The sequence below is a fragment of the Odontesthes bonariensis genome, chromosome 9 (genome assembly GCF_027942865.1).
Source record: "Odontesthes bonariensis isolate fOdoBon6 chromosome 9, fOdoBon6.hap1, whole genome shotgun sequence".
Taxonomy (NCBI): Eukaryota; Metazoa; Chordata; class Actinopteri; order Atheriniformes; family Atherinopsidae; genus Odontesthes; species Odontesthes bonariensis.
The window spans coordinates 7,416,682-7,488,770 of NC_134514.1; the positions used below are offsets into that span (position 1 = coordinate 7,416,682).

The window sequence follows — 72,089 nt, forward strand, 5'->3', positions numbered from 1 at the left end:
GCATACAGGTCAGCAGAACATGGTAGTAAGGATTACATTCAGACTGTTGGTGGGAGTTGGCAAAGTTGCATTCAAACAAAACACAATGGTAAAGTTCTTCTCATGTAAGTAAGTAGGTAAAGTTTAGTTCTATAGCACCTTTCTCAGATAAAAATCACAAAGACTACCTCTCAGCTTTTGTTAAAGATCCCACATTGTCCGACACAAACATATTAGTTGTCTAACGGGTTTTTGGTTGGGATCTAGTCACCCTACTGATTTTGTTAATAATATTTAAGTCTCGTAAAAAATATTATGGACACACTAACAAAGTTGAAACCTTTATCTTTAGCGGGCGGACATTTTAGGAGGGGAGACAGCAACCCAGTGCTGCTCCCCAAAAAATACACTACATCACTATCTTGAATTTAATTGCAATCCCTGTGTTATATCTTTTAAGTGAATATTTATTTATTTGTTTATATGTTAAGTGGAACTCAATAAAATGAGTAGCATCAACAATCTGCGGTTTACTGGACGGAGTAGGACCTCTGTCATTCATCAGCTGAGCTGACAGTTGTAGACTAACTTTTCCATGTGGTGCATTGTTTTACCACACATGTTTTTTTTTTCTGCACAATGCTGGAAATACTTATTGTTTTTGTTACCCTTGCACGGATTCCAAAATATAATAGCTTTGTTGTGGTCTCAACAGTGCATTTGGGTTCACTGTCAAATCCAGCCCAATTTAGACTTCTTTTCAACAGTTGATGGAGCACACATTGGAAATGCAGCAGCAGCTGCAGAATGACCACCACTGTGTGGTATTCATGCAGTGCCAGGACAGGCAAGACAATGCTCTCATGCTGAAAGAAGGCTCTGAAAATAGTATTAGAATGTGTTTTATGACAGAAAATGTGAAGCCTGGAATAAAATGGTATGAAATGGCTTTTAAAGATGTTTCCTTTTGCAACAGTCCACTGTTTTGTATTCTTTTCGGTCCAAAATTAAGATTAAAAACTTTCCTTCCATATATATATATATATATATATATATATATATATATATATATATATAAACATGTGTATGTATGTGTGTTTGAGCAGATCGTTTGGCATCGATCAAGTCTCTGTGTCCTCACTCTCACTGCTAGTTTCTTTTTCGGCTGCTTTTTTTCCCCGAAGTTCAATCTCGCAGCATCAATTACTCAAAGAGCACCTACCCTGACACTGTTATTTCTCTTCTTGTCTGCAGAGAAGCCATTGCCACAGGGTCCCCCAGGTGGTGTTATCGGGATCCTTGGAGGTGTCGTTGCCATTGGACTCATCGTTGGTGCGGCTGTTACTGTTTTCATGGTCCATCGGCGGCAGCAGAAGACTCGCACTGAGACAGATAATGACCTGTGAGTACCAAGCCTGTGCCAGAGAATATTACAGGGGGCTGGACAGGTTGCAAGATTAGGTGTGCACCCATGGTCAGTCTGTAAGAGGAAAACACTCTGATAACGACAGCACACTTTTTGTGTCTGGAGACAGAAGAACATCCTGCAAACTTGTCTCAGTCTCGTTCTCATTTATTCTGGGAGCCAATAATTTAATTTCCTTTACATCTCTTAGTGAAAATTATTGCATTTGCTCCCATATTAGAAATAAAGAGAAAAAGCAAGTGGCATCTTCATTTCCTAGAGCACATAGAATCAATGATTATGCCTATTAAAAGATTTCCTGATTGTAATGTGGGCTGTACTGAGCCCATTTCCTATGAAAGCACTATTGTTTTAATCAGGACTGATGACAGGAGCATGTCCTGCAGTCTCTTCTTGGAAGAGGTTCGCCTGCATCAGATGGCTCTAATATCATATATGAAGGAAAGTATATTTCCCAGGATTCTTGAGTGCTGGAGTTCCAGCTGTCACTCTGCTTCTAGACTTTATTTGGAGACACAATTGAAGAGTAATGCTAGGAATTTTTTTCAGGGACAGTTCTGAGTAGATGAAAGATTTGATGAGTGAAAACATTTTTTTTTACCTTTGATGCAGTAATTAATTTATCTACTGAAGGGGCTTCAAAGACAGATTTAGACCCTGTAACTCTGGTTTTGTTTACCGCTGCAACTCCTCTTCCTGCTAACCTGGCAATTTTGTTGTGCCTGCAAACCAGGGAGCATAACATTTTTTAACATTACATTTTATCACATTATGTTCATTTAGCAGCTGCTGCCCAGACACAGAGGGGGAAATCGACCTCTGGGTGCAGCTGAGAAAAGGAGGAGCAACACAGCTGTGAAAATCTAAAATATATTTTTTGTGTGAGCTCTCCACTATCCAAATCTTTTCCCACTGAAGCAAGAGGGAAGCATTTCAAAGTCCTACTAATTACCTTTTCGAAAATCATGACAGATAGATCAGCGGTTACCAAGGTTTCCATGATGCTCGTGTGTACATGGGTACCAAAATCAACTGAGCTTTGGGGGAATGCAGAATGAGCATTTATCAACCATGAAAAATTAAGTTTATTTGAAGCCCCCCTCACATATACAGAGATGTTCTGCTGGGTTTTGGTCTCCATCTGCTATATATATAAATATATATATATATATATATATATATATATATATACATATATATATGGGGGCTGCAAGTCCAACTCTGAGACCCAGAAACTACATCACTTCTACTCTCTTAGCAGAGCTTCTCAAGACAGATAAATCACACAGACTCTTACCATTCCCATTGCTTTCTGTCTCTTTCTTCCTCCCTGCTAATCTGTCTTTGTTTCTCACTCTGATGCTGAAGTAACTGCTCTCTGTTTCCCGCTCCACTCCCTCAGCATTGCTGTTGCTGCTGTTGCTGATAGTTGTGTGACACAGGCTCCAGAGAAGCCAGAGTCCCCCACAAGGAAAGTAGAGGCACCTGACCCCAGTCTGTCCCCTGCTGATCCCTGTCCTCCTGGATCCTCTATTCTGTTGCCTGCATGTAATGGTGGCCTGCAAGTGACATACTTGAGCACACCCCTGTGAGCGCTGAAAGAAGCAAACTTTCATCGAACATGTGTTAGAAAAACACTGGACTGGAAATTCACGGAAAATAAGAAATTTTGTTTGGAATGCATTTTCTCCATTGAGACTTTTGAACTGAAATTGATATGTCTCTATTTGATGCATAACAACAACAAAAAAAAAAAAAAACATTCAGCTCTGTCAAATAGTGACAATGCAGTTTGATAAACTATCACTGAAAAAGAAGCTGGAGGAAAACAGTGCCAAAACTAACTACACCTCATCAAAAACACCAAGATGAAATATCCAGCTTCACTTCATCAGATTCATGGAGCTTGTACAGAATTCAACAATAAGACCAGATGAAATTTAAAACACATATCAAATTTTTAATCAAAGGCAAATCTGTGAGCTTATGGTGGCTCTGGTTTCCATAAGCTGACAATCCAAATCAATGCCTTTGTCAACAGATCACATTGTCCCAACTCTCCTTCACCTCTGGCTCTTTTCTATCCTTTTGTGTGCATGATTCTCATCAAATATGCATGACAAGAGTTGTTGTTGTGTCAGTACTGTAATTGTTGTCGTTGTTTCCCTCTAGTTCGGCATGGAATGCTTAATGTTGTGAAATGTGATTCAAAGCTCTTTGTGTCTATTTCCTGTGGCTTGTCATCAAAACATGTTCAGTGTCTTATGAGGAAACTGTTTACTTTTTTAAAATTGAAATATCTAATTACATGAATGCTGATAAGTTGCAATGAGAGATTGTATTTGGTATATATTAAATGCTGAGAGTCACTGCAAAAGATTCAGCGTTATATGCGAGGGTCTAATGTCAGGGTAAAGGGGAAGCATTTAGCGAGACTGTTTAATTCTGCATGTTGATGAGCTGTTAATCAAGCTTGGGCATTTGATAACATGCCTGACTGCACCGCCAGTCACGCCTCTGTTTGCCCCCACAAAGCAGCACATGATGTGACTCAAAATTGGTCAATCCTAATAAATCACTGGCCCCTTTTAGAGCTGCCCTGGCACAATAGTCAACTGATTATCAAAATAGATGGGTATTGTCAAAGGCGATGTTCTCAGAGTAATGTGTTCATTGCTTTGTGTTTTGGCCGAGCATGATGTATGACCCCCAAAATATGGAAAAGCGGCGCCAATTGTGTCACTGTGGAAAAAATTAATCCACTGGTTGTGATGAGCAGCTGGTCTTCACACTGTTGTAAATACGAGCTGGAATAAATCACTTTGATGCCAACTTCCTATCCACATTTACAACAATATCTGAGAAGAATCACATGCAGAATCCAAAACTGACGTTCAGTTTGAAGCAGCAATTCAACAGATCACATATCTTTAAAAAGAAAAAATGTTCCCACCTTGTTGGCTTGAAATGGTTTCCCAGGACTGAAATGTAGAATTGCTGTTCTTTTGGAGAACATTTGATTCAGATGATTTTGGCAGAAGTGAATTGTAGAGACGTGATCTGTTCTTGTGTATTTTTGATTTTTAGAAACTGGTCACCATTGCTTTTCATCACTGCTGTGTGGAGACCTTTTAAAAGTGACAAATGATGATTATTGTCGGTCACCCTCTTGCTTTAAGCTGTAACCAAAGTAGGACTGTCTCTATTGTCTGTCTGAGTCTTTCAACGTGGACTGTTGTGAATTTAAATCTTTCATTATTGTTGTCAGAAAGAAAAAAATGGTGCTTGGTATCTTAGAGGATGTTATATGCAGTACTACTGTCAACAGCAGTCACCTATATTTACCTGTTTTTTGTAAAGCAGTCTATGTATTCTGGTAACTATGACTAAGGTGTTAAAAGGCTGTGGAAATTGACCGATTGTGTATAAATGTAAAGTGAAATGTTCTAAAAAAGCAAAGCTTTCCTTCAGCAAAAGAAATAGTTTTTGATAAACTTATCAAAGAAAAAAGAACTCACTTTGTTTCATTCTTGTTTTTTCTTCTTTATTCTCTTGTGAGAGAAGAAAAGCTGAGCTCTGCAGAGTAAACGTTGTCTGCCGTTTGAAAAAGATTGCAGCTAGACAAAGCATGAAAGTAATTGCCTCCTAAAGATCAAATCACATTTATCCCGTCTTGCAATTAAAAGTATCATTAGCATTTAAATTGCCAAATAAGATTGTGATCAACAAAAATCAATGAGAGCACCAAGGATCAGCTTCAGCACTTTATGTTGTTTTCATACGGCTCTTCAGTCCAAACGCTTCTGGGGGATGCGACACTTTCCTTTCTCACCTTGTAGTGGACAACAGGAGTGTTATAGTGAGAGACATTCAAACTCTGATTATATGAGGACAAAAACATCCCATCACTGACCCAAAATGATCTAAAGGGAATCTTTTTTGTGAGTGCATTGTAAAAGTCATTTTCTTTGCTGTAAATCTTCCCTCACAGATTACTCTTCTCAATTTAAGGATTAGTTATGTTTTCTCCTCGTTATCCCCCTTCAATCTCCCTTTAAGCTGCCCTGAGCCTTTTGTGGCCAACAGAGCGAGGAGCTGCAAGGTCCTCAAGGTGGATGTCTGGGTAGGACACAATGGAAACTTGAATGTAGCTTATAGTTCTCGCCCACTGCTTTCTGCTCCCAACAGGCTTGTCCTGCTTGTCAGCTTTCATTTGTGTCTGCGTCTCGCAGAGCCAACGCCCCATGCTGCCAGCATCGCATTCAGCACGAAGGAAGTCAGTGTGATCCCACAGCTGAGAAGCACATGAGATGATCAAGCCGAGTAGAGCATCACTGTGTATGACTAATGACTGATCCAGTCAACATTAAGTAGGAAATAATAGCTATAATTATAATAGCTGCAGACACAATTCTGTGGTGCATTACATTTCAGTCACCATATATAACAATATACACATTTAGGAAAAAACTATCTTAACAATAATTCCTATTTACAGGCTCTCAGTCTCAGACTATCAATAGATACAGGAAACTAGTACTTCCTTCATTTGTTCTGTACATTTCCCCTCACATCTTTTAATTCTCAGTTGCAGTCTGAAGTAAACAAAAGGTTTTGTGGAAAGGTTCAATGATTTTTTTTTCAACAACATTCACGATGGAAGAAAATATTTATGTATTTAAGATCAAAGGCTAATCTTTTTCAGTAGAAGCTCAGTGCTGCGCAGTATTACTATGAAGAGGAAGGCATTCACCTGTGGAAACCCAGTTTCATAACGACACACGTACTGGAGACATCGGTCCACAGCAAAGACAAAAGAAAGACAAATTGTATGAGTTAGATCAATTGTTCTGTTCAATCTAGGTTCTGCTGTTACACATTAAAGACCAGCAAAAGTCCCCAAACACAACACTGAGATGCATTACATGCTTCTTCTGTCTGCCCTGAATGAAGTGCATACATGTCCGTGTCCTCACTATCACTCGTAGTGGGACTCATCAGCCAACAGAGCGGCGAATAAAGGGGAAACTTGTTTCTTCTCCAGCAGTAAGCCCAACTCTTCACGTGGCCCCACCACTTCTTAAGGTGACAGGAAGTCATGCTCATTTCAAGTATTTGAGAAAAAGACTTGAATGTACACCACATTCCAAAGCTCACAATTGTGATAGACTGTAAAATAAATGTTTCGCACCAGACCAATGTACTGTGACTATTTCCCGTTTTATTGTAACCTTGGGCTTTCAGTGAATTAATCATTATCGGAATTAGTCCATAACTTACTTATTTTTAAATGTGATGTTGTCACAAAAAAATCAATTCTACTCCAAATTGTGAAGCATGATCATGCGTTTATTTCGCATATCTAAATTCAACAGATTCTTAGTTTGCATGTGTTGCCCATACACATATATATTACATGCTAATTCTTTGCAGGCACTACATTTGGTGTCACCTTTGAATTATGGCAGAATAAGGAGCAATACTCCAACATGAATTACATTCTGCACCTGCTGAATACTGAAGGAGGGAGAAAAGAAAAACAGTAGGAAATCATGACGAGTTGATAACGCTCGCTAATTAAATAGCTGAGCTCTGATATGGCAGTGATGTGCTGAAAAGAAGTCTTTTAATAATGTGGCTTGAATTTGCCAAATTGCTGCCTTTGTTTCTCATTATATCGACACACCAGACTGTGTCACAGTATGTAACTGATCTGCAACATTAGTTCAACTTGATCACCAACAATAAAAAGAATGAACATTTCTTAGGCAAGGTGGAATACAACTGAATTATCTTCAGATATTCATATCAATATTTTATGATGAAAACAAACAGTGTATCTTCACAATAAATCTGTAGGATTGTCTGTAGGATGGAGATGAGGCGTAACTTGAGTTACACAGCACACACACAAACTGTATATTTATCTTGGCGTCTGCTCGTCTGAGCATTAGCCTGTTGTCTGTTTGTATACTCTGCACACATAGCACTTCATCAAACACTGTTGCTACTTCCTGGCCCTTTCTCCCGGTATTGTGTCAAACAGTAGCGACAGCCTATGCACCGACAGTCTCCCGAGGCTGCTTGTGTGTAACGTCATTACAAATGTTGCTGGATTCAATCAAAATAGGGAGGTATGACAGAGAGAATGCGGTTGCCGTGGGATGGTAGTTATAAGACGTGGGAATATCCTCATATTGGTCATATTTAATAAGCCACTCTGCATGTGAGGCCCCAACACAGTACCTATTTGAACATGCTACCTTGCAATCAAATGTAATCATCAGACACCACATTTGGAGGAACTGTAGGTCAACATTTTGCAGCAGGATCTGAATGCAAGTGTTGCATCTTGCATAAATAATGCATGATTTCATACTACTTGGATAAATCTGTCGAATCTTGATGATGCCACGAAAGACAGTTAATATTGTGTCAAGCTGGGTGCTGCTACATGTCATTTGTTATGACAGGACATGAGGACTTCATTATTTTTCTACTTCGGCACACTGAAAGAAAAGTCATCATTTTCTGTATCATTGTAAGGCGGAGAGAGGCTGAATTTATTTTATATCACACATTCATCAACAGAAAATGATCTTGTCAGCTGCCAAAGCTTTTTTTTTTAAGTTTTCACCTTTATCAGAATCCAGTCAATCAGAAGCAGTGGGTTTAAATACTTTCTAATGAGCATGCTGCTGTACCTGCGGAAACCGTATTTCCACAAGCCTTGCAATTATCTGTCTGAGAAAAAAAGAAGGCGCTGCGATGTAGAAGCGGTGATGTGCTGCACGCTGCCTTTCTGTGCATTCGCTGTGCCTCACTGCCGCAGGCAGGCTGAGCAGGGTGCCACATGAATCTGGCAGTGGCACAGCAGCCCTGTCTGGAGACAAGGTGATACGGACTGGAAATAATGAGCGTGAAAGAAAGAGTTAAGAGGTGCACTCATGCACAAATTTTCTGCACATTAAAACGCCAGCATGGCCTTGCAGAAAGGTCATGTTATTCAATAAGGATGTGAACCAGTGCGAATGGGAGGCAGGAGGAGCTGGAGATAATGCATGTAGGTACACAGTTCTGTGTCTGTGCTCCACTTCATTATCTTTGATCACTCCTGATATCATGTCAGAGTACAACAGATGACATCTGACTGCCTGCATGTCGGAGGGAAGGGTTGTTCTTTGTAACCATTCTGTATTAGCAACCCTTCTGCTTTCCTGTCTGAAACAATTATCCAGATATGTTTCAAACTTTTTCAGCATCGAGCTTTCAGTCTTTCTTGTCCACGATTCATATATTATGTTTTATTGTCATATCAGTGACTATGTGCTGGAGTGGCTTTTAGCTCCAATGAAAATGACATTGTTGATTTGAAGAAAACCCTTTAAAATGCGAGCTTATGAATAGGCAAAGGTGTTTTGCCAGGTGTGTCATCAGGGGAGCAGGGTGAGATTAGAGATGTTAGTACAAGGGATTCAGAGAAAGTTAAAGAGCAGAAGGTGCCAGCTGTGGATGATATGTCAAACAAAGAGTCACTGCACAGTAGGCAGGGTGTTTGTCCACATGGCATTGGATGAGACTCAGCCAGCCCTGAGGACTTGACTCACTCATGCCCTTCTCCCCACCCCCCTATACCCCCTCCATTCCCATCTCCTCACCTCAGTGTTCAATTACAGCCTGCTCTCATTAGCACAGTGTCTCTCCAGCGAGAGCCTTTGAAAGGGCAGGGATGGCTGCCGCTGCAACAAAGTCACCAACACGAGATCTATCAAAATCCAAGGAAAGAGTGAAAAAGGCAAGTGCAGGCAGGACTTCTCATTATAGAGTGCTGTAGAAGGTGAGGGACGTAAAGAGCGGCAGTCCCTTACTGTGCTGAGTGTCATGTTGTCTTTTCACTCTCTTAACAGGACTGACCTCCCACCTGCCCACAAGCCAGCCCCTCCTCCACCCAAAAAGAAGAATAGTGACATGAAGGGACACTTGACATCTGACGACATCCAAGTAAGATCTCCCTCTTCCTCATTTCTATGTGTTCTCGTTCCATCTGGCTGAACTTGTCAGAATTCTGTCTGAAATATCTACAATTTCGTCACAATTCTGAGTGAAACTTAATTCCAATTATAAGCAGAAAGTGAAAAGTCGACTCCAGAACATGGAGCAGTACCTTTACACATCTATGAGTGGAATAAAGCCTTAATATGGCCAAAATTTACTCTTTCCTTTTTCTTGAAAATATATTTTTATCGACATCAACTTGACTTTATGGTTAAGGTTTGAATGTTTGTGCTGTGAAAATCTTCTCTCTTCTCCCCCGTATTTACAGTGAACATAAAGTGTGTTCAATGCACTTACAGTACGTGCAGCTGAAGGTACCTGAGTATCTTAAAAAAAACAACATCTTACATGACATATAAACATCAGCCATGAAGGGAAATATAAATTATAAATATCAAATATCAAAAAGAACGCTTTTGCAGAGTTGAAAGCATATCCAGAAAGTTTTTTTTAGACTAAAACATGTGCACAGAGGGGTTGTATGTTGACAACTACATAGTTCTTTTTTTTTTTTTTTAACTTTATTGCCTTTATCAAACTTGCAGGCAATACAAACACAGACATACATTCAATTAAAAAATACACAGGAAGACAAATAAGAAAACACATAAAAACAAAACCAATTACAAAAACTGAGATAACAAAACAAAACAGACAAACAAAAAGGTCACCTTGTCATTAAATGTTATACATCACTTGATTGTACAAAGATTATACTTGATTATACTTTGCATAGTTCTTATCATTGAACTGATTTAAAGGAGAAGTTCATTCTTTTTAAACCTGGACCTTATTTCTGGCATAAAATAAGTTCATCTACTCACCGATAACAGTTTGGTGAAAGTCGGCGTCCTTCGGAAGATATTTAGATCAATCCATCAATATCCATATAACGGGAGAGAACAGGAAATAGACAATGCAGCCTCTAAATAAGGCATTATCTGTCTTTGTTTCACCAATACTTTAAGAAGAATGAATGAATGAATACGTACTATTGCACTGTTAGCTCAGAGCTGCCGTGTTGTTGTTATTGGGGGCTATCGAGGGGCTTATCGGGAGCTTTCTACACATGCATCTACTGGGATGACGTCATCAACCCGCGCCGCTGCAGCACAGCTCATTCACTCTGTGCTCTGTGACGGTCGGCTAACTTCACACGGAGTTTGCTGCTGCTAGTTTTGTGAAACATGGCGGGATATTTATCAGATTTTGACGATGTGGACGACGACTTTGAGTACGATGGACGTCGTTACCGGAGTAACCCCGGATATCCCGGGATAACAACCACACGGTTCATTCATTCATTCGTCTTAAAGTATTGGTGAAATAAAGACAGATAATGCATAATTTAGAGGCTGTATTGTCTCTGCCCTGTTCTTTCCCGTTGTATGGATATACACGGATCTTGAGGGATCTAAATTTCATCCGACTTTCACCAAACTGTTATCGGTGAGTAGATGAACATATTTTATGCCAGAAATGAGGTCCTGGTTTAAAAAAAAAAAAAAAGAACTTCCCCTTTAAGTGTGTTTATTCATTTAGTTTAATTCTGACCTCGGTAAGTGAGAGGCAATAAACGCTTTGTTTTACACCCGTATTCGAACCAATATTGACTGGCTTTGTGAGGAAATCTACTAAAAAGAATTTATGAGGACACTCATCTGGGGCAAACAAAACATTCACCCACACTGAAAAGACTGCTGCTCAGTCCCTGGCAGTGATTCTGTCTAAATGTAGAAGTTTGAATGGTTGTGTGGACACCACATGTTCCAGTTGTCCCGTCAGATCCTGGCATATTTAAAAGGAAGCAGGTGAAAGCATGTCCCCAAAATCTATACTACATTATTAACAAAAAAAAAAAAGTGACAGGATTGAGCATTCTCAAAACAGACTGCAGTAATCGTGTTTGAGTTATTTTTTAACATGCTTTCATCTGGAAAAGATTAAGACTAATTATGCATGGCCAACAGAGCCAAAAGCACATTTGAAAACAAAGAAGAGCTGTATCATTTTAGAAAATTATACATGTTGAGAAAAAAACCAGGTATACTATAAACAGTGTCGGCTAAGTATAATCATTTTGTTGTAGGGAGCATTAAAAGAGGCCACTTGTGTCCTCCCTTGAAACTACGACTTAAACATAAACTGTTCGAGATTCTCACTCCAATTTCAAAACTTTCATTGTTACACTGATTCTGTATAGCTTCGTGTTGATGTCAAGATACTTGTGTGGGTTTCAAACTACTATGAACGAGAATGCAGCTTTGTTGTCATGGACACAGTAATTCTCAGATAATGGTGGACTGATTTTCTGATTTAAATCACGAAACATAATAATTCCAAGAAGTCCTCAGACAGCAGGGATGATGGAAGAGCAGCACAAATGCAAGAGTGCAATAGCTTTTTCTTATTTACTTATTATTTAGAGTTTTTTTGAAGATTGTTTCTTTTTCAGTTTCTGTTTTGGTTGAGTTTGATCAACAACAAAAAAAAAAGACTGCTTGGTTAGGTTTAGGCACTAAACACTTTTAGAGGGGTTTACAGTCATGGTATATGCAGCCTGACATTACCAGACTAAAGTTGATTTAATTCATGGTGTTTCACAGAAGTGGTGGTGTTGTCATCTAAGCTCAAGACAAAAAGTAAAATAGCTACATTGGTCCACCACACAAAAGGCTGCAGAGTCACATTAAAGGCTACAAAAAGTGTGTGATGACTCGATCTTATTGATCAATTTCCATTTTTTAAATACACAGACACAGCTAATGTTTCACTACGTGATTATGTTGAACATCGACATCTTTACACACGATGACGTATACATTACAAGTTTCACAAACAGTTTTCACTGAGACAGTCCAGTAGATTTTAAACAAATGTAAAGCGCGTCCAAACCTGCAGAAATGTTATAAAGTTTGCAGATTCTTTTAAGAATTGTCAAGAACTGGACTCAGCAATACTCAAAGGAAAAATGGGGAGATGAAGTGGAGATAAAATCTTATTGGATCCAGAATATTTCATGATTCACCTAAATGTTAGTTTGAGCACCTGGTGTTACCACCGCTGGGGTAGTTTTAGTTCTATGATACTCTGAAACTTGCAATCTAATTGGGGGACATCTGGAAACTGAAAGTAATTGAGAGTTTTGAAAGTGCAAGAAGTGTGTCTTTTGAGTTCTCGCACAAAATATCTGACTGTTCACTGATGATTAATAGCAAGAGGAAGCTGTAATAGACAGATTGCAGAACCTAATTTGTTCAGTTCAGTGGCTGTTCTTGCCTGAAAAGAAGCTTCACACGCATTTAAACTCACATCTGGAGGGATAAAACACAGCAAAAGAAAAACTTTGCAGCAGGTTTATGACATCACGGGTAAAGTCTGCATGAACAAACAATAATCCCTGATGCATAAAAGAGAAGCTGTTATACATATATAAGCTGTATATCATGCTCAATATACAGTACGCATATCAACAAATGAAGTGAGATTAGAATGCCAAAGTTTCAGGTGTCAATAACTGTAGCTATTATTAGTTTTGTATTGCAGCAGCTCGTGATGACCGAATCTTAGACTTTTATTCATAAATGGTCTCAATGGAAAAAGTAGGTTTTAGATGATGCACAATAAATCTAGATGTCATCTGAGCTACAGCTTCTAACAACAAGCAGAAAGCAGCACCCAAATATGTCCTGGTGGGTCATTTGCTCATGCAGGCCAAAGCATGTTAACAGTCGCGTTGTAAAAAGAAGACATTTTAGTCTAAAGATGATTGTTTCATAACCCTGACCAAATAGTTTGGATTACAAATTCTGACCAAAGCCTCTTACACACAATAACTACTTTCCATTGATTTGGTGCCAACTGAACATGCTGCTGAGTGACTTACCCTGTTGGTGCTTTTTAAGATGGAAATCCGAGTGGCTCAAACCTACTAACCTGAACCTATCACCTTCAACATAGCACAGATGCTAACAGCAGACAGTCACAGCAGCAATGGGTTCATTTAGGATGATTGGATTTCCTCTGCTACGGTTTCAGTGACAGTCGCATAGCTGCCGAACTAAGTCGTTATTTCTCAGCATGTTAGATAAATGAACAAGTGAAATTTGTTTTAACAGCTGAAACCTCTACTCTGTATCACCATAAAGCATTATTTCAAAAGTTCCCATCCACCATTGTTTATTTTTTTAGATTATTTTTAATCATAGTGCTCCATGTTTGTCCGTAAGATAAGGAGTTTTATTGCTAAAAGAAAAGCTAACACACCTAAATTAAGTGGTTAGAGGCCAAACCCTTCTGCTCAAATGGACTTTGGTATTTAATCTTCTATTAAAAATGAAGAAAGCATATAAGCATATATAAATACAGATGAATTCACAATAAAGTTGATCTTCTACATATATTTTTTGATGGCTAAATGCGTCAGAGCATTCACTTAAAGATTTTCCTGTCCACTGCTTTGAGTCTAAGGCCTTTTCAGAGACTTTGAGGGAGTTGTCACCACCTTGACGTTTTCAAGTATTTCAACTAACTGTAAACATCTATGCAAAAGTGACACATATGGTTGTATTCTGAAAAGCCTAACAAAAAACAATATGAGAGTGAAGTGAATATAATACAAACAAGTTTTATTTAAATTGATGGGAAACACAACTGTACAAAAAAACAAGTTTTAGAGGTCTTCAAACAGTGCAAGAAAACACACTATAAATGTATCTAGCCAAGACTTTTGAAGGTTGAACCTTCTAAACAAAAGTGTTGGCTGCATAAAGGTAAAAAGTGCAGTCAGAAAGGTTTTTTTGTTTTCAAACTGTAAAAAAGTAATTGTAGCCCCTTTCACACTGCCGAATAACCCGCGTTTAATTCGCGAATTTAGCGTGTCCGCTGTTGTGTTCACACTGCCGACCCGGGCTGCCGCGTCAACTCGACTCGCCTTTCGACCCGCGTCGGACCCTAGTCTTTTTGCCGAGCCGAGTTTGATGTGAACGCAATCGACGCAGGTCGGACGTGGGCGTGACGTGAGGAGTTTAAAAGACAGAATGGACAACTGATTCAGAACAACAGCGACAGGTGAGGACAAGTTTCACTCTGTTTTAGCCTACATCAAGTTGGAGACATTTTTTAATATGGCCAACTGGTGAGACAAGGAGGTCCGCGAGCTCCTCAGCCTCCGAGCAGAGGACATTATTTTCCGCCACATTTCGGGGACGGTGAAAGATGGACCTCTGCTGGAAGGGCTGGCGAGAAAGATGGGAGAGCGCGGTTTCCCACGCAGCAAGACGCACCGTAAAGTAACATCTCCATGAACTGCATTGCAAAAATGAGTTCTCAAGGTGTCCCGCCATCGTTTGTTTGAAAAATTTGATGCAGACAGGTGTATTTAACCCTACCTCCGACGCATGGCTTGTGCCTACGTCATTGTACACGCCCAGCATTTTATGTGTTTCGTGTGACGCTCTGCCACTAGGCAACGCCCCCTGAACTCGGCTTCAGGCGACACGGGTCACCCTGACACGCCAAGCGTTCACATTGCTCGACGCGGGTCGAAGGTGCAATTTGAACCCGCTAAGATAGCGGGTCGCAGTGTGAAAGGGGCTAGAGACTCCAGGCATTGTCTCTGAGAGTTGAATACAAATTAGATGGGTGTGTAACACCCCTGATTCCCCCCACCCCCCTGTCACTCTCCATGTGATAAATGTCTGTCACTGGCAGGACATTGCTGCCTTCCCCCACATGCTGGCTGAATGGGGCGTGTTCTCACCTGTGAATAGCCACTCAATCACCTGGTACTTTACATGTGAATAGCGATAGGTGTGGCCTAGGAGGCTGCTGCAGTCTGAGACTACAGAAAATCCAAAGATTTCTGTTCACTCTCTTTAAAAAGGGCCAGCTATATAATTTATTTTAATATATATATATTTGAAAACTAGAAGTTTCAAGGTTTTTAATGGTGTCACTTATATGTTTGAATGACAAAAACTCACAGAGTTACAGATGTGTTTTTGGAGATGTGTAAAAAATCCCGCCGGCGGGATTTAGAATCCAAGTTTTATAACCGCAGTGTCATTTCACAAGAACACCATTCAAGTAACCTAAAAGCGTTCCAAAGAACGCAAAAATAACACAAAAATCCTATCCAAAGAAAACTAGAAGCGGCAGAATGTCTTGAATATTTTCTCACATAGTCCGCAGTTTTGTGGGATCTGAGATAAGAACAATGGTCCAGTTAAACGGCGAGGTCAAGCTTTATCTGTTGCTCGACTCAACTGTGCAAGAAACCGCCATATTCGCATTTTGGTGATCATAAATCATCCCTTCAAATTTACAGAAGAGTTCTTCAGGCTTATTTAAATTCAAATTTAAACCTGGAAGCGGATGCTGCAGCTTTGTGGCAGAACAGCCAGGCCATCAACGTTTAATTTCACACATTACAAACACTTGGTGTAGGAGGTCAAAACTTTTATGGTCTGAACAAATGTTACCTCCACCTAAGTGCATATGAATTGTGGTGTTCAGCTCCCTATGTGACCACTCAGACATTAAATGCTTTGCCTTTTGATGTGGAAAACTTCCCAACAAGTAAGTGCATATTGACTGGCATTCAAAAGCTACTTTTGAAAGGAAGAAAAAAGTGGATCAGAAAGCATTTGTCAGCCCTTTGATCCCTTAAATTGAATGGCATAGTGGTGTGGAGTGGATATGCATTATTCAAATACTTTATATGAATATCACATATTTTTTGTTGACAGCTTCATAGTTCTGGCTTACTTTGAATTCTTTATTTATTTATATTACTTGTCATTGAAAAATTCAGACAATTGCTTAATGGAAGTTTTGGGAGCCTTCATTTGCCCTAAGAATATTAATTAACGAATTAATGTCATGAAAAACCTCTAGAGACTGTTGTGCATACTGAAATAAAACCCTTAAAAGGCACTTCGCTGCAGGGTGATTATGACAGAATTTGATGGATCCATTTGCACAGTGAGGAAAGTCTAGCTTAACCAACTAACTAGCTAAAAAGTACAATTATAGGCTGCTCTGTGGATACAATGCTTCTGTTATGTATGTAAATGTAATGATTTTTGATAAAAAAAAAAAGGAGCATAAGGTTGCAAAAGCTGTGCATTTTCATAACTGTATTTGTTCGACTACATCATGTGCCCAACTACAGACAAAAGTGCTAAAAATTCAAGCTTAAAACAATATGACACAACACAGAAATGTACATTAATGCAGTGACTTTTAGAGAGGCCCATCAGTTCCTGAGTTTAACCGAAGGAAACTGTCCGTGCGTGTCATGTAGGAGGTTAGCTGGTGTTTAGGGAGGATACTGGCGTCAATTTTTAGTCTTCCAGATCATATCGATCCTTAGAATTTGAATAAAGGCAACTGGACTTCTTTTTTCTTGGTTCTTGATGACATTTCACCTCAATTCAAAAGGCTTCTTCACTTCTAACTCATCGTGGGGAGTTTCGGCTTATAAGTAGTTGAGAGACCGGTCATACTTGGCGGATCATTAAGGTCACATGTCTGTCACTGACTCACCTGAGCATTGTGTAGGTTGTTTATGCTGTGGATCATTCTCACCTGGGAGTCTTTTTACTTGCCTGACAAACAGGTTTTGATCAAAAGATGGTTTTGAAACCACCCAAAAGACTGTCAAGTCACCTCCTCGATGTTCAACGATGGTTTTTCTCCTCTGACATAGATGACATCCTTGACGCCTCTCTCAAACCATCTGTCTTTTCTGTCTTTATTACTGTCTCCAAAAGAGTGCTCCCTCTTGTTGAGATGTAGTTGAACTGCTGAGTCTTGACCCGAAGAGCTGGCTCTCATGTGTTGTGCCATGTGCTTCTGAAGTGGTTGTTTAGTTTCTGCTACATAAATATTTTTCAGTCAGTGGTGAGTCAGTGACTCACATGTGATCTTAATGACCCACCAAGTGTAAATGTTCTTTTAACTATTAGTGAACTGAAACTCCCCACAAACTAGTTCAAGCTGAAAAAAGCCTTTCGGATGAAGTCCAGCTGCCCTTATTCAAACTCTTACAATTGTTTAGGAGGATCACACCAAACGCTGATTTAAGATTTCATATTCTATTCATCTTTCTTTGAAGTTATTCCCTTTTTCTTTTTTAGTAAGTATGTCACAGCTATGGAGCTGCTCTGATGTAGAACTAACTTCATATTTCAGAGAAAAGTGTTGTCATCAACAACATCAACAACATATTCCTGATGGTATATATCAAACCCTCCTCCCCTGCCTGAAATACAATACTTGCACAACACTGTTTGTGGAAAACTTTCAGCCTTCACCATCGTCTTCATCGTCTAATTTTCTTTAAATGTCCTCGAATCATCACTGTTGAAATATCTCGACTCACAGCTTGTGTAAAACACGAACCACAACCTAATCGAGATATTCTGCTGTCCTGCTGCCAGACAAACATAGCAGTGCCTGAAACATCCACTTAATAATGTGACAGCATGATCCTGTTATATGTTGCATTGTCACCTTCAAATATCATTCTCTGCAAATCCAATGTTTTCTGTGGTATTCCGTTTATTGTAAATATTTGTCTCAAGACAGAAACTCTCCTTTATAAGTGTACTTGAGTTCCAACAGAAAGAAAATATCTGATGTGTTGCAGATGTCTGCATCTGAGACCATCAACTGATTTGTCAATAATTATATAAAATGAGCCCAACTTTTTTCTATTGAAACGAAATGTAATTTTATAATAAGACATAGGTTCCAGCTCATGATTATCTCTAAATCTGTTCTTTTAATTGCTTTTTTTTCTAATTGAAGATTAATTCTTTTCTTGTGTTCAGAATGAATATAAAATGTTTCTAAAAGTTCCGCGCACATATTTGAAAACTGTGTTTAAGAAGCTGTAATAAATGTATGATAAACAAGTTTTCTCATCAAATTTCACCTTCAAGTATGAAATGGAATCCCTGTTGCTATATGGTGCAACTCTCTTCCAGCTTTACGGTTGCGTTAGCGTTTCTGCTCTGCTATTTCCAAGCTTTGCATCATACATTTGTGTGATATGGAAGTGATTAATTTGACAAAATAACTCTGGTGCACATGAAGAGTTCAACAGAGCAGCCAAAGTTTAAACTACTGTCAAGACGGAGTCCTTGTCAGGTCTGGGATTAATTCTGTGGGTTTCTGCTCATTAGCACTAAAGAACAATCCGAGCAAAGGAAGTCAGAAACAGTCAACATGTTCTGCTGCTGATGTGTTGTGGCATTAAACTATACATCCAGCTGAAGGTGGCAGTTTCAGTGATGAACTAATTGCATCCTCATGAGGAGCTCCAGAATGAAATGAGTTTTGCTAAGCTCCTGCTGTTTCTTGCAGGTGGTTCATCTCGACAAGGAGGAAGAAATGCAGAAGCTGCCTCTTCAGCCTCCTTATTACGACATGGCACCCTCTGAGTCGACCCCCTTCACTGATAAGCCGGTGAGCAGTGATGCCATGAGCAGGTTCACAGTCATTTCTCTGTTACAGGGTCGGCACGACCGCTGTCTTCAGCCAATTTGGTTCTAAAATTGTGACCTTCTGTGACTATTATACTTGGGTGTATTTGAGAGCTGATTTACGGTGTTTGTTGCTCTGAAAGCTAACTGAGGATATCTTGTCTTTGCTTGCTTGCTGTCAAAAGTGGAAGCTGACCAGTAAATCCACAGGGTGCTTTGGCTAAGCTTCTTATCTCATCATCTACATCTGCACCTCTCGTCTCCTATGTTAATGTGGCCGGCTGACATCCTCGCTTTCTCTGTGTGCACTGTTTCATTCTGACCCCAACATTCACCACTGCCTCTGCCCTCTGCCTCACCTCTCTACCACTCCATCTAATCCACCATAATTACTTGCGGGTTTGCCTGGCAACCGTGTGCATAAATTGCAGTGTGATGCTCTGCAGTGCATCAACGCCCCTGCCAGTTGACTGTTGACTATAAAGTGCTTGGCTTGTTGTATCCGATGCCTCTGTAAACTGTAGTGAACCTCCCTCAGTGGCATAGATGCTTAAGAAAATTGGGGTATTTATTTGCTTTGGCCTCGATCTCAGCTTTTAGACAATGTATGTGCATGTATGAACTGTGTGTGCTGTGTGTGCCTAGCAGAAAACAAAAATCCTCTCAACTGTGTCTGTGGTTAATGTGAGCATCTCCCAGAGCAACTATGCACAAGCTAACAGGAACTCTTTTTTTTAATTTGTGTTACTGATTCTACCTGCAATGCTAATGAAGGTAAGAGGTGTCACAAAGAAACATCTGCTGTTTGTGTAGACGGTAAGGTGCTGCATGCTCATTCAGAAACTTTAACTTGTGTCTTCTTATTTTCAAGTGGATCCTAAAGCACATAGATGACAGCAAAAACACTTCCAAACAACATTATGTAACACCGAACGCAAGCACACAAAGGGCTTAAACACCCTTTCCCATTCACAGTCCTGTACCTCTACAAAACAACAAAAGATCAAACACATAAATCAAACAGTATCAAACTATAAAGAAAGGGAAAAACATGTGAGAGGTTGTTTTAAAACATTAAAATAAAGCACATTTAAAGCAATGAAAAGAGAAAAAATTACAGGGAAGGTTATTCCAGTCTTCAGGATGTTTAAATGGAAATCACAGAAAGTACAAACAACTTCTTTCAAAATCCTTTGAGTAAAAACATGAGAACACTACGTGTATCTGCGTGAATATGTTCATTCTATTGGGATCAAACATTATTTCAAATTATATCAATAAATGTAAAGGATATTCAAAATGAATGCATTTGAAAATGAACAGAACCCGATGAAAATGTTTTCTAGATTTTAGCTGAAGCCAGTTAAGTGAAACAAACATGAAACAATGGTGAGTTCTATGCAAATGTCTTCAAACTAATCTAAGAACGATGAAAACAGCATTCAGAGGTCTGAGGTTCGTGTTTTTATAGGCAATATCAGCATGAACACTTTATCCTTATAAGCAATAACAATGAGAGACTAACTGATGACAACGTGGGTGTTTTTTACACTTATTTAGTCAGTTTAGTCAAATCAACTGACATTTTCAGAACAATTTCTAAATAATCATCAAAAGTTTATGATTCAAATTAAAAGGTAAGTGAGGTAGTCTTTTCCATTTTTCGTACAAATCACATGAAAAGACAACCGGTGACAGAGTTTATAACCTCATACACCAAAGCAATAATCAGTAAGAAATGTCTGCATCTTCAGCAGCTTCACCTTCTCTACATCTTCCTTTTTTCTTCCAAACAACAGACCAAATGTTGCAAACATCACTCGTGCAACATAGTTTTCAGAAGTTATATCCTTGAACTATACAAAAGACTCTATGGTGAGCAAACAACAGTGATGTAATGACAAAAAAAACACTGCTCTGTTTAAATTTTTACATTTATGTTCCATTTTGTCTCGGTGAATACTGTAACTAGACTGTCGGCCATCCTCTGCTGGAGAGTGAATTCCTCTTAGACGGGGAGATAGTACGTCTTAGTGGACAGTTGGATGTGGTCTTTGCAGTGTATTAAATTGCTATTTGTTTGCCTGAGAAAACCCTACAGAGGGCCCTTACATCCCACTTGGTTCTTGACATCAGTTTAGTGACTAAGAGTCCTTATTAGATTAGATTGGATAATCTTTAATATCCTCTCGGGGCAATTTGATTCCAAACAGTCATCCCAAATACACACTTAATCTTTGAAAAGTAATACATAAGGATGTTAATACTCGTACACAATATCCTTCCATCCGTTCATGTTCTTCCACTCATCCGAGGTCGGGTCCCGGATCAACAGGTCCAGAGAGAAACCCAGACATCCCTTTCCCAAGATACACTCTCCAGCTCCTCCTGGGGAATCCGTTCCCAGGCCAGAAGGGACATTTAATTCCTCCAGCGAGTCCTGGGTCTGCCCCTGGGCCTGCTCCCAGTAGGGAGTGCCCAGAAAACCTCCAAAGGGAGACAGCCAGGAGGCATCCTAATCAGATGCTCCAACCCCCTCTTGTGACTCTTTTTCTGCTAGAGAGACATGGCCTCGGAAATGGAAGAGCTTACTCTCATCCAGACCGCTTCACACTCATATGCGAACCGCTCCAGTGCACACTGAAGGTCTTGGCTTGAAGAAGTCAACAGAACCACATCATCTGCAAAGAGCAGAGATGCGACCCTGAGGTTCCCAAACCAGATGCCCAAAGAGGTTCTGTGACAAGGACTTAGTGCCAGGAATGTGGACACAGCTCTTGCTTTGGTTATTCATGGGCCGGATAACTCGTAAAAGCGGCTCTGGTACCCTATACTCCCCCAGCAGCTCCCAACAGAGTCCCTCAGGGAACACAGTCGATCTTACTTTGCTTTCATCGTTTGAAATCAATTTTTACCTTAATTACGCTTATTGCTTATTGCGATTTCAATTGTTGAAATTGTTTTAATGTTACTATTGCTTTTATTCATCATTTTGATGTTTTTATCTTATTTCTGTCAGATGTACAGCACTTTGTTTCAGCTATGCCTGGTGTTAAAGCGCTTTATAAATAAAGCTGATGATGATGATTATACGACTACAAAGTCGACTTTTGGCCTAATGTGGCCTGGTTCCAGATACACTTATGAACCACCTTATCCTCGAACATAGTGTCTGTAATGGACAATCTATGGCTAGCACAGAAGTCCAAAAACAAGAAGTCCACTCGGATTCAGATCCTCCCAATAACGCCTCTCCAGGTCACTCCGTCTGCCAACATGAGCATTGAATTCCCCCAGAAGAACAGTGGAATCCCCAGGTGACACCAGCATAAAAATAAAGGCAATATCAGTCATTTACAAAATAAATTATCTCTCTAAAGGTCTCCACTCCATGTGAATATTTTCTATGGAGCCTGAGAAATAAAAGTTTCAGTGGACTATTAAAGTTTTCCAGAGGAAATGCTTGGAAGCTGTTTTGAAGTACTGTCCAGAATTTAAGTTTGATTTTTTTAGACAATACTTTAGGTCCAAACTCTTTAAAGAAAACTTATCAGAATTGTACAATTAGGACCCATTTCCCTTGTGTTTGAGGGTAAAATATTGTTGTATACAAGTTTTGCATTCTGACCCTTATTAAATAAGAGTAAAATGACCTAACAATAGAATAGAATAGAAAATACTTTATTCATCCCCCAGTGTGGGAAATTCAAATTACTCAAGTAGTTCAATTTTTTTTATATATTTACAATGATTGTATATTAGACAACAACAATAACAACAACAACAACAATACTACTACTAGGCATTTTTCCCAAGTCACTAAAGACAGCTGCCATTAAGCCACTCCTAAAGAAGAGAACTCTAGATGCCTCTATGATGAACAACTACAGACCTGTCTCTAACCTCTCTTTTATATCCAAGATTATTGAGAAAGTTGTATTTAACCAGCTCAACGACTTTCTGAATGAAAGTGGAAGTCTTGATAACTTTCAATCAGGCTTCAGACGTCATCACAGCACTGAAAAAGCTCTGGTCAAAGTGTTAAACGACATTAGGTTGAATACTGATTCTGGTAATGTTTCAGTCCTGGTTCTGTTGGACCTCAGTGCTGCGTTTGATACTGTAGATCACAGAATCCTGTTGCACAGGCTGGAAAACTGGGTTGGACTTTCTGGAGCGGTCCTTAACTGGTTCAGGTCCTACTTAGAAGGCCGGAGTTATTTTGTTACAATTGGCAGCTATGAATCTGAGCGAGTGGCCATGACTTGTGGAGTCCCCCAGGGGTCAATTCTTGGACCTCTTCTGTTTAACTTGTATAAGCTCCCTTTGGGTCAGATATTGCAGAATTTTAACATCAATTATCACAGTTATGCAGACGATACACAACTTTATGTGTCTCTGTCACCGGACGACTGCAGCCCAGCAGACCAGTGTCAGTGTCTGGAGGAAGTAAACACCTGGATGAGAGAGAATTTTCTACAATTAAATGAAGACAAAACTGAGATCATTCTGTTTGGTAGCAAAGAGAAGAGGGTCAGCGCTGGTAAATATCTTGAGACTCGGGACCTTACAATCACTGACCAGGTTCGTAACCTCTGAGTGTTGATAGACTCAGATCTGACTTTCAGCAGCCACATCAAAGCTGTCACCAAGGCAGCTTTTTACCACCTCAGAAACATCAATAGAATTAAAGGTTTCCTCTCCCAAAAAGACCAGGAGAAACTCATCCATGCATTCATCTCCAGTAGACTCGATTACTGTAATGCTCTTTTAACTGGACTTCCCAAAAAGAGCATTAAACATCTGCAGCTCATCCAGAACGCTGCTGCTAGAGTTTTAACCCGGACTAAGAGATCTGAACACATCACACCAGTTTTAAAATCTTTACACTGGCTTCCAGTCAGTCACAGAATAGATTTTAAAAGCCTGCTGATGGTTTACAAATCCCAGAACGGTTTAGGCCCAAAATACATCTGTGATATGTTCAGAGAATATAAACCCAGCAGAGCTCTTAGATCTAAGGACTCAGGTCAGCTGGTCCAGTCCAGAGTCCAGACTAAACATGGAGAAGCAGCATTTAGCTGTTATGCTGCCAGTGGAGATTAAACTTTCACCAAATGTAGACATTTTTAAATCCAGGTTAAAGACATTTCTTTTCTCATGTGTGAAATATCTTTTAACTTATCTAGACTGTTGCCTGTTTTTAAATTCATTTAAATGATTTTATTTGTTTCTCTTTATATTCTTTTATGTATTTTAATGCTTCTTGCACTCCCTGCTGCAATGCTTTTATTTTATGTAAAGCACTTTGAACTGTTTGTACATGAAATGTGCTATATAAATAAATTTGATTTGATTTGATTTGATACTACTACTACTACTACTACTACTACTACTACTACTACTACTACTAATAATAATAATAATAATAATATACACTCATATACACTGCTTCTATGTTGGCAGACCACTCCAGTTAATAAATGACTTAACATGATCGTTAAAATAAATGATAAGGCCTAATTGAGTTCTCATACTGTAAGCATCTAATAACACAGGCAGTGAGAGGGAATATCAAAAAAAGATTCTGTCTCTGCAGGTATCCTTTCCATGATGTTGTCAGACAGTTGAATTAATAATCTCAGCCAATTAGTTGCAAATACAAGCACTTTTAATTTGGCACAGATATTTACAATGTTGTATAAACTCAGAGCTGATTAGTGGGTGCTGATCATAGGTTTTATCCTAGCCTATATTGGTGCATTTAAATACCATACACTTAAATATGCAGAGAAATAGGCCCAAGATTGAAAAATCTCTTTTTTTATCTTCAGTTTTACTTGAGCCCAGAGAAACATTCCGTTTTCAACATTTTAATCTGAAAACAGAGTTCTAGTTTCAAACTCTGAACATGTTTCATTTTGTTTGGCAAAGGTCAAACTAACCAGACTTTTAAGAGGAGCAAAACTTTAGAGCCACTAGTGCGGCTGCTGTATGGGATTAAAATAGTAGGAAACTTAGGAAATGAACTTGTACATTTACAACCTGGACATGTCTTTAGAAGGACCCAGAAGGCTTACAGCTGAGAGCCAATGAGAAGGTCGGGAGATCAAAAAAACGTCTGAAACAGAAAAATATAGAATTGGCAGCAGTATTCTTTCTGCATATAAAAGGTTTTAGTCAATTGGGTGAAGTAAATTTTACATTGAGGCCGAGGTGGAGCAGGTTACTGGGAGTTGATACCAGAGATCCCGTCATTTTTTCACACAACCGTACTCTGGTTAAGGAAGTCAAGAAACAACCGCATGTTCCAAAAACTTCAAAATGCTAAATGCTACTGTAAACCTCCAGGTAAGTTGTTGTTGACTTTACAGGGCAGTAACGAATACTAATAGACAAAATCCCACCCCAACCCACAGCCTGCTCATCCTGCTGTTATAAAAACACATGTCTGTTCCATCTTATCTCACCAAACTTTAGAGCAGTTTATCTCCTCAGGCAGAGACACTGTTAAAGATATCCTTCACACTGACAGAATGTGTTTAGCATTTATTCGTCCATGTATAACTTATTATCTTTACTTATGCATTTTTTTGTGAGGAGCACAATGTGGCTGTATTTTAGCATTTATTGAGTCTTTAAACTTTAACATTGAAACATTACTATCTCATAGCCTTGCCTCAGGTTTACAAGGTCATTTGGCATCCTTTTTATCAATTTCATACAGCATGCTGCAGTGTTTTTCAGAGTGTGTCTTCAATAACTTTACCATCTGGAGTCATATCACATGACCGATTTAAGATAAGGTAGCAGCCTCGCTGAGTCTCTGTTCCAATTTGTGTTCGAACTACATACCAGATTTTAAACTGTGTTGATAGGCCAAGTAAAAACAAGACTTGTGATAAATAGTTGATGCCAAGCTTTTTCCTGAATATTGTCCCGTTTGGCGTACGTTTGGTGCAGGAAGAGACTGTAAAAACGGGCTCTTCTAAGGAAAGCGCTTGCAGTGGTTTTCACAGAAAAACAAACTTTTAAAAAGTTTTTATTACTCAGATTTTACGTTTTTTTTGTACAGTTCGTCAAACTGAAAAAGTAACTGTAAAGTCACACTTGTGAGGTTGTGCTGAAAATAATTACACAGAACAAGGCAAGTTTTTTACTTTTTAAACTGTTTCTAAGGGGAAATATAAAGGTAAAATCAAAAGTAGTCAAAAACAGTCAATTATACCTTTGATAACTGACTTAACTCTGCTTATGTTTAATAAGGTGTTTTTCTTTAATATGACCTTGATTCACATTTTTTTCTCTCAAACATAATCTGATCACATCACAAACAAGGTTTCATGTTTTTTTGCATGTGTTGGATTTCATTCATTAGTCTGTCGGCCGATGTTGATAAAACTTTCTCCGTTATTGATGTATTTTATCAAAACACTCCTCCATCTCAACGAACTTGCAGGGATGACTCGATAACTATCTCCCTTTTCCATTAATTTTGATGGTCTTAGTAGTTATTCAAGAATATCAAACTTCCACGTTCCATTTTACTCTCAAAGGAATTTTACTCTCAAAGGAAGGTTTAATTCTGATAATCTGAGGATGCAGAGGGTAGATTTTCCTCAGATTTATTTCTTATCTCTGAGAACATTCCACTCAAATTGAAGTTTAGGGCTCCACTTAAGATGAACTGAGTGTCACTGCGGTTCTCAAAACCCTATTTGTGAGAGACATGCGTTGACTGCTGAGCGTCGAGTGTTACTAATGATGATTCTCTTGGGGCAAAGCACTATCTGCCAATTTTGAATGTGATGTGCCTGTAATTTTCCTGCTGATTACACTCTGGTCATGACAAATATTCCAGAGATTTAAATATCCAGTGTGTGCAGAGTGTGAGTGTTGGGGAAATATGCAACACTGAAGAGATTGCAGTGTAGATTTAAATCATCGACATGAAATTCTGCAGGAGCTTTAATCATTTCGATGTTATATTTTTCTCAGATTGAAATAAGACCCATTGGTGCAATCCCATTGCAATTCTTATCCACAGCCCTTCACCACCCATCTAAGATGCTCTTTGGGCAAACATGGACGCTTCTGTTTTATATTTACATGGTTTTAACTTAACCAGGGAAAAACATCACTAAAATTCAGCTCATTTCTCAGTTTAAGTCTTTCCAAACAGTCTCATAGCAGGTAGTGGAGGAGTAAAAAAAATTCAAAACACAATTATCTTTTTCTTTTGTTCACGTGAAAAAGAAAATAATCACACACTGAAAATTGTAACCAAAAAAGGGTGAAAAGTTGAAAGTCAATATTTGCAGGCAGCTGCAGCTGTGGAGGTAAACACAAGACTGCCATTATTTTTCTTTAAACCTTTGATTTTCAACACACAGTAAGCCTGTTTATGTGACACTTAATAGTGAGTTATTGTGTTAGTCTGACCTACATCTGACTTCAAATCAAGCCTCTCTAAATTGGAGAAAATGAACTCCCAGACAATGCAGATTTAGCTCAATGTATCTCTGCTTGTATTAAGCTAAACTAAAATCACTCCATAATTTTGCATATTTTTGTAAAAACAGTGAATGCGTTCAAATTCTCATAAAACTGAAATCAGCCCATAAAGATAATGTTTTTACACACAGTCACTTAAGGCATCTCCAGACAGTCGCTTTGCTCTAAAATAACCCTGATTTTAGCATCATCCCATAAAATCACTATGCAAGTAACTTAAAGAGGTCTTTGCAGTGAATTTGTCCACACTTGTGTGTAAGATGATCTCCAACAGAGAAAGTTAGAAGTGGCAGAATGTCTTGAACAGTTTCTCACACAGTCCACAGAGGCGTCAGACATACTTTAGTCAAGGACTCAATGCCGTCCCTCGTACATGGAAAACGGTACGAGAACGGTAGTCCAGCCTGTTTGAGCTGTAACTGAAGCGCAGCTCAACTGTGCATGTAACCTTGTTGATTGATGATTAATGAGATATGTACTGGTAATGTAACTGCTATATTGAACACCACAGCCAACACTAACTGGTTTTCCTATTCCCTAAACGTAAGCAGGTGGTTTATGTGTGCTTTTTTTAGACCGACCACAGAGTGAAGCTGACGTCCAGGTGAAAGAAAGGGACCAGAATAGTTTTATGCAGTGCTGGACCTCACTCTCAGTTAAAATTGGGGGTTAAGTAGCAAGCACAAACCAAGAGTTGCTTGTATCACAAAAATGAATAAATCAATAAAAACATAAAAACATAAACTAAAATTGCCTTACTTGTTGGGCTCTGGACATACACCACATGAAAAGATCTTAAATCTTTGTATTTACCTTTGAAAAACAAATAAAGAAATCTTTGAAAAAAAACAAAAAAAAAAAACTATATCGAGTATGTTGTAACCAATTGTGGTTTCATTAAGATGTAACTTTGCACCATTACCTGAGCATTAGGTTGCCTAGTCCACACATAAACTTTTAAAAATTGAGTTTGCTCTGGAAAAAGTCCTTTCCACACTGAAGTGTTCAAAGAATATGTATCTCCATCCATACAGAAGTGCAAACAGTCCCATGGTGACGGGTAACTGTATACATACAGAGCCCCAAGTCCTACACAGTTGCCTTTTAATTTTCCAGACCACATGTTTTGATGAACCAAAGGCACTTACTGTAATGTGTGATTTTCTTTCATGCGGTAAATAGTTCAGTGTCCATGCAACATGGTGACACTGGGAGGGGGTGATCTCGTAACAGTGGTCTTCCCAAAGTGCTGCTGAGTACAATAGCAGAAGCCATCCAACCAACTTGAGGTCTGATCAGGTCTCATCTAAAACCGGTGATACTGACAACTGGTTTTATATCTTCGGAAAGTAACTCGTCCTGCAAACAAAGTTCACTCGGGCACAGTTTCATCCATGTAAACAAAGGAGATAACGGCAGGCCAGTAATTCTGCCTCTGTTGTCCACACAACAACACTGAAAACGTAGTTTTTAAATGTCTTCGAAGACCTGGATGGTCTAGGAAAACACATGAAAAAGTAAATGTGTGTAAAAGGCCTTACACACAAGGACAAGGCCTTGTGTTAGTCCTCTTTCATCACCTTTTTAGAGAAATGGACCAACAGAAACTAGATCCTCATTTTCTTAAAATGTTGTTGTGCCATGATGATATAGTATGTTGGCTGTCAAGCCTAGACCAGCATCTTATATTCAAATACAAATGAAGACATATTTCCCATTGATTTTGCATAAGGTCGGCACATTGGAGTGTCAGACTTAGTCATGTTTTGCTTTTGAGCATTCTTTCCAGCAAAGAACAGAGCAATTTAAGAAGTATTTTTGGAACTGGATAAACAGCGTTTATTGATTACCCAGTTAAGATCATTTATTCAGCCATTCTCTTGGCCAGTGGCTCATACTTGCAATCAGTAAGTCAATCATCGGGCTTGTTTTTATGCTCTGTGGTCAGATGCCTGTTGAAGGAAGGTCTCTTTCCGTGTCTACATGCACATTGGTATCCCAGACTATTGAAGAAACCACACCACCAAGACCATTGAAATGCTTCTGGAGGCTGCACATACCTCACATGTGTTGCACAATATCCATGGTCACGGCCATGATCTGAGAATTCTATAGGCTACAGTGATCAGGACCCATAAATTACAGTCCTTGTGGTTTGAAAGACTGTAAGGGTAATCCAAGCCTTTCAGCTGCACACAGCCGGTTTGTGTTCATTGTGTTTAGTTACAGCTTTTATTTTTGTTTGAATCCAGTTTTCATGCCCATCATCTTTGAAAACTGCATAATTTCTTAGAAATGCCTTTTTTTTCTTCTGTTGCACACGCAAACCCTTGGATTAAACAATTCTGCCGACTGAAATAATGCGACAATCACCGCAGTCAACACAGACTTCTCACACTGTCCTTCAACAATCCTTTTCTTTCATGCTCAGTTTTGATTTGTGTGTGATAATTTCTCTGTGTAACATCTCCATCTTTGTGTTGGCTTGTCACATTTGATCATTTTCAGGCATCATCTTCTGTTTATGTTTCATGCGTACACATTTTTCTTTGCCCTTCTCTCTAACAGTGCTGCTCAAACACTGAAAATTTCACAGTCCGACCTTCAGTCAACATTTTTCTCATCTGTCTCTATCCCTCTCTCTGTCAGGTTATCTGTCTTTCACACTCTATCATTATTTGGCTGCCTCACTCCTCACACACCTTTCGCCTCTCTTGTCTCCAGAACTCTGCCCACAAGGACTGTGATGTCCAGTATGCGGAGCTTGATACTGCAGCTTTGGCCTCGTCTTTCAACCCACGAAGCTCTGCTCACACTGGCCCTGGGGACCTTGTCGAGTATGCAACCATCCAGCCTAGCTCACACTAGCGCATGCCATTATAGGCCTTTCCCCTCAGACTTTGGCCTCAAGGTACACAGACTGATGCACTCCAACCCTTCGTTCATACCCTTTCAAATGCATTGACTTCCCTTTATATTCTCCACACGGCTCCCTTTGTCTACCTTTTTCTTTGGTCTTGGCCGCCTTTTTGATTTCCCACTTGTTGCTCTGCAGAAAGTTTGATTGAAGCAGAGATATTTTCGGGCTATTATCAAACACAATAGCACTCGAGCAGAGACGTGCAGCTCTTTGGTGCGACAGAAGCAGAATGGAGCATGAATCTAAAGACATATTATTGTGAGTGATGATAGGATTAGACATTACAGTTCTCTATTAATCTAAGTAAAATTACAGGTTATATGTGAATCACTGGCAAAAGAGCGATTTTAAGCAGTTTTTCTATACTGTAGAGGAATCTGTATAGATCAGGTCTTGAAGGCATTCACCACTAATGTAAATGACATGGCAGATTAGAGTATAACAAAAATAAAGATGGTCATTTACTAGATTTTTAAATAAGGCACAAAAAAGAGCATAATGCACAAGAGTCATTTGGTTTATTATATGTTATATATAACAAAGCAAAGCAACGTTTCAAAATGCCTTCCACCAATGCTGGAGTGGGACATGGAGGATAAATTAAGAGGGAAATGAAAGACAAACTTTTGAGTTAGAATTAGGACCTCCAGTGCATCATCTGACTCTGTCATCATCAGCCCCTCATACACCAGTGTCCTGAAAGCCGATGGAGACAGACAGTAGAAGCAGCTGCACAGAGTTAAATGCTATCCACTGCCAATTTCACACGATTCTGCTGGCATCTGCATGTCTTTTGTGACTTCATAAAATATCCGGTGGATTTAATCCTCCCATCTAAAATGAACGGCCCACACGGCCATGTTTGTTCTAACATGTGCATCAGTGAAGTTCTGTTCTTCTGCATAAAATGGATCCAGGCAGGAAAGCAAACTCTGAGGTCCCTTAGTTCATAAAAACTGTGGCTGCTGTGTTCTAAAATTCTGGAGTTTATGCCACGAAGCCAAACTCACAATAATGAAAATCAATTCCCAAGAAAATCACCAACTAACAATATCACATCTACCAAAACCTGTGCTGTAAAAAGTGTTGAAAGCAGAGACACCGCCCATGTTTCTTAAAACATTAAAGGTGCTTTCTTAAAATACATAAAGTTGATTAGTACCTTTTTTTTTCAAGACCATTCATACTTTGTATAACAGGGCCGTGCAGGAAGCTTTGGAGGGGCAGGTGCTCCAGCACACCCCCCCCCCCCCATGTTGTCTCTACACTATAAAATATAAACATAAACAACATGCTATCATTTGCAAATCTCACAAAGTGTTATTTTATTCACAAAAGACTATATAAAGATTTAGAATCTAAAAAGTCAGAAATTGTACTATTACTGCCATTAATCCTACTATTACCTGGAACAGACGAGACCAGTTCCTCTTTGTTGTATCTTGTCTTGATGAGCCGAATGTTTTTAACTGGTGAAAGGTCTGAACTGCAGGCAGGTCAGTCCAGCACCCGGACTCTTCTACTGTTAAACCACGCAGTTGTAATAAATGCAGTATGTGGTTTAGCATTGTCTTGCTGAAATATGCAAGATCTTGCCTGAAAAGATGTTGTCAGGATGGGAGCCTGCATACACCTTCCAGCATTGATGGAGCCTTTCCAGATGTCTTTGTTTCCAGTTCTATGAACATTAATGAACCCCCATACCATCAGAGATGCAGATTTTTAAGTCGCTGATAACGAGCTAGATAGTCCCTCTGCTTTTTAATCCAGAGGACGATGACTTCTTTGACCACACAACAGTTTTCAACTTTGCCTCAGTCCATCTTAAATGAGCTTTGGTCCAGAGAAGACGGCAGCAGTTGTCATCAACATGTTCACATATGGCTTCTTCTCTGTGAGCTTTAACCTACATTGCTGGAAGTTACGGTGAGCTGTGTTCACAGACAGTGATTTCTGGAAGTATTCATGTGCCCATGCAGGGATTTCCATGACAGAATTATGCCTGTTTTTAATGCAGTGTTGCCTGAGTCCCCGAAGAAGGCATGCAATATTGATTTTGGACTGTGCCCCTTGTGCACAGAGGTGTCTCCAGATTCTCAGTCTTTTGATGATATTGTGTACTATATTCAATGTCATTTTAAATGAAGGAAACTTTTCTGAATTTGCAGAAGCAGTTTTTTTTGCCGATTGCTGAACCTCTGCTCAGCTTTACTTTTGAGAGACTGTCTCTCTAAGGTGCTCTTTTTATACTTAATCATGTTACTGAACTGTTGTCAATTAACCATATTAGTGGCAACAGGTTTGTCCAGTTATTTCTTTTAAGTACAAAATATGTATTGAGATTTTATTTAGAGCTGTTGTCATCAAATTCAAGATGAACCTAAATTTTTTCCATAAAATTGTAAAATTACTTATCTTCAACATATAATGTGCTTTTTGTGTTCTGTCGTGAATAAATTATTGGTTTAAGGGATTTGAAAAACCATCGCATTCCTTTTAACCTACATTTTACACAGCGTCACAACTTTTTTCAGAATTCTAAATAGGGAAACCTGCACGTTGCTGTTCAATAACAATGCAAGTGTAAAATATTCATATATGAGATCTTTCTTTGAATAAACATCTTTTAGAGTAGTCACATAAGTTTAAAATGTGTACCCCTGAGTAGTAACAATAAAACATTGTCTCATCTACAAGATTGTGCTTTGATACCTTATCTGAACCCTGCAGAAGAGAGCTGGAAGAGATCCCTCCATCACACACAAACACACTCCCCTAGATCATTTGAAATCTTCACATACAGCAGAAATGGGATGTGAAGGTGTGCAAATTATTGTCTTGCTGGAAAGGTTAGACTGCGGTCTCTATGGCAATCCATAAAGCAGGTAATTCTACAGGCAATCCAGGAGGCTTTCTTCAAATTCTTGTTGAGACATGCATTGGCAAACAACAAAGTATGTTATATTGAGATACCGTTTCCAGCAATTCTCGTCTTATTTAGAGGCTATTTCACTGCGAGGAAGTAAAAATAGAAATAAAATGCCTTATTGCACACACAGATTTTTAAAAAAAAATCTAGTTATAACTGGAAAGAGTTATTTTTTCTCTTTGAAAATGAATACCTTTACCTTTACCTACAAGTGCCCACAAGAATGGGCACTTGTAGATTTGCTGTTGAGCTTATTTGCAGGTGTTACACCAAAAGGCACCAACAATTTGGAGCAATTTGGAATTTGTATTTACTGGATTTGCTGGAAGTGCAAGATAGCATCAGCAGATACGGTTTGACTTTTAGCCGCTAAGTAACCGTAGAGCTGACCGGATGTCCTTTAACTGCAAACACATTTCTCCAACAGCACGATTGTGTTGCCTTCCTCTCAAACAAATAAAGAAGAAAATAAACCAGTTAAGTCCAGCTGTCTGTGGACAGAGCAGCTGGTTGCCAGGAGACCGTTTGAATCACGCTTACAGTAATTCTAATTATTTGCCTCTTTAGAAGCAGCTGATCCAATTTGACAGCAATGATGAATTAAAAAATTTGTCTGCACTTTCAATAATAAAGACCTACAGATAACAGTGAGCTCAATTAAAATGATCTGCCATGCAAGATACATAATTATCATACTAATTATAATACAGAAGTACAACACAAGGAACACATGTGTCAGTCAGCCAACCTACATGGAACAGATTTATCTTTTAAGTCTGACATTGTTTCTACCTGCAAGCACACACCAAGCTCATTACAGCAAAGATGATGGATAATGCCGTCCAGTTTTCTGTCACCTAGAAATTATCATTATTCACACAATAGATTGCTAGTTTGTTCTTCTACTTATGATCCTAAAGACATCATCAACAGTGAGCGCAGAAATTCAAAACAGAGATGTACTGTGTAGGATTAGCATTCTCAACAACACATGAGGTTTGACTATGAAAACTAACACTTTAAAATGGTTGGTAACTGTTAATAAACATCAGCATATATACAGTATATGTATGTATATATACAGAATTATACAAATATTTAGATGCCTCAAAGAACACCAAGTGCAGTCTAAAAAGTTGGAAATGATGCCAGAAATGTCAAAACCAGTAGGTGAATGCTGGGAGGAGGAAAAGGCTAATTAAAAGCTACATGAGAGATGCCACAACAGCAGTGGTAATAACAGTTGTTTGTAGCAGTTTTGCAAATTAGCAAACAAGCTGTGTTGTTTAATTTTAATGGGGGCATTGGGAGTATCGAGTGCCTAAATACACCTTGTTATTGCACAGGTGTGCTGAATACACTGTGCAGCAGGGTGACAGTTTCATGAACCATAGTAGTTGGGTCACCGTGTGCTGCCAGAAAAGCTTTGGTGCTCCTACATTTTGATTCTAAAAATCAGTGGAGCTCTGCTGGAGGGATACAGCGCCATTTACGAAAAAATAAAAATAAAAATCCCTCATTTAATGTTTTCATGTTGGTGGTGGAGAGCACCATCTTACATATTAGAAGTAAATCCCCAATAAGTGTTCACATGGGTTGAGATTTAGTGACTTTGAGGGTGATTGCATGAGATTCACAGTATTCTCATCCTCATCAAACCATTCACTGACCCCTCGTGCCCTATGGATGGAAGCATTTTCATCCTATCATGAAAGCAATGTTTCAATGTTGGATAAAGGTGATCACTCAGAACCACTTTGTGTTGATTTGTAGTGACCTTTCCCCCAAAGGGGACATGTGGAAACAAATCATGCCATCAAAATTCCTCACAGCATAACAGAGCCACTTATGTCTTTTCAAAAAAATTCCAGGAATGAGTTGAAAGTTATTGCCCAATCTCACACTAGTTCACACTAGCATCTCATCAGCCAAAGAAATCAAACAATTCTGGATTCAGGGTATACATTTTCTGCTGTTTTAGAAACAAGAATTATCTATATCCTGAGCCAGATTTGAAGCAGCATCTGTCATCCAGAAAAGAGCTGAGAAAAAGCTTGCTTTTCTGAATTTGCTTTATCTGCAGGGTTGTTTTGTCCACCAGCGTCATCCATGTTGCTATTTACTGTCTCTACTTGTCATGGACAGAACACTCGAGTCTCCCTGTCTCTTTAACCATGTTGCATTATTCTGTAGGTCGTGATAGATACACAAAAGAATCGTCATTTCTAAATGTTACTCTTCCAATCATGTAAACTAAAATTTATCTTGATAGTTTCCATCAAATTGATTAAAACTAAAGTAATGAGTCTTTTTTTAAATGTAAAGAGTAGAAAATCGTACCAATAATCATAATTCACTGAATGCCAAGCCTTGTGTCTTTTAATTTCTAAACAGTTAAACAAGGAAATTTAACTGGTAAATACATGCGGGTTACAATCCACAGTAAATATACATTACAATCATTTTGTAGGGTAAAAAAGCATTCCCTAAAATCTGGAAAGTTTATTGCTCAGCAATATGTTTCTTTGCCGTTTTCACAAGGTTGCAAACCCTCACACTGAGTAGATGTGCAGCTGTAGAGGAACTATTCCAACATGAATATTTCCCCTGGGAAAAGCCTGTGGACATTTCCCTGTTTGTAATAAGTCTCATCATGACTAGCTTCAATCACCAGGTTCCACCTCTCAGATGAATGAGGGAAAGACTGAACCACCAGTTCATATCCGGGCTGACAAAATGTACATTATTCTCAGAGAAAGCAAAGCTGTGAAGTTCACCTTTGGTCAGTGACTTTAAAGTAATCAGTGAAATAAATCAGCCAACTTTTAATCATGTATTTATCCATTTGCGGTGACAGAGTTATTACATTATCAGATACAAAAACTTATTTGAGCCATACTTCCCCAAGGTTACGTTATCTATTTAATATACCGGTGCTTAAAATGACTTCAAGGTATGTCAGATTTCATTTAGATTAACGCTCAGTTTTAAATGTATGCATTACAGTTAGTTCTTCTCTTCCTTTTTTACTTTGTACAAAATTGGACAGAATAATCAAAATCTAAGTAAAACATACTGTGCCGTAGGTACAGCTTTCTTAAAATACTTTTATAAACATGCCTAAACTTCTTACATTTGTCTCTTACAATATTCTAACATTGGGCCTCATGCAACAACCGTTCGTACGCACAGATTTGTTCTTAAGTCGTGCGTACGGGTGATTTAAGAGAATTTGCGCATTCACCAATCTTTTCGTTTTTTACGTTTTCTTTCAGATACGAACAGAATTTACGAGCGATCCAGAGCTGTCGTAGGAGTTTCGTAAAATAGTCCACTGTTATTCCAATCAAGTTTGCTTGTATATTTAATTACAATGAAGCAAACATAAATAAATATATACATTATACCCCATAATGATGTTGACATTATTCTCTTTGACTTAAATTATGCACTAATTGAAGGTTAATTTGACTCTGTATACAAGGTCAATGGGAAGTGTAACCAGCGGCTGACTTGTTACTTTTGGATGCCTTAGCGGGTCAGGCTCTTGGAAGAGACCGTGTAGATACCCATGTGGAGACCGACAAATGGCTCACATCGCGATTTAGATTGCCAAGGACTGTGCTGCTGCAACTATGCAGTTTGCTAGAGCCACAACTCCAGGTAGTTTTGGCCCCGGGAGGGAGTTTGGAGTCGTGCGCTCCCCTTGGTCATCAAACTCTCATAAGTTTATCACCCATGATTCATCAAGTTCCCATACACCGCTGTCGAAAACAATTACAAATTAAGAGGGACTTTCATGCCATGGCTTGAGTGCCAAAACCCTGCCCCATCAAAGTGCCATCATGATGAGGCAACAACTGACTGCACGGCTTTAGTTGCAGTCATCAAGCAGTCTTTTTTAAGCCATTTTCATGTCAAACCATTTCTTCTTTATTTCGGTGACATTACGAACCACAGGTGACACGGAATTAACAGCACTAATTGCTTCATGTTTCTTGGCTTTAGCAGGTCCCGTAATTCCACTGCTGACACTGCGTAAAATGACAGATTTTCCTTTTTGGATCTCTGAAAGCAGAACTTCAATCTCAGAGCCCCTAAAGTTGGTGTTTTTGCGCCTTGATGCCATTCTCATGACTCAACACTTCCTGGCATAGGAGAGAGGAAGCTGAGCCTTATATGGTATCATTTTGGGCGTGGAGTATCTGCTATCCTCGTGCACGTGCACTTAAATACGCACGGGTGGCATTCATCATTTACGCAGGTCGTTTACGCACTTTTTCCGAAGTTAAGAGCGTTTGTTGAATCTGACGTGGCGTGTTTGTACGAGACCTTCGTCCGAAAAAAGTAAGAGAAATTTTGAATAAAAATACAAAAATGTTCTTGCATGAGGCCCATTGTACTTCTGCTGCATCTTCCAAACAAATGTCTGTTTCTGCTCTGTTCATCACTACCTCTTCTGCTTCTGAGGTTTTTGGATGAGGGGTTTTCTGGCGACGTCTACGTCAAAGCAGGAGACTAATACAAGCAGAGCTTTCACGTCTCAGTTAGCTAACACACACTCACACGCGGGTGTTTCAGAGCACCTTTGCATGGGGGCTATTAAAGTTCCCCTTCAAGAAAATAACGCTCCTGCGTTTTAGTTAACAACAAAACAACATCTTCAGATCAGTCCAGTTTAGCATTTCTTCGTTTGAATGATCTTGGTACATATTTGGTTGATGGTGTTTGCCGACTCTTGTTCGGTAGAAACCCTGAAATATTCCTGAATATCTCTACAAATGTGATATATAACATCATTAGAAGTAGCAAAAGTAGTAAAAAATAAACTTACAAATAAGACAAAAATATGCTAATTGGTCTTTTTATCAGAGAAGATGACGACATTCACATCTATGAGTCACAATAGTAAGTGGATCTCCAATCGCTGTAGTGCGTGTGAATGTATGATGACATTTCCAGTAACTGTCGGTCCCACTCCGACTGAAAAGCTTTAACTCTGGGATGTTGTCAGGTTTCTCTCACATGAACCGCTCCCTTCATGTTCCTCCTGAATATTACTGTTTTTATCAAGGTCAGGACTTTGAGCTGGCCCTTCCAGAACATTAACTAAATTCCTTTCCATTAATTTCAACAGCTGGTGTGCAGAAGATGTTTTTTAAAAATTTTTTTTTATGTATTTCTAATTTTTTGAGTGACACACTTTCATGTTTAAATACCAAACATATGTTTCCCTGGTTTAATGCTGGATTTATTGTTCTGGGGGTGGTGCGGTGAACTGATTCATAAAAGACATTTTCTGCTAAGAATGTATGCATTTCGCACATTCCTCAGAACACATTTCATGTGTTCATGATAGGATTGACAGAATTTAACATAAAACAAAACCAATTCCAAGGAACAATAAAACACATTGTGATATTTTTCTGGTTTTGTTTCTATTTAACAGTTTTTACTCTGGTTTAATAGCTACCAACATGTGTAACAATCATCTGTCTGGATGGCTGCTCTGAAGAAGTCAGAAGACCTTGAGCAATTATACAGAACAAGTATTTAGAGACCATTTTGATTGTTTGGCAAAGATATCAGTTGGCTCATGCATCACTTCAAGCTTCCAAAGGCTGTTTAATAAAGCTTCCAGCATGCCATCTGCACAGCTGTATGTCCCTACTGGTCATCCCCACACGGGGCTTTACGACACAGTATACACTCAGTTGTAATTAATCAGTTGTAGATGAAGCAGTGGTTGCCGGTTCTCCTCCTGTGGCCCTGTTTCTGATGCTCCTTCTGCTTTTTGTTTGAAATCCTACAGTTTCTCTCTGTTTTTTTTTTACCTCTGCAGGGTGTTTTGCTCTAAAACTTAAAGAGCTAATCCCTTTTTTAATGCACCTATCTTTTCGTGATCCCACAACTGCAAACACCAAATAAAAACACATTTCCTTTTTCTCCACTTCTCGGTTTCACATCTCATGAAGCCGTGCTTTTTCTTTGTTGCTGTTTTCACTGTCATGTCTGGCACAAACAGTGTTTTTATGTGCAAATGACTAAGCAGGGGCGCATTCTTCCATGGCTAAAAAGGGAAAATATGGCTTTTACACAAGTATCTGTAATATTTCACAGTAATTACGATTCATTTGAAAGAACAAAACATTGTTTGTATAGATTTCTGCCTTTGTGCTAAACCACAGAGAGTTTGAGCATCCGACCCCTGGTGTTTCCAAACATCTTAGATGTTGCAGTAGTTGCTCTCCACTGTTAAATGACTAGAAGAGTTCAGTGTATGAATGGTAAAAATATGCTTTCAGAAAACGTCAATCATCCCAGTTTAGTTTTAGATTAGTGACAACAACACACCGATGGACATGGGGATTGGATAACATTTCTGGGAAAATGTGCACAGCTATTTTGTGAAACTGTTACCCTCAACACTATTACATATCTTGAACCACAATCTATCCTAAACATTAACCAAATACAGTTTTAAGCTTAAAAAACAGCTATAAAATAGCTCAGTAAGTTGATATAGCATTTGAAAACAGGTTAATTTTGGCAATATGAGAGCTAATGAGATATGTTATGAGTGAATATTGCACTGAAGTGTGCAGTTCCAAGCTTTTTGTAAATGAGGCTCCCATGAAGGGAAAGCTCAATCTCTTTTTACCCCTCAGCATATAATTGTTCATTTTCTGTGGGCAGAGAATATTTATAAGGTCCATTCCTGAGATTTATTCAAACCCGTTTTTGTTATTTAAGATAATGACACTGATAAGAATAACTCCTGCCTGGTGCTGGTTTAATTCTCCAAGTCTGAATACATCTTTGAGTCTTTTCTATTAAAGACCTTCTTTGCATTTAATTGACTTTCAAAAGCTATTATACATCTTGATATAGGCAAATAACCTAAATCATCAAAATCCCTGGGCTCACTGCCCGGACGTGGATGTAGAAAGTTTCGCGAAACAGAGGAGGTGCATTCAGATTTATTTCAGCTCAAGATAGAATCATAAAAACTATATGAATAAACAAAAGCTTGAGGCCACACTGCAGCGGTTTAGACTTTTAAATTATTTTCATAGAAGCGACCAAACAATGCAAATAAGCTGAGGTGCTCTGTGAGTTTAAGATCATAGACAGTGATCTACGGCCATGTGCAGCTTGGAGAAATTTAGAGCCCACATGCAAAAGATCTGATGTTGGTTCTACCAGTGGTTGTAATAAGAGTGTGTCTGATTTGGGTATTTATATTGTAATAACCACTTGAGTCATTTAAGTTTTTGACTTCATCTGAGCAGACTCGGCTGTTTGGGTTAAGGAGTCTCCCTTATTCTGTTTGTACAAAAAAATCTGTAAACATGCAAGTATCACTGCAATCCATCTTATCTGGTACCAACCGCCAGCATCCAGATGCAATGGAGTGGTTACTATGAAGTCAAACACTGAGCCATCCATCCATTTTCAATCCTGCTTAATCCAATTCAGGGTAGCGGGGGGCTGGAGCCTATCCAAGCTGTCATTGGGTGAGAGGCGGGGTACACCCTGGACAGGTCGCCAGTCCATCACAGGGCCACACAGAGACAAACGACCACAGTTCTAGGGACAATTTTAGGGAGACCAGTTAACCTGACATGCATGCTTTTGGACAGGAGGAAGCTGGAGAGAACCCACGTATGCACGGGGAGAATATGCAAACTCCAGCCTGGAATTGAACCTGGAGCCCTCTTGCTGTGAGGTGACGGTGCTAACCACCACACCCCCATGCAGCCCCAAACACTGACCATAACACAAATATTTAAACAATTACAATGAGAATGGACAAAGTACAACTCTGGATGTGAACCTGAGTTATTAGATTTCTAACAGTTATTGTACTTTTTGAAGGAGACACTTTCAGATTCAAGTTTGACTCCAAAATGTTTTGTGACAATCAGTATAACAAAGAAAATCTGCTCCATAGATGGTTGGTTTAATCCTATCGCCACAATCGGCATGCAAAAACATTAACAGCCTGACGGAGGATAACATTTTTTTCAGCGGTTGCAGTCTGTAATACTGACCTGAAATAAATAAGATCTCCAGCGTTCAGCTTCTTCAGCTTGGTGTGTGTAGAGGAAGTTTAGCTGCATGTCTCCTGCTGTGAAAGAAAATCAGTTCACCTTCACACAAGCTCACTGCTCAACCATTTGTCTTTCTGAGATCCACTGCGCTGATGTTACCATTCATCCCTCAGCTTGTGATTTTTTTAATTGCAGCTTTGTCTTTGAGGTATTGTTAGAGTTGTTATCCCTCAAAGAACATGTATAATCCAAGCACCATCAAGCTTGGATTTCTGTATATTCTCAAGTCTTTTCCAGAGGGTGGTTTGCTGTCGGCCTCCCTTTTAAATCCCCTTTGTTTTACCCACAAATTAGACATTATGTGTTGTGGCAGCTTTTCTGTGAGAAGCATTTTCTGTAATTTGTTGTTTTGTTGAACACATGCAATCACTTGTCAGATGGTTTAAGGTTTTTTTTGTTTGCTTGTCTGTGTGTGGGTCCGTTGCACCACAAAACATTTTCAGAGTTGGGATCATCGTTTGCGTAGATGTTGAGATGTTTGAGGAATACTCGTAAGTTTAATTTCCATCCATTCTTTTTATTTTGACCTTTTTGCATGTCTGTTCTTCATCACTGTCATTTGTCATTCTTCTTTGTAATGTTGAGTTTGAGGCTGCTTTAAACTGCAAAATACTGTATATGCACTAACTGAATAGGGACACTACCGTGAAACACTGTAAACTTGTACATTTTCTTTCAGAAGTTTTAATCTATAGAGCTTCAAGTTGAAGCAGAGCTATTGGCAGACACTCAAAGCCAGCTGCATATTGATCAGATGTTTTTGGTAGCTATCAACGAGCTGCTAGGAGAACTTTTTTTCATTGTTAGTCTTGCTTTATCCAATGCAATATGAGTTTTGATGAATGTTTGGGGTTTATGATGGTTTGATAATTTGATGAAAGAATCCACAGTTCCCTGCAGCCAGCTCGTCACTGTCCAAACAACTCGTCTTTGGCGCGTTTGACCCTATAATTTCCTTCTATTTACATGCATAATTTTGGAAGGCAGTGATTTGAGAATCAACAGTAGTTTATTGTGGCAGATGAAAACATTTTTGGCTCGTATTGAAACTACAATCCTCTTTGTGTGCCCCATCTGTGCTCTTTGGACAGTTCAATGAATGCTGTCAAATTAGTTCTTTTTGTTTTCTCGCAAAGAAGCCTCTCGTTGTACTAAATTATGATGACAAAAAGGAAGAATGCATCTATTGAAGATGTATGTTGTGCAATAATTCTGCTCCAGTAAAAGAAAAGTTTGAAGAAATCACTGAAATCCCAGTTTTAAGCAATGCATGTGAGGCTTTGACTAGAATTATAAATTCAGTGGGCTCAGGGCTGTAAATTCACATGACATGTGGTTTTGTTTCAGCCCTAAATCTCAGAAGATTTTATGACATAATATGTTTGTACTATACAATTATGATGTTGTAAAATTGACTCTTCATCGACCAAAAACACGTTGGTGCGAAATTCAGTTTAGAAAAGACATTGATGGCATTAACCTCACTGGCATATTAAATTACTTAAATCTAACCTGTATTAGCCTCCCAATCTGTACATGTGTGGATGTACGTTTCAGTGAATTTGAGTTGATCTTTTCAGACATTTGAAATAAACATCCAGAAGAGATGAATCTAGTTTTACTACTTCCCTTAACAGTAATCCTAACTAGAACGGATCCAAAATAAAATCCCAAACAGGCTACGATGCACGTGTAAATGTCCACATATTAGTGCACTTTTCTATACTTTTATAAGGAACTCATAACTAACTCAGCTCTCCAAGTTGCAGCTGGGTAACTAGATTCAACGTTTAAACAATATCTTCGGCATGACAAGCATAGGGACTCGGTGTACGCTGCTGCACTGAAGATCTTAAAAAGCCATTATGAAGTTTCAAGTTGAGTTATAAGCATTGCATTCTGAGCAGCATATAAACAGTCAAACAATGGGCCCTTCAAGCAACGTGATGCAACAGCAGAACAATGTCTGCAGTCGTATTGAAAAACTAACAGAGGCAGAAAAGAAAAACAAGTCCAATTTACAAAGTGTGGTGGTGAAGTGACTCAAGATTCTGGCTGGATATGCTACATTACATCATGTTCATATGGTGATTACAAAGATGAAAAAACTTGTAGAAAATGTAAACATCAGGTTCTGCTCAGACTAAGTGTGTAATATCAATTCTAGCTCTGGAGGAATCTTTCTTTAGTGAATTACAAAGAATGAATTTCAGTTAATAACATCATGGTTATGTCAGGTAAACAACGAGAATGTTACAAATCTGTGGGTTTTAAAAGATGTGGACAGTTACCACTCAGGGGGTTTCACATGAAAGATGCTGTTGAATTGCATGATTAAAATGAAAAGGTCCAGTGTACCCTTGATTCATGCTGTGGACAAAAAGTCAAGATAACTCAGACTTTTCTGTCAAGTATACCTACAATAATACCTCAAATGCAAATGTCATTATTAAAGTAACAGCAGAGAATGTAGATATTTCTTTGCTCGTTGGCTCCCCCTACAGGTGTGGGGTGTAACACCACTGTCATAAAAATAAATGTCTGTGTGAGCCCTGCACATGTAAAGCCATACAACTGAACTGGATGTTGTGTTGATGAGGCTACAAAGATACTTTCAAAAGCCCACAAAAATGTCAAGTGACCATAAAGCAAAATTGTGTGGTTCAGGGCTGGAAACCAAAGTCCTAAACTGCTGTATGTCCAGGAACTCAGGGGCAGTTTTCTGGCAGAAGCCAATGTACCTCAGATCAAGGCAGAAACACATAGTTTTAAAGTTCACAAACTGCTCTAGTGTTGCTTTAACTTCGATAGTTTAGGATACCAATCTTCCCAGAGGCAGGACTTTATTAGTATTTTTCTACAATGCTTTATTTAATTGTCACAAAAAACTGATTCATGATTATAACATATTGAATTTCAGGTTAAATTAGAGTTTATCTTGTGTTTATCAGAAAAAAAAACACTGCTATTGTAAGAATGCCAAATGCATCGTCTGCATAATAAACCATTCCTTAACCTTTCTCAGGTTCAGTTCTCTGCCTAATGTGCTAAATGTGATCGTACTCTAATCTGTACTCGGTCAATCTCCCTCTTGTAAGAACAACTCTGTGACCCTGCAGTATTTTCTTCTTTCTTCTTCATTTGTCTCCTCCTTGCAGGACTCTGGGAGGAATCCAGAGGAGCTGTTGAACCCAGCTGAATACATGAGCTACCAACGCGCCTGCAATGTGGAACTCTCCCCCGACACTCAGCCCACTCCTGCCTACCCCCCTGTTACTTTCTTGCCTCAGAATCCCTACACTCAGCACCCATCCAATGAGCCTCTGTATTCCAACACAACCTTCCAGTCCCATGGCCCTCGAGCTCCATTCACTTTCCCCAAAGAGCAATCTGTGTGACATGCGACATAACTCTTATCTTGGCAACTTGATAGCATCACAAACACTTCATGGAAAAACAACGCTCTGCTGAACAGATTTATATCCATCCCCCACCTTGCTTCCATTTATTCTCTAAGCTTAAAACACTCGTGGGCTCTCCCCTCCTTGCCTTTATGAAAGTGGCCCTCAGTCCCTTGTGTATTGTGCACTGTTTGCTCCACTGAAGCTATAGGACCCCTATCACCTTGTGATGTTAGCATAGTTGCCACCGACTGCCCTCCTCCACCACTCTAGCCTTCACCCCTCACAGGTGCCCACTCATCCCGTTTGCTTTTGATTGCGTCCTCACCTTTGTATCTTTTTTGCCAACTGTCTAATGAACCGTGCACAGAATATGCCACTCAAGATTTGTTTTTCATCTCTTTTTTTTTAAATATTTCCCACAGTGGTAGTAACCTTTTATAAAAAATGTGATTCTTTGGTTTATTTTCTTTTTGTCTCTCGATCATATGCTTGCTTTTTTGAAAGTCATATATTGTATGTGTGACCAGGTGTTTTCTGGTGGGAAAAAAATCAAATGAAAGGCCATTTAACTTGTAAAACTAATCATCTATTTATAATGACATGGACTACCCTATTGATTACGGTTAATGACAGGGTTGTTATGTAGAGGTGTGAATTGGCAGTCTTTCAGCTGAATCCTGCATTACTTTTCATAATAGCTCTGCTGTCATGAAGTTTGGCTACTTCAGTCTATTAGAAGAGAATGTCCTCCTTATTAGCTAGGATGAAAATCAAAGGGCTTGAGATCCAACAGCATCTATTCTCTTCTCATTCTCCACGTATTATTATCCACCCAGATTATTTGTTATTATCAACCATTAGTTGCCAAAGATGTAGTGTCAGTGAGATTTTGTTCATTTGCTTTTATGCCGGTGTTTACATTAAAACTCTATTTTTTGATGGGAAATAAACATACTGTAGTTGATTGGCAATGTGCTACACTTTCCCAGTTTACATTATCGCTTTACCATATGCTGTATTTTCCATATCTTCATGTAAAAACTTGAGTTTGTTACAGAGTTCGAAGTTCTTTTCTTTGTGGGGTCTTTGTGTTTGCGCAGAGTTATCAACGACCAGGAATTTTTCTCAGTGCGGGTGTAATAAGTGAAGACAATCACAATACAAGGATTGTCCTCTGGGAAAAGAAACAACAGTTTATTGAGTTTTCATAGCTATCTGAAACAGCTATTTCAAGGACAGCCAACACGTTAAACATATTTACATATTTTTGGAATATGATTTATACTTATATAGACTAAAGAGTTTCAAATCTGTCTAAGAGACAGAACTGAAAAGAAAAGCTTGCAGCTGTATTTTTTTAGAGAATGCTTAGTTATTTACAATAGCACTTATTTTCAGAGTCCATACTACACTGTGACGGTTGATTTCAGACCATACATAAGCTAATGCGCTTGATGAGCCGATTTCAGGATATCGCCTCCTATACACAAGCCCTCACACAGCAAAATTTGCATAAACTGAAAGTTCACATTTTTTTTTGCCATGTCAGATGTATGTATGGAAAAAAAATAAAGAAAATACTTGTGTTTGTACTCGATGTGAAAAAAAAAAAAAACCTTAAAATGTGGAAAGGTGATTTAGTGTTTATTCATGATGGTGGTTATTGGGATAGAGTAAAACTTGTGAGACTTTCTTCTGTGCTCACCTTGTTGTCTTGCAATGGCTCGATATGTGTGCTAGCATTAGTTTAAGCAGTGGTCTTTGGTTTGAACCACTGAAGGAGTTTGTTATTGCTGTACCTGCTGTGTGAAAAAAAAGCACTGAAACACTTACTTGTCTATTTGTGACATAGTTACTATTCATGAGATCCTTCCTTTTCATTCTTATTATTTTTGTGATTATTATTTCTATCGTCATGTGAAAATGCTACAACTTGCTGCAGAATATACTGACTCTGGCATTTACATGTATTTTATTTTTCTGTGCTCATTTCAAATGTTGTGGAAATAATTGCCATGTTCTCTTTGACCCTCTATCTTTTGTTTTGTTTTGTAAGATTGCAACATTTAGTTACTAAGTTTTTTTTATCACATACAAATCTACAGCACATTTCTTTTGAGATTTATTGCACATTTGTGGAAGGATAATCCCTGAGTACATTTATAAGATCTTTTGTTGCCCAGATTAAAATAATGGAACTATGTAAAACTGTTTAACCTGCTTTTGTTTGTTGGTTTCTGTTTTTTTTTTTCCAGGTTATGTTTGATGTAAATATTAACAATGTATCTGATGTGTGAAAAAACAAGTCATGCAGTTTAACATTAAACCTCACAAACTACCCATGTTGTGGCTGCTGTTATCATGTTTGCCAGTTAATGATATGTTAAACATTAAGTTGAAGTAATTTTTTTGGCTACCTGTGAATCAACAGTGAAGTCTAACTATCCATCTGACTTATCTGTAGCCACAGTGTACCTGAACAATACTCCCTATTCCCTGCTCCCAACCCAGGGAATATCGGTTACATCCCGCCATTTCCTTTAATAGCCTATTAAAGCCTGTTTTTTTTTCTTTTAGAGGAACTCCACAACCTCACAAACCAACTATAATAAATTATTATCAAAATCTCCTCAAATTTCAAATATCAAAATAGAGGTACAGTATTAATGTAAGATTAAGATCATGTTAGATTAAGCAGAAATACGGTGTCAGTGACCTGTCACAGCAGCCGGCTGGAGCGGAGCTCTCCACAGAGCCCATTCTTTTGCACGCTGGCATCATATGCAACATTAATAACTGCAATCACAGACATCAATGACAGCTCACCTGTGTCGGACGTCCCGGTGCTGCAAATAAAACCTATTTCATATATTAGGCTACCCAAAACATATCATTTTTACTAGTTTATTAGTTTTAAATCAATAAGTGGACAGTGTTTGTCTACGTTGTCGCTCCTTTTTGTGTAATAAACTATTTGAATATCATTAATTTGCTTTTGGAGCGCGTTTTGAAAATGACCACGGACTCATGACATTGTCAGGATCTGACGGTATCCGACACACCTACATGACAGCTGTTACACGCACACACCAGATTTATAGTGAAAGAGTAACAACACAGCCCTTATGGATGGATCCTGAGTGCCATAATCTTTTACTTTTATTTCTAAAATCCGAAATAAGCCCACATCCACCTGATCCTCCCCTCTGACTGTAGATTTGAACCTTAAAGCATCTTTCAGTATAAAATGAATATCATTCAAACATCACAAGCTTTGAAGAATAACAGGCAGAGAAAGGGGGGAGAGGCTTGCCCGTGGTGCTCTTAATGACTGAGCTCCATCATATCTTAAAGATCTCATTGTTAGATATCTTTGGGACCGATTGGACTGAAGAGAAGTTTCGGTGTAATCTGTTGGTTTCCTTAGCTAGGAAATTGTTTTTGAATTGGCTTTGTAGGAATGAATTGGACTAATTTTGAATTCAATTAATTGGATTTGATTGGATTATGATTGCAATGAATTTGACTAATTGGCTTGAATTGGACAATATCATTGAAGTGCCTTGAGATGACATTTGTTGTGATTTGGCACTATATAAATAAACTGATTTGAATTGAGTTAAATATTGGTTTAAGAGATTTGCATATAATTACATTCTGTTTCTATTTACATCTTACACAGCAACACCACTACTTTTGAATTTGGGCTGTATATTACAACCCTACAAGAGTTTTAAACAGTACATGTGATTGAAAAGTTCATATTTGCCATATGTCTAAACTAGTATGTCACCCACTGGCTGGCATTGGAGTGTTTTGTAAGCCCAGGACTACCACGCTGTCATTCCACAGGGGAGCTATGACCACCAGATGTTCCCTTTAATACTCTGTAAAGACACCTTCTACTCAGATGAAATCAAGGCAAGCATCAATTAGCTTTGTGAAAACAGTGACCAGGGAAATTAGATACTTTAATACTGTCACGCCCATGGTTTTCAGTCTTATGTTTTATCATGTTTTAGGTTATGTTTTGGTTTTTGAGTTCATAGTTTACTATTGTCTTCCCCACAGTTTCTTTTTGCTCATTAGTTTCACTCACTTCACATCACCTGTTCATTGTCCCAGCTGCACTCATTCACAATCACCCAGTTCCCTATTTAGTTTCCAGGCTCCCCTGTCTTTTTGTCAGATCTTTACCTGATTTTCACCCCTCATGCTACGCTACGTCTTCACACAAAGTTAAGTGTTTCTCTTGTTATACCAAGTAATGTTCCTTGTTTTGTTTTTCTTAGTCGTGTTTTATTGTCCCACTGTTTAAGTTTTTGTCATTTGGCTCAGCCGCGCCTTTTGTTTAACTTTTGTTTATAAAATAAAACCAAGTTTTGCTTTTTACATCCTCTGAGTCCGCATCCGTGTCCTACCCACCACCTAGTACTGACAAATACTAGAAGGGATTATCTTTTTATAAAATACCAACATCAAAACTTACAAAAAAAATTGCCGGACAGCATCCATAGGGGCCCTGTCAGTTGATCTCCTTTTGCACAAATACCATAGAAATGCACCAAGAAAGAGAAAAAAAAAATCATTATTTATTCATCAAACATAATTGCTGAGACATCTCGCCTCGACTCGGGAAGAGCAAATTGTCAGTTATAGCTGTCAGTCAACCCCACGGCACTGAGGACATATCAAAGCATCTATAAATCCTAAACATTGACACTTTTAATACTAGCCAGGACTCGTTTAGAAGCTGCATCTAGCAAACACTGATGGTGTTGTATTTCAAGGCACATTTGCATTGACTTCAGCCTCAAGCATTGCCACCGTAGTTGATGCTTGATTGCACAGAAAGTAGGAGCTGAATTGGAAAGCAAAGCTTTTGATTAACTAGTCAATCTATGTTCCAATCCTCACTTATGGTTGTGACCTTAGGGTAATGATCGAAAGAATGGGATTGCAGATACTTTCAGCTAATGTGAGGCGTAGTGTGGTTGGCTTTAACCAGAGGGATAAGGTAATTAGCTTGTAGTACAGGTTTTTTTATTGCCTCATACAAAAAAACTAAAAAAGAAGATGAAGGAGTTTGTCCATCTGATTAGTATGTCAAAAAAAGGCATGTGGACCTACAGTTTGTGTAAATATATATACAGACCCTATAGGCCTCTATATTGTGTAACACCAGAATAGACCCCCAAGCTTGAGACACAGATCTCATCCAGCATACTTTGGGATGTGCCATTTGTTTTTCAAGTTATAATAAATGCATTACAATTTAAACTACTGAAGTTTTAAAAAGCACAAAGAACACTGGCTGGGTTAAGGGAAGGTCATAGGCTTTTCTTTGGAAGTAATCAGTAGCCAGCATTTTTAGAGTCAGACGGTTTGAGACCCATTGCTACAAACCTTGGTGTTGCTTGCCTCCTTTTCTCTGGATCTAACCATTTTTAGTGTTTTTTTCTTTATCCAAATTGCAGAACCCAGTCCAGGATTGGTGTGTGCAGTTGTTCATGCTCCGCCTCTGCTGCTCCTTCATTCTGCCTACCAGCATACTTGATTGGATTGCTGCCCTGTGTTCAAATCAAGATACAGCAATTACCTGCACCAGCTAGTGAAGCAGCACTGCCAGTCTGCTAGCTAGGGTGGTTCTGACTTTACATGAGCAGCTTCGCACTTTGTCTCTTGTAGTTAAAGTAATTTGTTAGAGACCTTTAGTATGTACCACAAAGAATGACTTTAATTCTAAGACCTGGTAAGTAATCATGTCCTGATATGTAAAATGCTGGAACTGAGAGAAGGTGTGCTTTCTTTATCCCTTATCTAGGACAGTTAGGAGGCCGTTAAGCATAACTTTTTGATGTTTTTTTTTGTTGTTGTTGTTTTTACAGTATTGGGCTCCATAACTGTAAATCTCTTCTTTTCACTTTTCACAGATAAATTTAAATTTTGCTTTTCAAACTGTTTTCACCTGGTTGGGAATGTTACGGTCCCGTCCAACCCCCCCCCCATCCCCATCCCTGAGCTCGGGTCGTAACCCCCATCTACTGTGTCTAAACTCCTCACTAGGTAGCCTGAAAACCTTACCTGGCTTTTTCCTTTCCTCGCTTCATTCATCTCCTAGACTCCTAGAATGACAACATTTGTCATTATTGTAAATTACAGATGTTGTTGGGATTCTTGGGTGAACAGTCTTGTTATTTCCTATAAGCCAAAGACCAAAAATGTTTAGTGATGGAAAGAGTTGATAAAGGTAGCACCACAAACTGTAAAATAGCATCTGTCAGTATGACAAACAGCCATTTCATAACAAAGAAAAATGTGTGGGTTTCAAATGTGCTGCTGTAATAACTCACAGTGTGTTTCTGTGGAACATGAAGCTCGAGTTTTAAGTCATGACTTGTGCTGTTCAATTGAAGCTACAAGAGGAGCAAGAAATTATTTGGTCTGAGGCTACTTTTTGTTTTATGAAGTCACAAAAGACAACCTCCTTAAATTATGAATCATAACCCAAAAAAACATGTAAGCCACAGATCTGGAAAGATGAATTTGTGTGTTACGCCTAAATTGTCATCATTTGTACAAAAGCTCTTAGAAAAGAATAAATTAAAAAAAATATAATAACAGTTTTCTGTGTTGTTCTAGAAAGTCTAGCATTGCATTGGAAATAAGTGGCAAAATAGAATTCAAGACTCTTATAGACCCTGCTATTCACTTATAATTCTATTCTCTTTTTTACATCAACAAAGTACACATTTGTAGTGTTTTGACGAGCATTAAATCGTTTTCTTTCAAATGAATAACAGCATTATTCATAGTTTATTTAAGCCAATCAGAATATTATTAGAGATATACAACTGATGAACATTCAAAGTGGATTAAATAATAGGAATAGCTGTAGACTGATGACTGAGTATTAAACAGTTAACAGAATTATGTGATGTTGGGATTTTGCAGGAAGTTGAACTGGCAAATTATTCCATAATAATCTTTTTATGGTGGTACAAAAATAATGTCAAACTTAAGATTTGATTTAATTGTTGTCATCAAAACTTCCAAATACTGTAGTCAATTACAGTTTAATTTTATTTTCATCAGATTGATATTTAGTATGATGTGAAATGCCTGCGCCCAATACATCCGTTTGTCAAATATATAATTACTCAAAACATATTTCAGCTCTTGTGAAGGTGTTAAATGACGACAAAAGACAACAACAAGTAAAGCTAATGAAAATTATCTGATTATAATAATCCCCTTACCATGTTCTGAATAAAACTGTATGATGGTGTTGTTTTATAGCCTCCTCAGGTACATCAGGGCAGTAAAAGAGCTCCTGAATGTGGCAGAATATTATACTTGTTATAGTCAAAAATCTAATTTTCTCATTATTGAAGGACAGGTTAATTCAAGTGCTTTCCTCTGAGACATGCTAGAATTGCTTGAGAACTCATCCAGAAAAGCCCACTTGATTGGATTGGGTGAAGTGTGGTGGAACAAATCCTCAGTGTCACTTTTATGTTAGGTGTCACAATGCTCCTCTTTTTCTGTACCTTAATTTGCTTTGTCTGCGTAATATCTGTGTAGCAGACATCTCAGTTAACGCAAACTTATCTAATAGCAATTATAGTATGACAGTAGAGTGAAACTTTTGCAGGTATGTTCCAGCACTTTGTTATAGCTTCTTGCTCATATTCCCCAGAGACTTTGGGAGGCTGGGGTTGCCAGTTTGTAATACTGTATCTGAAGTAATAAATGGGCTCAACAGCAGTAACGGGTGTACAATATAATGTAATCTGATGGGGGAAAAAAACACTACGAACAAGCCTTCGTATTTTTAGCACATCTGTAAAATGTTACAACAGCCTGGTTTCACAGAATAAAGTAAACGAGCACAACCTCATGTGATGGTAAAACCTGAAAAAACAATGAAACTCTTAAAGACTCTAAAGAGAACACAACTGATTCTAATAACCGGGCTTCAGGGACCAATGCTCAGTCACCATCTCTGCCTCCAACCAAATATGAACTGTTGTTGGCCTTTAACCTACCTTTTTTGAAGGAGGAAACTCATGGGTCCACAACAAAGCTGCTATTTTACTTCTCATTGGCACTGTTACATGCTGGTAGCACACCATGAATTCCTGTTGAACATCAGGAGCCTGTAATTCACCAACAACTCAGGCATAATTGTTTCTTGTTAAAATGTCTTGATTTTAAGAATTTTGATTACCTGATTACCCCTTTGGCTCAGATTTTTTTTAAAGGGGTTTTATATCAGGTCCACTTTGATGAATACACTCCTTACACAAGTGTCATAAAATCACACATCTTCAGTTTAACTAAATTCAAAAGAATAATTCTTTTTCATGGTTAAGGGCCAGACAGCTCACAGAGGGAGAGTCATTAAAACCTCAGATGTAGCCAAATAACTCTACATTCATAAGAGGCCGCATTCACTGCAGCCTGCTGGCCACCCTGGTTATCTGTCAGCTGTTTATTCCAGTATATAAAGCCATGTAAATATAAACCTGTCAATGCGTCACTGCATCCTGTCATTTGGTGACAATATATTCCTCCACACCCGAGTACAATGACAAATGAAAATGTGATCCCAGCCACAGAAATACCAAAAGCATGAAAAGCTGCAAAAGGATTTGGTTCGGCAGGTGTTGCGCTTGTCTCCTGTGACACCTTCTTGTTAGATATAGCACGTCACCTTATATTTCCTCCAACATAGTTTAGCAGCTGTTATGATAATGTATGTTTCTGGTGAATAAATAGAGTTTCCGCCTTCACGCACCCTCTACTCTCATCGGTGTTGCTAAACACTTGTTTTTTCTTCTTTTTTCACAGCTTCGTTAGCCACTAAACTTAAGACATGCTTTTTTTCCTGATGAATAACGGCAGATAAGCAGTGATTTGTGACTGCAAAGCTCAGTCTACCATTATGTGTGATTCATTTAAATAATCCCTTAATTTGCACTTTGAGAGAAAAACTCCCATAAATACATCTGCAACAAGGCCAAGTGCAGAAATGACTGCAACCACATCTTTCTAATGCTAACTTAGCACTGCGCCTCAATAGTGAATACAGACAGTGATTTATTTAAAACCAAAACACTTTGTGGCAGGTGGACAGCACTGTACATAAATACGGGCTTTAATCTACCTGACGTAGTCTGTTATCTGACGATGCCTGAAGTTATACCACTTAAGGAAGTTTATTAACTTTTACACAGCTACTGCTAAAGCTATGCTAAGCTATTAACATATGTGATGTATCTCCCAAAATTACAGTCCCAGAACTTCTCCTTTAAAGTTTAGGGTCTACAGAAGGAGATCACGGGACACTTTTAGTTACCAGTTTGATCTACCCAACCATCAATTATCAAGTTACATCTCACAACAGCCACTTTGCAGAGAGTCAGTATCTCACACTGCACACTGAATAAATACAAGAGAATTACAGAAGTCAAAGTGCATTTGTTAGTCAGATTATCACACTACTTCTGCCTTTACTTCTGGGATAGAACAGTCAGAAAGCTGCTTTTCATGAACACACTGTTATTTGAACTATTTCGAAAGAATGAAAAAAGTTGTCATTTTTCTGTCAAGGATATCTAATGAACAAGATAAAGCAACAAGATCAAAACCTTGCCTCTGGAATATTTGGATTATAGCTTTGATTTAACATTTTCTTCACAACATGCAGACTTAGAAAGACCAAATACTGCGGGCGTAGTGTGCTGTGTAATACAGCAAGACAGTGGAGCAAGTTACTGTTTTTCTTTTTTTTTTGTCCCCCTCCTGTATCTTTGAAAATGGATAATATCGCTACCATCCCTGGTTACCACATAGCTTGGCATAGCAACAAGTAAAGCTAAGCTCAGGAATGCTCTATGCAAAACATCTGCACACCTGCAATGTGTCTGTCACCAATTATGCTGCCAGAGTCAAGACATAAAATATGTGTAAGCTAAAAAGAAATCTCTGTCACATGCAAAATCAAAGCAGTGACCGGGAGCATATTAAAGGGACTTGAAGGGATTTCTTTTCTTTTGTAATGTATTAGCGTAACAAAGGGAAAAGCATCTATTGTGACAAGTGTTTAGTAAATGCATAAACAATTCCATCTCATTACATTCTTCAACATGTTAAATGAGGCAATTTCCTTTGAACAGTCGACCCCTTAGACAAGCATATCAAATGCATCTGTTTCGCTCTGTACCTGCATGTCTGTGTATCTGTCTTCTGCACCTGTGGACCATTTCTGCATCACGTACAATATTTCTGCTTTTACTAATAACCATAGCAGTCTGAGTCGGTTCAGCTCATGCGGATAGAGGGGGCAGGAACAGGCGGGGAAAGCATGACTCAGATGGGCAGAGCGCTCATTTTTTCTCATCAGCGCTCTGCCATATTTTAATATTGTGTTAAGCTCATTGGGATGCATAGAAAAGAAAGGGGAAACAGAAATGAAACTGAGTGATTTGCTGCCTTGCACAAATGGAAACAAATTCTATGTGACACTCCTCAGCAAAGGGAGATGAACCCTTTCCTCACAGTGGCTGCACCATAAGCCCCATTCCTTGCGCATAGGTACATACATCATGCAAGTCCCTATAGTAATGCATTTTTTTCATTTCTTGATTAAATATTGTTGGTAGACAATCTCTGGCTAAATTTTATTGATTCAGCTCCTCAGATTTTGCAAACGCATTCATAAAATTTGGCAACTCACAATCCAAATAGTGAATAGGAGATTTTTTTTACCTGCAGAGGGAAGTAAAGTTAAATTAAATTCCCTTTTATCACTGCAGCACAAGATCCTCAAGAAGTTGAAGTTATTCTGAAGGATAACACAAAAAAAAATTTCCTCTTACAATAAAGCACAATGAGACACAAAGAGCTTATTTAACTTGCTTTATTCAATAAGGGACTATCCATTTTACACATTAAAGAAAATCAGCAAAATTTCACAAGATGTAAATAAGCTGCGTAATAGCAAAATTGCTAAATTACTTCCATAGTCCCAGCAGGTCACAAAACAATAGTACAAACAGACAATACATAAATTATGGATGCAAATATGCAAAAAATTAATTATATGCAAGTGGGAGACTTGCCAAAGGACAATAAACTGCTCAAGTATGCCAAATTTATATTGATGTCAGATCTAATTTGCCTCTAAGGTTGGGATATACAATCTAAGAAAACCATTGGGTGTATCAGCAAACTCTCAGTCAAAAACAAACTAAAGTTAAACCTAACTTGGAAAAATATCAGCAACTTTTAGATCCCTTTATTATGATGTGGATGCTTAATACTCAAAGAATCTGGTTTAGTCAGTGAAGGAAAATCTGTAAGTTCACCTCAGGGCTGCACATCACATAACAGAGGAGCTCCCTTTATGATCAACACAGGGCTGGAAATACTTTGCTTTATGGTAAGAATATCATTGAAGCCTCAGATTCTCACATAGCGAATAGATGTTTGAAATGAAAATTAGATCAAATTAAAAGGAAAATTGAAGTCATTGTCTGAGTTGAGTGTTAAAAGTCAGGTATGGCGAGCTCTTTATTGCTTTATTGTGATGGAAAATCTGTTCTGCTTTTATGGTGCCTCACATACTCTAGTGGAGGCCTCGGTGCCAAAAACACTATCAGCCTTCTGCGGTCGTTTCAAGGAAGTGGGGCAATTGCATACATTCAGATATGCAGTATACTTTCATTTACGTTACTGACGACTGTCATGACAATCGAAATATTTGGACTACCTTACAACGAACAATTTATGTCCAAAGACGCCATGGATCCCGCTCCGAGACCATATTTTAGAGTAATGTAGGAGATATTCAGTTGGCTATAATTTTCAATTTGTGCTACTTGATATCATGAAATTACACACGTGTACAGGTACACAAGTGTACCTTTAAGTCGCCTGTAAGTGAACAACCAGAAACACAATACTCAAAGTATGAAAAGATGTTTGAGTGTAAAAAAAACTTCACATCCACAGACTGTAATGAGTTCACTGATTTCCTCTATCACTTTCGTCTTACTTTGTAAAACTTGTCACTGACCACTACCGATACCTGTCTATCTCAGATTTTATACCTAAGATACAGATAACTCATCTTACAAAACTTGAGCACATATAAATGCGGTGACTGTAGGTCGGGGATGGTTGTCCTTTACTTGCTGTTCCTCAGTCAGTCCACATGTCAAAGTATCCTCAGGCACAATACTGAACTCTGCATTCTTGAACAATGTCTCCTCACGTGTAAACTGGTTTGGATAAAAAAAACATGTGCTAACATGTCATTTCTACGAATAACTTAAGATTTCAGTCAAGGAAAGTCAAACTATTTCATCATCATCATTATTGATATCTTTTATATTCACAAAGACTGATGAAGTGTAGAGCAAAGGAGAGAAATACGGGTAATTATTTATAACTGCTTTATGTCTGATTGGTTTGCCATATATTATTTTCCTTTAGTTAATGGCATGCAGTTTACAAAATGTTGTAGCTTTTGGTCAGCAGGTCTCTGATAACTGTTTGCTTTGGGACCTTTGTGCTCTCTAAAAAGTTACATGATTTAATTGATCTCAGAAAAGTCATGTGGAAGTACAGCACAGATTATCAAAGTTGAACTTTACTACAAAGAGGCCATCAATTCATTTTCTATACCAGCTGAATCCAACTCAGGATTACTGCTTATCTCAGCTGTCATTGGGTGAGAGGCAGGGTAACTCCTGGACAGGTCAGCAGTCCATCACAGGGCCACACAGAGACAAACGAGACAAACAACCAGCCACACTCACACTCACTCCCCCTCGGGTCATTTTAGAGACACCAATTAACCTGACACACCTATTTTCAGCTGCATTTGAATAAAACTTGATCACATTTTAACCACTGATTTTATCTGATTCTATCTATTGTTCTTATTTCTTTCTTTTTGTTTAAAATCTAAATCATGCTTTTTATTTCTACTGTTTTAATGTATCTGTAAAAGCACTTTGAATCGCCTTGTTATTGAATTGTGCTGTACAAATAAACTCGCCTTGCCTTGACATGTATGTTTTTGGACGATGGGATGAAGCCAGAGTACCCGGAGAGAACCCACGCATACACAGGGAGAACATGCAAACTCCACACAGAAAGGCCCCAGATGGGATTTAATCGAGGAACCCTCTTGCTGTGAGGCCACAGTGCTAACCACCACATCACCACGCAGCCCTATAAACAGACTAAAATTACATATTTTAGAATATTTTTCTGGTTTATTTTTCTCATGATAAAAACTTTGTGAAATTTACTCATTAATTATTGCACAACGGTGAAAAAAAGGACTCAAATCAAGTTAGAGCAGCAATGATTAGCTGTGGCCGCTCTGTTTAAGTGTTGTGTGCTCAGATTAAGAATGAATTGTATTATGTTACACTCAACATCAAGAGGTCCCACCATGTTTTATCTTGAAACTCTCCTTTGTAAGAAAGTCAATCAGGGTCACAGCTGCAGACATGATGGTGGCAGGAAATGACACTCCCATAACTTTCTGATCATGTGCCCATCACCGCTGGGATTTTCTGTGACAGGAGCGGGAAGGAAAATTGCTTTAACAGAAAAGCCAGAGAAACTAATTTATACGAGATCAAAAGCATGAAAGAGCACTTCTGCGGAGTGATGATAAGCCTTCAAGGCCTCTGCCAGAGCCCCAGGATGGCGCTCAGGTCTGAGCTGTGTGGACACCTTCTCCGACCACCTGTGTCCATCATTGTCCACGAGACAAGCCACAGGGAAGCTTTAACAGGAATGCCAGAGCAGCTGATAAATGGAGAGCAGTGGAGAAAAAGACGATAAACAAAAAACAGCCTGAGATAAGAGGATGGGGAGGGTGCAGCATGCTATCAGGTAGAAGTAATTTTCATACATTACTCTTCAAAAAGATTAAGCTCTGTGTGTGTGTGTGTGTGTGCGTGCGTGCGTGCGCACGCTTGTGTGTCCTGCACACAAGCAGGAGTGATTATTCATGATCATTCTAAAAGCATAAAACCGCTGTTATCAATTACCAACTTTGACCCCTCTTATGTATTCTGACCTGCATTCTCTGTCAGTGTTCAAGGCATTTTAAGCTAATTCACCTCTTGAACTCATTGTGTTTCTGATTCCACTGACAGCTAGAAGCTAAAGTGAACTACTTATAACCAGCCGTGTGTTACAACAATTATTTGAACTTTGACATAGTTTTATAGCTGCTTTATCAAATTGTGGCATATTTTTTCCTTTTGTGAAAATCACTCTTTTTTTGTTCTGTTCCCAACCTCCCCAGTTGGTCTTTAATTATAATGACCAAAAATCTATAATTTCCCCTCGTGGCATTTACTTTGATATCGTGGATGATTAGCAGGCTTTCGAAAAGAGGGAAATGGCAGTGTCAGCAGGTGTCCGGAAGGGAAACAATTCTCAAAATATTCTAACATCTGATGCTTTTTTAATTTTTTTATTTTTGCTAAGCAATTCTGACCATTTTTCCAGATCAACGAGACATTCAGTCCAACAAGGACACAGAGTGACTGCAGAGGAAAAACAAATTTAAAGCCCACAGATGAAATGAAAGTGTCTTCTTGAATCTGTTTGTGTTTGTGTTGCTCATCTCGTTTCCTCGGCACTCTGATGCTCAGTCTGAGCTGCCCTGTGTAAACTCTGCAGGAGCTCTGGTTCCAGCTCACGATCTTACAAAACGCTTTAATCACAACTAAACTCTCATGGCTTGATGTGATGTTGACATGAAAAAAGGATTCATTGAACTTTGGCAAAAATATCAAACTCAGTTACTCTTACTGGGTTTCTCTTTTGATTCATGCTAACTAATGAGACGGCTAAATGTACTGTAACATTGGAGCAAGTGGCCTCAGCTGATTGAATCAATTAGAATTCAAAATGCAGCTTTCATATCTGTTTATTCGTGCAGACTAATATTTTTAGAGCAACCTTAATATTTCTACCTGAAAACTTACGTACATAGGTGCACAGTCCGTAGATATAAACCTGCCACTCACTCATTGACAAATTTCAGAGAAAGGTTCATTCAGAATTCTGAAAGCTGCAATCAAAGCAGAGCTGAATTTCAATTAACTTATCTAAGACCCAGTGACAATGTGTTCATAAAAGTGAGGACTGTATTATTAGACATTATAAAAGTACTATTATCCTACTGCAGATAATTACCATTATTGGAGTTCTGTCACGGAGCAATTCTTTTCTTATTTAATTCCATTGTGTTTGATTTATCTGACTTTGGATGTCTCTCTTCATTTAATAACACATGAAATGCTCTTAATTTTAACCACCTCAAATGTTCTTCCTCATAGGTGAGGTATGCGAAACACAAGTAGAGCCAACCCTAGAGTTGAACCTGGTGTCCGAACACGCAGTTCACCTCTGACTTGAGATCGAAATCCTGGTTTGGTTTGAGAGATACTGATCTCTGCCACTGCATCTGCAGGCACCTCACTTTAAGCTCCACCAGTGGAGCTAAACTGAGTTTGAAAAGAGAGTTAGTTCAATCATATATGAATGGCCACTTTGGCATTTTCTTTCCATACGACAGTTAAATGGGAAGGCAGTTCCTGTATTTCAGATGTACTGTTACAGCCAGCAGGACATTGGTTTAACTTAGCATACAGATGAGAAATAAAGGGAAGACGTGCATTTTTAATCCAGTAATTGGAGTTTGAATGGAAGCAGTCTTGCTCCTTCCCAGTTTCAGTCTTTTGCACTTTGATATCCTTGCCTCCTGTTTTATTTAGTAGAGTTTGCCACATGTATTCACCTGCTGTGTCTCAGCTGGTCTTCAGTTACTCATTCACCTCCCTCAGTATATATCCTTTAGGTTTTATTTGTTCTGTGCCAGATCTTCTCTTCTCTTCATTCAGTCCATGTGTTCCTTCGTGCATCAGCCAGCCGGTCAGTCCTCTTTACTCTGTTAGTTCTTTATTTTCAGTTTGTTTTTCTGTCCTGCCTCAGAGGCGATTTTCGCTCATTTTGATAAACCATTTTGCTGTCCTTTATCAGTATCATTTGGATCATTGCAAAATTCTGCTTCCGTGCAACTCTCCACCAGGTCAATGTATTTGAGTGCATGGCATCCAGACTGTCCTGTGCTCAAATTACAGCCCCATGGGGAATTTTCAGGGCCCTCATTTATCATTAGTGCGTAGAATCCCTTCTAAATCCTGTCGTATGAGTGAAATTTAGAATGTGCCCAAGTACAAAAAAAAATCGGCATTCATAAAACGTTCTTACACAGGTCGTACGCACACCGGTAGGTAATCTGCAATGATAAATATCACACCTGCCAGTTCACCTTGCGCTGGCACGATCAGACTAATTTGCATCATGGAACGCCCCCAATTAACCATATATGGCACCAACATTCCCTTTAAAAGCCACCGGAACTCGCAATTAAATCCTTGGTGGAATGATGGAGAGGCGCTCCAAAAAGCGTAACTTTTCGGAGACTGAGATAGAAGCTCTGGTAACAGAGGTAGGACAACACCAAAAAATCCTATTCGGCACCTTAGATGGTGGGGTAACGAACAAAAAAAATATATCACGTGGGAGAAGGTGGCATTGGGCGTAAATGCTGTGGGATCTGCACAACGGACCGTGGCAGAAATTAAGAAAAAATTGTTTGACGTTAAACTAAACGTCAAAAAACGAGTAGCAGCTCACAAGAGGGCTGTTGTGTTGACCGGCGGAGGCCAAAACAGCGAAAAACTGTCGGACATGGATGAACAAATTGCAGCCATAATTGGAGACTCCGGATGCTCGGGCTTAAACTCCACAGCCGGCGACACCGACCTCGAACCCACAGTGACAAAGCCAAGTACTGAATCACACGTCCAAGATGAAGGTAAGCAGTCTTTACACATATTTATTAGAAATAAAAGTAGAACCACAGAAGTCCAACTAATTGTATAAACGTTCAAACAGAAATTGTTATTTAACGCATCTGCCTCTTTTACGCAGACACGTGCCCTCCTGTCGTGGTGATAGAGCAGGTGCCAGAGGAGCCCGACATGTCGTCCTCATCCTCCTCTTTGCGGCAGGCCAGGGCACCAAGGGTCTTGACGGAGGAGGTCCTGCAGAATCAAGAGGACATAGCGGGGGCAGTCAGAGACATCAATGGGCAACTAGGAAATCTGATCAATGTGCTCACAGATATCAGTGGGTCACTGAAGACCATTGCATCGTGTGCATCTGAAATGTTGAATAAAATGTGAAGTGTCAACCGTCTGAGCTCAGTCATCGTGCAACACACACACACTGGGTAAATTATATGCCTAACATGGGTAGACTTGCCTAAAATCCCTCTATTATCCCTGCTCTCATCCGCATGGCACCAGGGGCAATGGCCTCTGCGCAAGGCTCTCCAGCTTCCAAACGGTCGTCTGGTCTAGGTGGTTCCTGCAGGGGGATGCCTCTTCTGATGGCCAAATTATGAAGCACACAGCACGCCGTCACAATGTTGCACACTTTTTCAGGGCGATATTGGAGCGTTCCACCCGCGCTTGACAGGCACATCCACCGGCCTTTCAGCAAACCATTCGCGCGCTCTATGGTGACTCTGGTGCGCGCGTGGGCCCGGTTGTAAGCTTGCTCCTGCTGTGTCTGCGGGTTAGTTAGTGGAGTCATGAGCCATTGTTTCGGCGGATAGCCTTGATCACCTAGGAGGCAAGTAGCATTGCATTCATTACATTCACATGTTGCAGTACAGCTTGAAACACATAACCATACATATAACCAATGTTGCAAACATGCTGCGCAACACTCACCAATAAGCCATCCATCTTCAACAGCTCCTTCTTGTAAACGAAGGCCCACGGAGCTGTTCTGCAAAATAAAGGAATCGTGCGTCCCCCCTGGCCATCGGGCAACGACATTGAGAAGCAGCATATCACTGTCGCCTATAAGCTGTACATTAATGGAGTGCTTCCCCTTCCTATTCACGAAGTTGTATTCGTGCTGTGATGGTGCTTTTAGTGCGACGTGAGTGCAGTCTATTGCTCCTATGACGTTGGGGAACTGCGCGATACCATAAAACCCTCACTTAATGTCTGCCTGGCGTGGACCCCCATAAGGGAATCGAATGTAAGTCGGTGCCAAAGAAATAATCGCATCCAACGCTGTGGGCAGAATTCGGCTCATGGACGGCTGAGAAATGCCGCATCGATCTCCTACCTCGCGCTGAAACATACCTGTAGCCAAAAATCCCAGAGTGGACAGCACCTGTATATGCACAGGTATGGCTTGCGTGCGCTTAGTTTCTCGCTCGAGAAATGGCCCCAATTCACGGCAGAGGTCGAGCAATATATGTTTTGGAAATCTGAACCTGCTTAGAAGCCACTCACTACTTTCTGCCAATAAATCTGCACGCTCCCTAAACACGCGCTCCCTCCGTAGCGCACGTTTTCCAGATCCTCAAGCAATGCAAGATGGGTCATGTTGCGTTCTGAATGGCATGTCCTACGTGTGCCTTTTATACCCATATCAATTAAACTAGGCTGATTATTGTCAGGTCTTCTGGTGAAACAATTATTGTTACACTCTGAATGAAATGCAATGAACGCCAGGTAGGTCTAATGCACCGTGCTTTGGAATTGCATAGGCTACACGCAGGGCTGGACTGGGACCAAAAAATGGCCCGGGCATTTTTTGGTCCCAGTCCAGCCCTGGCTACACGGACCCAAATGCCGTCAGACATACTTTAATGCAACAATTGAATGAACATTGTAATATTCCCCTGTGCAGCAATCAACACCATTTGCAGTTTCGTAATTCTTCCACTAGGCAATGTGCGTAAGCATGGTCAAAGCTGTGCGTAGATTTAGGCACATTTCTAAGTTCAAGTACATGTTCATAAATCCCACACTTTGCTCAGGAATGATCGCACGCACGCTTTACGCACAGATCTGTTCCTAAGAACGCTTGATAAATGAGGGCCCAGGTCATGCAGGCAAAAATGACTTGGAATTGCATTTGAAGAGTATTAGACCTCTAGTGGTTGTGACAACAACTGCATGTTAATTGTAAAAGTCACATCTGTGAAGATGGTTTCTTTGTGTGTTTTGATTTGATTTATCTTTCCATAGATGTATTGTTTAAAACGTTTTGAATCCTAACCATGATTGTTCTTTTAAGCCTAACCAAGACATTTTCATTTCTGACTCTTACCAAGTGAAGGTGTTTCCTAATAAATCCAACCAGGAAGAGACAAAAGTGTTCAGTCGAACGATGGAACTATGTACTATGTAACTTAGAGGTAGAAAAACAGTTGATATATGTAAGGTGACATTAAAAAAACAACTCAATTAGAAATTTTATACTTTATTCCAAATTATGAGAACACTATATGTTCTCATCTTTTTTTTGTCAGAAGAGTTGAAAATGAATAAATTTTTTCAAGGATTACAGCTAATAGAATATGCATTTGCCTTTTATTAATGTTTTTTTCATACGTTTTCATACTAATGCACCATTCTGTGTAATGAAATTGACATAGAGCTTTTAAATGTGTTCATGCACAACATCTGTGCAGAAAAGAACCTACAGCAGTCTGAATGTTTCACAGCATAACAAGAAAGATATGTTACGAATGGAGTGATCAGCCTGCTGAGGTGGTGCAGTTATAATAATATCACTATCAGCCAGCGCTTCACAGCAGCTGCAGCAGTTAAGCCAAATTGTCAGTAAATTTTTAATTACTTTTTTTTTTATTCCATCGTGGAGACAAGACAATAAGACTCTAAAGATCTTTTTGTCTAATGCTTATAAACAAATAGTGGATTTCAAACATATCAGAAAAATCTTTTTTACTATGGGGTGGGCTAAAGCTTAATTTCTTAAGCTAGGTAGTGATGCAGAATTGTTCATTTAATGGCGCTTAATTAGTTACATGTTGATTAGCAGCTTGGAATAGCAGGAGGAGGTAAATTTGGTGGTCATGATGTCAGAGGTGATTTACCTTTCGTTTCATTAAGACAATGCTCTGTCAGTTCCAATGTGAGCACAATGCTCATATCATGTTATTTATTGTCTCTAACGTTACTTTGCTCTACTATTTGAGGCTATTTCATTTTGCTCTTTAAAGGACACAAAACTGAATCTATCATTATCAAGGTCTTTTTTTGTTCTAATTGCCAAGTTTCAGAGAGAGGCTTTTAGCAGAGTTTCTTTCAACAATTTTAGTAACTGCCAGAAGCTCTCTGACCACATGCTGTGTTCCCTCCTGACTTTAGCAGGTAGTAATGCTTTCAAGCACCACAGAAAGCCTTGACTGCCTGGATTTGAAATACTTTTGAGGTATTTATAACGTTGCATTTTTATCAGAAGGTTCAGATAGCTTACCTTCAATGGCCCTCATTTATCAAGCCGTCGTAGGAAGCATCGTATATATGAGCGGAGAACTCGTCGTACGCAGAGGCTCAAGTGAGATTTACAGAACATGCGTACCACACCAATCCCATCGTAAAACCGAGCGGCTGTTGATAAATCCGGCGGCTGAAATCCATCGTAATGATCCTAACCACGCCTTCTACAAAAGGGGGTTGAGAGGCCGCACCTCTAGAGTTTGCGACATGGATAGACGAAAGGCGGCAAAGAAACGCTGTCAACAGCGTTGGCGATGTAAATCGCAGACCGGACGAGTTATGTATTTTCCCCTACTGTGATGGTCAATGAAATGTGATAAACTCCAGATTAAATGAAATCTAAAATTGAACGATGTTTTACTTTTTCTCCAATAAGATCAGGAAGAAGTGGTCCGATATGAAATTGGCCAAAAAAAGAAGGTCGCAGCTGTCCGACGCAGCATGTCGGACAGCGGGAGGGTGGGGGGGGGTTCCGATCCAGGTTTGGATTTGAGTGCCTTGGAGGAGAGGGTGACTGGCCTGATCGGAGCTACGTCCTCATCGGGCGTGCCAGGGAAACTTGACACTGATGCGCCCATGTCAGAGCTCAAGAATGTTAAGAATGACTGCACACCCAAGACGTTTAAATAACACAGTTGCTTTAATATTCAACACAAATGAGTTTCCTAATCAAACTAATATTTTTCATTCACAGATGAATCCGAAGTGGCATCCGGGCAACCTGACCCGCGCGACGAATACGCATGCCCGCATGCAATAATAATATTGCATACCTTTTCGGGCGTATAGGGTTCCCCCCGCAGCCGAGAGACAGATCCAGCTTTAGGAGCCCTATACACCTCTCCACAGTGGCACGCGTGCGCGTATGCGCAGTGTTAAAGCGCCTCTCCTGTTCGGTGTCACGGTGCGCGGTTGAATAATGAGCCATCACTCTTCCAATTACGGAGTTGTACTTGTTTAATTTATTTAATTTGCGTTTATGTTTATATTTATGTTGAAGTCAAATAAAACATGGGCCTTCTTTGAAGTGATAAGTCTGTAATTTTAACCTAGGGATTTGTTGCGACTCCTGAGGCACGCACTAGTGACGCTGTGTTGCAGTCACCGCAAGTCAAAATGGAAAAGTGCGTACACCGGCCTCAGACCTGTCGTGGCGATTTCATCTTTCCTGCGCTCACGATGGATTTGATAAATGCCAACCTTTGCGCAGAAAAGAACGTACACACGACCTACGCATGTTTTTCGTCTTACGCAAGTTTGATAAATGAGGGCCAATGAGTGCAGGTTTGAACTTGTTAAAATAGGAAGTGACCCTTTGAAATCAAGAAACAATCTTGCGCTTACAGTGATGCTGGATGTTGTGCAGAATAATTTCTTCTCAACTTGGCTCAGCATTTGACACAGCTGATCACTTTGCCTGCTTTATTAGCCTTGGAAATTGGGTTGTCATTTTGTGAATGCAAACTGCCTCTGGGTTAGGTTCTTTCATAAAAACAAGTCTCACTCTATGATGGTATATGTTCTTAACATGGTAACTTTTCAGGGCATCATTCAACCTATGTCTCTCTTGTATTTTTGGTATGAGCCTTTCGTCGTTGTCGTACTCTCCAGGACTTAAAATCTTTTTTCAACCTAATGAATTTTTAGCATTGTCGTTGGGTCTATAATTGAGAGAGCTCACTCTGATTGGCTATTCAGAGCAGCAAATGGGTGCATGAGAAGGAATGCAAGCGTGACAACGGGAGGCAAACGGCCTTTGAGATACCCTGCAGGAGGGCTGTCATCAATTATCTTCTTTTTATGTGGGTTTAGTGTTCAAGGGCCTTTGTGTTTCTTATTCTTTACATGCTTTTTTTTTTCTTTCATACACTCAATGGTGACCTTCCAATTGCTAAATGACCTTTTACCTGAGCCACGGTGGCTCTGAATTCAGGCACAGTCTCACTTGCATTATGAAATACTGCTTTTTCTGGTCTTTTTTGTGTCCAACCAACACTTTAGAGCATCTTTTCTCAACATTGAGAGTTTTTTTTTAAAACCAAGCCATCATCTTTTACCTACTCTGTCCCTGAAGCTTTGGTGCCTATAAACCAAAGCAAATAGTGAGTAGGTCAAAACTGAAAAAAACAGCTGTGTCAGAGGGGATCTCAATAGCTGAATCACACCTTGTAGTAGGGATTTTATTGTTTTATTTGCTTCTAGCATCAAATATTACTGCTGCTAGTGCACAATGTGTCTTTGTTGTTTTATTCATATACACACTGCTGTTTTTACAAGACGGCTCTCTTATATATTCAGTGTTAAGCATATTAGCTATTATACGCATTCTGATAATACAAAACTGGCTTTAAAAAATGTTAGACAAGATCACATCACTGGCAGCCACTGGTTTTACATGAACCAGTCCTAAGTCCTAAGTGAACCAGTGACCTAAGAAACTCAATTCATAATGACGCAGATGGATCATGATGATAAACTGAGGGGCCGACCCATCACAGGCTTATAACAGTAGTTATATTAACAGCCAACATCATAGTGATGGACACAGAGTTAGCTCACGTTTTCAAGCTAAATGATAAGTGCTGTTGAACAGTATGATAGCTTTAGCTGCTCCATGAGCAGATGCTTGTTTTCACACCTTTCTGAGGGAAAAACTATAATTACCCAGCTAAATACTCTTGGTTCTTTCACCTCCTTCATTATCCCATACTTGTGGCTCTAAAAGTGTCACCTCCTGGTGACATACAAAGCTTCTTAAAACCCTGACTGTTAAGAAAAGAATACGTGTGAGATGCTTTGTGGAGTCAAACCTGAGAAAATCAACATCTGTTCAAATATTCTCTGTTTCCTCTGCTCCCATTGAGTTGAATTCTATGTTCAGAAAGCCACTGGCAAACAATAAAAGTTGAAAGCTCACGAGAAAAAAATGGTTCCAAGCAGCATGGCAATTTTTCCAAAGGAAAGGACCTGGCAGCTCAAGATGCCACGGGGAGCCATATAGAAAAGTTTCACTTGAATAGTGTTACAATTAAAAGTAATTTTAGATACAAAATGTGAACTTGAGATGGCAGAATACCAACCAGTTTACAGAATACATACTAACTAATACAACCCAATAAGTCTAAAGAAGGTGCATTATGTGGTGCTGAATATGAGACTGGAGCTTGCTCAGATTTGACTTTTAACCCTTGACAAGTGCTTCGATGCTAATATTTTTAATCAAGCTAACAGAATTGTGAACAATATTTGTCAATATCGTTGACTCTTTCATAAGTGTTGCATTTCAGCCTGCTTCAGATTGGCAGCCAGTGTGCTCTAAATAAGGGCTAAGTGAGGACAATATGAGGGATTCGTGCGGCTGCACTGTAAACTCAAGTGGGCTGACTTAATTTTCCTGCAATCATTACATTACATTACATTACGGTCATTTTGCAGACGCTTTTAACCAAAGCGACTTACAATAAGTGCGTTCAACATCGGTAGGCAAAAGAACTTCAGGTCACAAGAAATCATAAGTGCATTTCCTTCTAATACCAAACAGCTAAGAGCAAAACTAGTGCTAGAGTGTGCGATAACCAACCAGCCTCTCACCAACTGCACACCAGTCACAGCGGGGTGGGGATGCAAACCCTGGTTCGGGTAGGGGAAGACATAAAAGAGGTAAGAAAAGCAGGAATGGGATGCAAACCCTGGTTCGGGTAGGGGAAGAAATAAAAGAGGTAAGAAAAGCAGGACTGGGATTCAAACCCTGGTTCGGGTAGGGGGTAATGAAAATATAGAGGGTGCCAGTGGTGGAGGAAACAATAAGTGCGTAAGGAACTAGGACGGTGCAGGTAATCAGTTGCATTTTGAGTTGAAATGGCTGACCCATGTGGGGCTGACATAGAGAGACTCGACGTACACTTCCCTCCGTTCAGTTGTTCATGCTTCTTGTTGTTTTAGAAGCATCGTTTCCCACTTCATTGTTAACACATTGACTACCAGCGGTTTTTACAGAATTATGTTGTAGACTCCCAGCGTTCTAAACCGTTTTTTTGACGTTTTTTGTACAGTCACAGCATATTATGTGATAGGGCCACTGAAACATGTTATGGCTCGTTTGAAAGCTGAGACTTTAAACTCTTTGTGGGTTAAAACTGCGTGTCTCTAGGTGCCGCCATTAGCGAGCTATCCTCAGCTAAACCAAGGCGGGTATCCACCAAAATCAACAACAAACTGAGATCGGGGCTTTTGTGAAAGGTGCGCTCTTACAGCCTGTCGCACTTTAGATACTTACATATCCGGGTCAGAGGATTTGCGTCGTGTCGCATGTTGCAAAGCTAACCTGTTCATAAGACCGCCTCCTTAAGGCTGATTTATGCTTCAGACGCAAAGCCTCTGACGCTCGGACGCAGAGCCCCTGCGAGCGTCAAAATCTTGACCACTCCCCCACGCAGAGGCTCTGCGCGCGTCCTCGTGCACCTCAGAAAAATCCTGACTACGCGACAGACGCACGCAGACCACCAATGGAAGTGCGCAGACAAAAGCGGCTGTGATTGGTCCTCGGTGTGAATTTCCGGTTGTCTGTGTGGCTTCCTCCTTTGCATTTTCGCCAACTCCAATAAAAGAAGCTGTTCTTCTTCGATGTCGAGCAACTCCAGATCCATATCTTGCATACACTTTTTTTTTTTGAAAGATAAACACTTCCGCCGGCGCCACCGAAGTTCTCGTCACCGCCCGCCGAAATTCTCGCGAGGGGAAACTGCTGTGCGTCCCGAGAAATTCCAGACCGAGGTTGCAGAACCATAACATGAAAAGTGGTTGGCGACCAGAGCAAAGCAACACGTCAAGACGATAGACGCAGAACTATAATCCGCCTCCTTAGACTTGTCGCGTGTCTTCTTCTCCTTCTTGTTGTTTGTTTATGTTACTTTACCGCCACCCTCTGGAAACCGACACGTGCGATTGGACAAAATGCGGAAATGCACAACAATCAATGCAGCGTTATCAAAATTGTTCTTGAGTTGACGCAAAGCCATTGGAGTAATGATCAAAATGTCCAGATGATGAGACCAGTTTTTGACTGCCATCTATGTCAGTTCTGTTCATCACATAATTACAAAAATCACACAGAATGTGCATTAGAATGTATAGATTCAGAATCCATAAAAAAACGTAAAAACGTATTTTTACCATTTGGGAGCCAACGCATGGGCAGTAAAAACGTAGTTTTACGTGACTTGGGAGTCAATGTGTTAATATGAAACCCATTTACAGGTGTGATTTCAGCACGCTGCACGGATTGTTGAATGTTGTGTCCTTAAACATCTCACCTTGTGAGTCTTTTTGGTGGCTAGAAAGGAAACCAGAAAAAAAAAAGGCCTTTAAGGTTTACCGTTCTCACTACAACTCCCCATTGGGTTCTTTCATCCTTGAAAGTCCTTAAAACCCTTTGGTCTGAGAGCACCTTTAAGAGCCACTTCACATGGAAACCGCTGTCCAGTGACTAGGAAGGCCGCTTGTGGAGGCTGCTGAAAGCTCTCTTTGCTCTTCTTCCTCTCTCAGAAAGTTTTTTTGATTGATTGAATGTCATACTTTTGGAATGAAAAAACATAGGAAGCAAACGTTTGAATCCGCACTTTGTGTTATTTCATCTTGTTGCTAAATGTTTTGGTGTCACTTGAGATGACATGTGAGCTGCTGGTCTTGTCACTCATCACTCAGAATAAAATGCTGCCACAGGAGATTCAAACAGTCACTGAATAGTCAGGGAGAATACAGGAGAATTATGGAATGTCAGGAAGTTCGAGGCTGGCATAAGATCTTTTTTTCAATTATTAATGTTTAATCAGCCATTTAATCAGATGTTTAGAGTATTTAATGTCAAGATGAGTAAAGATACAAATACTACAATATTTTTCTACACCAAAATCTTTTTTAAAGATGGAAGTATCAGTTAAAACCAAATATCTGACTCCTTTCCAACGGTAATAAAAAGCGTACTGGGAACGGGTTCTGATGGAAAAGCAATGTCTGATGAGAATGACGTTCCTTTTTATGGCCTCCCCCCAATGAAAAGTCGGTGAATCGATCCCAAGTGCTTCCACGTGTGGTGGTGTTTTTGGGGAAGCCACTGAACCTCACATTGCCCCCAATATGTTTATCAGTGTGTGACGGTAGAGACAAGCGCTGTGAATAGAGGGCATATATATGACACTAAGAGCTGAAGTCCCTGGGTTAATGAGAAACACATGTAAAGTGCTTGTAGAACACAGACAAGGTTAAAAGGGCACTACATAAGCATGGACCAGTTATTTATTTTTTGTCTGGACAGCATGAGTCAATCCCTCCTTTGCATAGAGAGCTGCTAGTTGCTTTTCAGAATCATAATATTATTCCGTCCCTGTCTTTTTATCCACAGGTTGATGCTTCTGTCAAAGCCTTCAAATAAGAAGTTATAGTTGCTTTAAGTGTGTTTTTAAAACATTGTTTTGCCTACACTCACTCAAAAGAACAAGAAACACGTTTTAAGTTTGTTTGTCCAAATGTCCAACATGTTGTCGTGTCACAGTTCAGGGTTGCAAATCATGAGATGTCAATTTAGGTTTAGTTGTTTTGTCTAAAGGAGCATCATTACATATAGTATGACATGTCGGTAATGTAAACTCATTATATTAAAACATGGAAGCACCAATATTTTTAAAACCATGTTGTTTTTGTGATAAAATCTAAACCTAACTATGTATATCCTAAACCTAACCACGTGCTTATAACTCATGACTCCAAATAATGGCTTGAGACAGCAAAGTAGAAAATTAGGGAATCAGGAGGTCAATT

General features: G+C 39.3%; 1 protein-coding gene across 1 annotated transcript; it reads left to right on the plus strand.

Moving 5' to 3' along the window:
• Positions 1-767: 767 nt before the first annotated feature.
• LOC142389011 (uncharacterized) lies at positions 768-47,047 on the plus strand. The gene is made up of 5 exons (XM_075474562.1): positions 768-867; positions 1,234-1,381; positions 9,313-9,406; positions 18,833-18,934; positions 44,587-47,047. Exons 1-5 carry the CDS (start codon positions 768-770, stop codon positions 44,824-44,826), a joined length of 684 nt encoding a protein of 227 aa, XP_075330677.1. The 3' UTR covers positions 44,827-47,047.
• Positions 47,048-72,089: the final 25,042 nt, after the last annotated feature.

Excerpts from the sequence above, each read along its gene's own strand:
- LOC142389011 (XM_075474562.1), top strand. The coding sequence starts at position 768 with ATGCAGCAGCAGCTGCAGAATGACCACCACTGTGTGGTATTCATGCAG. Across the intron at positions 1,382-9,312 it reads ACTGAGACAGATAATGACCT|GACTGACCTCCCACCTGCCC; the intron begins GTGAGTACCAAG and ends CTCTCTTAACAG. Across the intron at positions 18,935-44,586 it reads CCCCCTTCACTGATAAGCCG|GACTCTGGGAGGAATCCAGA; the intron begins GTGAGCAGTGAT and ends TCCTCCTTGCAG.